General features: G+C 37.0%; 12 protein-coding genes across 15 annotated transcripts in view; 9 read left to right on the forward strand and 3 right to left on the reverse strand.

The window, feature by feature from the left end:
- The first annotated feature begins 2,908 nt into the window (after nt 1-2,908).
- MCA1 (PLAC8 family protein) lies at nt 2,909-7,675 on the forward strand. Its single transcript, XM_086657262.1, has 8 exons — nt 2,909-3,388; nt 3,984-4,521; nt 4,859-5,235; nt 5,462-5,571; nt 6,151-6,222; nt 6,518-6,624; nt 7,005-7,098; nt 7,402-7,675. The coding sequence occupies exons 2-8, from the start codon at nt 4,111-4,113 to the stop codon at nt 7,452-7,454; spliced, it is 1,224 nt and encodes a 407-aa protein (XP_086513388.1). The 5' UTR covers nt 2,909-3,388; nt 3,984-4,110; the 3' UTR covers nt 7,455-7,675.
- A 1,241-nt stretch (nt 7,676-8,916) lies between these two features.
- On the reverse strand, nt 8,917-10,494 carry LOC147570716 (protein FAR-RED IMPAIRED RESPONSE 1-like). The gene has a single exon (XM_086664675.1). The coding sequence runs from the start codon at nt 10,492-10,494 to the stop codon at nt 8,917-8,919; it is 1,578 nt and encodes a 525-aa protein (XP_086520801.1).
- Nucleotides 10,495-11,367: 873 nt separating this feature from the next.
- On the forward strand, nt 11,368-13,646 carry LOC147570717 (SKP1-like protein 1B). The gene is given in 3 exon segments (XM_086657263.1): nt 11,368-11,653; nt 13,200-13,316; nt 13,318-13,646. Coding segments are annotated over 3 exon segments (459 nt in total). The 5' UTR covers nt 11,368-11,371; the 3' UTR covers nt 13,378-13,646.
- Nucleotides 13,200-34,545, forward strand: LOC147570718 (SKP1-like protein 1B). 3 transcript variants are annotated; one of them, XM_086657264.1, is made up of 3 exons: nt 13,200-13,708; nt 13,884-14,342; nt 34,236-34,545. In XM_086657264.1, the coding sequence occupies exons 2-3, from the start codon at nt 14,067-14,069 to the stop codon at nt 34,407-34,409; spliced, it is 450 nt and encodes a 149-aa protein (XP_086513390.1). In that variant the 5' UTR covers nt 13,200-13,708; nt 13,884-14,066; the 3' UTR covers nt 34,410-34,545. The 3 variants fall into 3 exon arrangements, with proteins under 3 accessions (XP_086513390.1, XP_086513392.1, XP_086513391.1); XM_086657266.1 differs by lacking the exons at nt 13,200-13,708; nt 13,884-14,342 and adding exons at nt 32,929-33,014; nt 33,315-33,581 and having other exon boundaries at nt 34,236-34,409; XM_086657265.1 differs by lacking the exons at nt 13,200-13,708; nt 13,884-14,342 and adding an exon at nt 33,306-33,581 and having other exon boundaries at nt 34,236-34,409.
- Nucleotides 16,538-18,517, forward strand: LOC147570719 (uncharacterized). Its single transcript, XM_086653555.1, has one exon. The coding sequence runs from the start codon at nt 16,538-16,540 to the stop codon at nt 18,515-18,517; it is 1,980 nt and encodes a 659-aa protein (XP_086509681.1).
- A 2,809-nt stretch (nt 34,546-37,354) lies between the features above and the next one.
- Nucleotides 37,355-39,361, forward strand: LOC147570720 (SKP1-like protein 1A). The gene is made up of 2 exons (XM_086657255.1): nt 37,355-37,774; nt 39,004-39,361. The coding sequence occupies exons 1-2, from the start codon at nt 37,487-37,489 to the stop codon at nt 39,175-39,177; spliced, it is 462 nt and encodes a 153-aa protein (XP_086513381.1). The 5' UTR covers nt 37,355-37,486; the 3' UTR covers nt 39,178-39,361.
- A 1,686-nt stretch (nt 39,362-41,047) lies between these two features.
- Nucleotides 41,048-42,257, forward strand: LOC147570721 (SKP1-like protein 1A). Its single transcript, XM_086672747.1, has 2 exons — nt 41,048-41,593; nt 41,948-42,257. Exons 1-2 carry the CDS (start codon nt 41,291-41,293, stop codon nt 42,113-42,115), a joined length of 471 nt encoding a protein of 156 aa, XP_086528873.1. The 5' UTR covers nt 41,048-41,290; the 3' UTR covers nt 42,116-42,257.
- Nucleotides 42,258-49,334: 7,077 nt separating this feature from the next.
- LOC147570722 (la-related protein 1C-like) lies at nt 49,335-54,597 on the reverse strand. 2 transcript variants are annotated; one of them, XM_086657268.1, is made up of 7 exons: nt 54,224-54,597; nt 53,670-54,032; nt 53,120-53,567; nt 52,877-53,027; nt 52,688-52,778; nt 50,463-50,534; nt 49,335-49,985 (listed from the first exon to the last, which is right to left on the reverse strand). In XM_086657268.1, exons 2-7 carry the CDS (start codon nt 53,922-53,924, stop codon nt 49,773-49,775), a joined length of 1,230 nt encoding a protein of 409 aa, XP_086513394.1. In that variant the 5' UTR covers nt 53,925-54,032; nt 54,224-54,597; the 3' UTR covers nt 49,335-49,772. The 2 variants fall into 2 exon arrangements, with proteins under 2 accessions (XP_086513394.1, XP_086513393.1); XM_086657267.1 differs by having other exon boundaries at nt 53,108-53,567; nt 54,224-54,527.
- Nucleotides 54,598-58,757: 4,160 nt separating this feature from the next.
- Nucleotides 58,758-60,660, forward strand: LOC147570723 (aquaporin PIP2-7-like). The gene is made up of 4 exons (XM_086657269.1): nt 58,758-59,486; nt 59,689-59,984; nt 60,100-60,240; nt 60,395-60,660. Exons 1-4 carry the CDS (start codon nt 59,198-59,200, stop codon nt 60,512-60,514), a joined length of 846 nt encoding a protein of 281 aa, XP_086513395.1. The 5' UTR covers nt 58,758-59,197; the 3' UTR covers nt 60,515-60,660.
- A 1,523-nt stretch (nt 60,661-62,183) lies between these two features.
- On the forward strand, nt 62,184-64,598 carry LOC147570724 (putative cinnamyl alcohol dehydrogenase 6). Its single transcript, XM_086657256.1, has 6 exons — nt 62,184-62,325; nt 62,427-62,540; nt 62,871-63,098; nt 63,445-63,733; nt 64,023-64,176; nt 64,274-64,598. The coding sequence occupies exons 1-6, from the start codon at nt 62,231-62,233 to the stop codon at nt 64,477-64,479; spliced, it is 1,086 nt and encodes a 361-aa protein (XP_086513382.1). The 5' UTR covers nt 62,184-62,230; the 3' UTR covers nt 64,480-64,598.
- On the forward strand, nt 64,595-66,657 carry LOC147570725 (Putative methyltransferase family protein). Its single transcript, XM_086657257.1, has 6 exons — nt 64,595-65,155; nt 65,441-65,527; nt 65,781-65,831; nt 65,915-66,008; nt 66,123-66,207; nt 66,281-66,657. The coding sequence occupies exons 1-6, from the start codon at nt 64,922-64,924 to the stop codon at nt 66,426-66,428; spliced, it is 699 nt and encodes a 232-aa protein (XP_086513383.1). The 5' UTR covers nt 64,595-64,921; the 3' UTR covers nt 66,429-66,657.
- Nucleotides 66,658-66,974: 317 nt separating this feature from the next.
- Nucleotides 66,975-68,082, reverse strand: part of LOC147570726 (F-box/LRR-repeat protein 10-like) — a 3,177-nt gene continuing 2,069 nt past the window's right edge. Inside the window, exon 4 of the mRNA XM_086657259.1 lies at nt 66,975-68,082. This exon is cut by the window's right edge and continues 641 nt beyond it. Within this exon, the coding sequence (XP_086513385.1) occupies nt 67,239-68,082 (844 nt within the window). The 3' untranslated portion in view covers nt 66,975-67,238.

Genomic DNA, 68,082 nt, shown 5'->3' on the forward strand with positions numbered 1-68,082 from the left:
TGGTTTTCGATATTGAGAATATAAACAAGCATGAAAAGAAATTTAGGCATACGATTTTTATGTACGTACAATTTAAACAACCACCTAAAACAGATCCAATTGAAAACAAACAGGTAGAAATGAAACTCTAACTCGTGGAGAATGGTACATTAAGATAACGCCGGTGAGCTGATATTATTGAACTGGGATATTGTTTAGTTTGACTAAGGGCTAAAAGATTCGATATATCTGTACCAAAATAAGAAACAAATAAAGTATTGATTAAGGTTGTTGCAACAACAAAAAATGTTACAGGTTATTTAAAAAGTACATCTTTATAATATAGTTAAACTCATAGTATATTTCTGTTTACTCCGTAAACCATAGTAATAATTACTTTTATTTTGTTATCAATACATCAATGTTCCTTTTAATTATGACATAATTCATCGATATGCAAGCTGGGATTTTAATGTTATAGAAAATAGCAAAGATGGAACTTGTCCACAACTCGTAATGGGAGTGGTTAGCGGACTGTAATTGATTTCCATCAATTCAAGTTTCGAGTTCAAGACACAGATTTATATGATCGTAAAAAATTGGTGATTTCTCCAAAATTAAAGAAAAACAAGGATGTGATTAAATGGGAATCCAAAGCATAATGTTTTGTATGGATACATCACATATGCTATTATTGACTCATTCATTGTACAATTTCATCATATACGGCGTATATGTTGTGAAAATGAGATAAACACACAATTACCATCAACAACAAAAAAAATTATAGGTAATTTACAGATTTGACAAAAGAATACTTTTCTATAATCTCTGCACCTAAAATTATACAAACTTGAAAACCCAAAATATCTAATAAAAATATGGTCATTGATCACACAAGTGCTCATGTTCAACCGGTTAGATAAGAGAAAACCATTGTCTGTCTAGTAACTTATGGTTGTAAATAAAATGTCTGAATGAAATATTGTTTGAACACTATTTTCTGTCGAGACGACAATTAGTTAGTAGTGATATAACATTTTCTGAACAACAATATGCAACAATAATGACAACGACATGCTAATAGCGGGTGGAGGACGTCTTTTCTCATACAACAACATTCTGCTATAACAACGCTTTTATTTAAAGTTAAATAAGATAACGCCGTCAAAGAAGAGTAGTCCTTAATTTTAATTAACTTCCAAAGTGGGCAAACACGTAATATTAATATTTAAGCAATAGGACATTGTATACCTTCAAGCCAGCGAAAAAGGCATATTATCTTTATCTTTTTTTTTTTTGTTGAACTGCATATTATCTTTATCTGTGTTGTTGTCTTGGTGTTCACTTGGGGTCGTCTATAGTGGCAGTTGCTAAAGATGGTAGTTGAATTATGAATGTCCCTCTCGCCTCTCACAATTACCTATTTACCCATTAGTATGATCTAAAATTACATTACTCTTGGAAACATTTTATCCAAAAATCACGTACGGATTGTAATATGAATATACTAAGTGTCCACCGCGCCCTACGAGCTTGGTAGATCTTTTTTGACTAACGTCGTTGTAATAGATCACGTCTCATTCTTACACAAGTTACATGTCATCAATCTCTGTATGTGTGTGTAAAGTGATGTTTTACTCACGTCGTCTAACGTCACATTAGGTCGAGCTTACACACAAATTTCATGACAAAAGTGAGTCGCAAAACAATTATTTATCTTTAATAAAACAAACTCAATAAAAATGGATTCCATCTTGTTGAAAAGTCGAACTTGAGACCTCTAAAATTTTGAAAATTTATGTCAACACCAACAACCACTTAGACAAAAGTGTCGAAGCAAATGTGACACACTCCATGTCTCCATTAGCCGAAAAGCCAATGAAAATTTCGTCCAAACAAATTTACCAAAAAAAGTAAAAGAGGGAGCATTTTATCACAGGCATCGAGTAATAATTGTTTTGCCATAAAGAGCTAAAAGGTTACCTACCAACCACATGGTTTACCACCAACTTGGCTTTTAATCATAAATTACTTGTATGACATTATTACCCCTCTGGTGTTTATTCTTCTGGGTTTACCTCTTCAACACTAGTTAGTATTTGAGGTAACCTCCTGTAGTAATTGGTAATTAAATTTAGAATTTAAACTTTCTAAGGACATGTTCCGTATGTGGTAAGAGCAAGAGGGAGGGTGATGAGGCCTTTAATTCAAATTAGAGGTGGGCTGAACAAGGGTTGAACAACCCTAACGGTCATACGTTGGATCACATCCAACGGTGGATGTGATCCAACAATGATCTAACGACCAATTTAATTTTTTTTTAAAAAAATTAGTTAATTCAAGGGACCGGGTCCGGCTGTGGTTGGAGTTCAATTTTAGAGGCTGAACTGAGACTCTTAAATTTGAATGAAAAAATGAATTTAAGGGCCCAGGACCGACTAGCCTTGGACTTGCTCTAATAAATTTATAAAACAAATAATATACAAACAAAAATCAATCTTTACTAATCACATTTCTGACTAAATCACACAATAAAGTAAAGTTGAAGAACTACTAGAAATCGTATTGAAGAATAATTGCTCTTAGTAGTCACAATAAATTTTGTACTTTTGTCAAAAATGGTAAATCTAAGAAGATAAGCTCAATTATCCGTCATGACAACTTCAATTATCAATTAGTGTCGAAGAGATAAGTTTAAACAACTCTATTCTTTTTTTGCAAATCAACTAAATAGTAATTGCAATGACATTAGTACAATAAACCAGATATGTTAAATACAATAAATTTAAATCTTTACAATGTAGGCCTAAATCAAACTAAACTATTGACCTAAAGTCCAACTCACTTCAATAATCCACCTACATCATCCTTATCAGATAATAGAACGTAGAAATATCTAAGATTTTGAAGTAGATACACTATGAAGTATGAACTGAGCTAGTATAAGGTTTCGAATCGTAATTGGTGTATAAAACTGAGGGCATTTTATGAATGAGAAAAATAATTACAGTGTGTTCGGTTGCTTAAATAACAATGGATGGGGGGGTTGTCGTGTGGTGCTGGTGGGTGACTGTACTTGCAACCAAGCAAAGCCAGAGAGAGCTCTCTATCTGTCTCGCAGTGCTACAACTTCCTTCATCTTTTCTTTTCTTTTTCTAGAGAGAGAAAGAGAGAGAAAGTAAAAAAGAGAATTTAGAGAAAGTAAAGAGATTTCCCTTCCCTTACAAAATCTCCCTCTCTCTCTCTCTCTAACTCATTCCCCAAAGCAATGCCTGAATCTCACAGAAATCAAAGCTCTGAACCGACGTTTCGTTACTGAACAACAACAACAACAACAACAACAAAGAAGAAGAAGAAAATCTTCCTAAAACAAGAAGAAGAAGACGACGAATTGAAACCTAAAAAGGTTAACTCTAGCTTTCTCGCCTGAATCTCTCATTTCCGTTACTAGTTTCAAACGTTTTCCGTTACTAAAAGTCTAAAATCCGAAGAAAGAAATTTCTCTGGTAGTATTATTAAAAGTAGTAGTAAGTTCGATCTGAATCATAAGTCTTGAGTTTTGCCAGGAAATGATTTGATTTTTGAGTATAATAACTGACAGATTATGATTTTCTCAGGTAAAATTCGTTTCAAGTGTCGGTTAATCTTCTCTACAAAATCACCGTATTTTCTCTTTTATGTTTGTTCTTACGCCGACATATTTTCTACTACTTCTCATTTTTATGCACTTTTTCTTTTTCTATCTCAAACAGAGAGAGAGAGAGAGAGAGAGGAATTAGTTCCTTTATTTGATCTCCAGATTCAATGCTGGATGATTTCCTGTTTTTTAGAGGCAAAACGAGGCTGAAAATCGTTTTGCAGGAACAAAATCAGATGATTCAAATTATGATTTGAGATCTTTCAAGAAAAAATTTATTACTGAAATTTGCATTGTTAGTAGAAAGAAACCGATATGAAGTTCAATTTAATTTATAATTTGTTTCTTTTTTTTGTGTGTTCAGTTGGTTGAATTTCTCAGTCTTGTGGAAGTTTCTAAGGGTTCTGTTGAGAGACTTGATTTTGTAGTTATGGATAATTTGTGTTGCTAAGAAGAGTCTAGGTTTGAGGTTTGTTGGGTGGTGACTGAAGATGGCAAGTTCATGGGATCAATTGGGGGAGCTGGCAACTGTGGCACAGTTGACTGGTCTTGATGCAGTAAGACTAATAGCGATGATCGTGAAAGCGGCAAACACAGCTAGAATGCACAAGAAGAATTGCAGGCAGTTTGCTAACCATCTTAAACTGATTGGTAATTTGTTAGATCAACTAAAGATTTCCGAGTTAAAGAGGTACCCGGAAACTCGGGAACCATTGGAGCAGTTGGAGGATGCTTTGAGAAGGTCTTACATTCTTGTGAATAGTTGCCAGGATAAGAGCTATCTGTATCTGATGGCAATGGGATGGAACATTGTGTATCAATTCAGGAAGGCACAGGGAGAGATTGATCGTTATTTACGGCTGGTTCCTCTTATCACGCTTGTGGATAATGCCCGCTTCAAGGTATTCTTTCTATTATCTTTTGTTCTTTTATGTGTTCAAAATTATTGGTTTGCTTTTGGATGTCAATGCCATCTTTGTTGGGATTTGTCTATTGTTTCATTTGATTATTAAAATTGAAGAGTAATTTTACCCCTATTTGACTTTGTGAAGTAATGTAACTTGAGGAATTTGCAAATTCTGTTCCCACTTATGCTTTCATTTTCAATGGGTTTCCTTTATAACCCCTTTAATATAGGTCTGGGTATTAACTATCAAGGGCTTATATGATTGTTGATGTCAATCATTATATAGAGTATTATTTCTTTGTTGATCTTGTTTCTCGCGCCCAATTTTATAGGAGAGACTGGACTATATTGAAAAAGATCAGTGTGAGTACACCTTGGAGGAAGATGATAGAAAGGTGCATAAGGTGATTTTAGAGCCGGAACCATCGACAAATCACACAGTGGTCCTGAAGAAGACACTTTCTTGCTCTTATCCTAACATGCCTTTCCAAAAAGCACTCCAAAAAGAAAATGAGAAACTCCAACTGGAACTTCAACGATCACAAACTAATTTGGATGTAGGTCAATGTCAAGTAATCCAGCGTTTGCTCGAAGTCACGGAATCTGCGGCAAATTCTTTACCTGAGACACCTGTCAAAGGTTCAAGGAGAGCAGAACCTAATTACTCAGATGTAAATACTGACAAGGGATATCATAATCCACCATCAAGGTTGGTTTTCGTTCTTATAAATGTCATATCCCGAGAACCCTTAGTTAGAGGTGTCTAGCTACCATTTTGCAAACAAATCTGGAATTTATCTTTTAATACTTGGTGGAATCTTTTGTCTTGTTCTCTTTGGTCCCCCCTCAATCAGCTTCTCTAAATTATATCGAGATTGATTCTTATGTAGTAGTACTCTTACTAGTTTTTGTAATGTCTCTGTAATTTTGTGCAGGACTACTTCTTCAACTTCTTCAGGACACGAGTTACTATCAACAAGAGGATCACATCAGAATGAAGAATGGCATACAGATTTACTTGGCTGTTGTTCGGAGCCTTCTTTATGTATGTTACTCTACGAGGCCCACTATGGTTTCCACCTGGTGGAATTACATTATTGTTGTTCTATTGGTTTCTCGATTCCCAGATACCTCCCTGCCTTTACGGTTCTTTCTTTTTCCTTATATTTGCTTATGGGAAAGTTGTGCCTTAATTGGGAGCAAAAAATGTGTACTACAAAAATGTCATTCCTTGTGGTTCTCTCCTTTAACCCTTTTCCCCTTACTAGTTTTGTACTTCTTCCTGCTTCCTCTCCAATGTTTGCACCGTTGGGAGAGAAAAGAGAAAGGATGGAGTCATATGGTATCAGTGGTCTTGCTCCTTTGTAATCACGTTGAGATGTAGAGTTACATTTTACGAGTTTTAGTATAAGCTTCAAAAAAGAAGTACTGGGCTATAATTTCAAAATGATCGTATCAAGATGTTTCTGAATTATGAGCCTGATTCTATTATCCAAGAATGTCAGTGTTTTGATTTTGAACTTCATTTTCTGATCTTTGAGGGGCGTTGTTACCTATTTAGTTATGTGTACAAGAGTTCAATAGTAATTATATTTTGAAAACTATGTGTATTCAATATTTTCAGGTTTAAAGACCTTCTTCTATCCTTGTGGCACATTTTCAAGAATTTCGACTGCGGTCGCTAACAGGCACATTTGTAAGTAGCAGCATTTATCTTCATTTGTTTTTTGTTTTAATGGCCCTTAACCAAAAGGTCGAAATTAAAAATAATATATTTTTTTGAACGGAAGAAAGAACACCAAATGCTAAGGGTAAAGTTTATGATATAACACATACAATGGGTCCGGGAGTTGCCCTTTTTCCGCTTTTCTCTAGTCACGTCAGCAGTTCGGCACTAGGACCTACTAGTTTTCAAGAATCTTATTAGAAACAATACATATATTTCATTGAATTTTATGTGATTGAGATGTTTAATATAATTCATCTTCCAGCTTCAGGAGAAGCATGTAACGAGCTAATGGCATATTCATTGATTTTGGCTTGTTGTTGCTATACTTGCTGTGTAAGAAGAAAACTACGGAAAAAACTCAACATTGCGGTAACTTCTCTCTCCTATTTCTACTTCTCACGTAGGTAAAATTTTGTAGGTCTGGTTGAGGAGAGACCTCTTGTGTATTTTATAAGTAGATATTGAAAGGTTACTGGGACTTGATCCGTCGCCATTTCAGTGGCATCCCATCATGGCCACCAGAAAGGCGGAGGAGAGAGACTGGTTTGCAAATAGAAATAATATATGGTTACTCAGTTCCTACTACGTGCTTCAATATGTAGGCAAATATACTTCTCTAAATGTTTTTGTGGCCCTCAAAGTGTTATTTCTTGGAAAGGAATTGCCACTTAGTGGTACCTTGTAAAGTGCGATCTGGATATAACCATCTCTTGTTTCCCGTAAAATGAACACACAAATTTGTTCTGCAGGGAGGCTTCTGTGACGACTTCCTCTCCCATTTGATGTGTTGCTGCTGTGCTCTAGTTCAGGAATGGCGAGAAGTGGAGATCCGTGGTGCTCATGGTAATTTATTTTGACTCGAACAAATTATTATTTTTTTTAGCCCCGAACCTTGCATAATTATTGAAGTATCGAGGCGCTCCTAGGCGGCCAAAGGAGGATCAAGTATAATCGATCTACTATAAAATGAGCTCAAAGCAATCTTTACAATCTCATTATAAGGTCTCAACTTCACTAGAAGTTCCGTAGCTAGATTAGGCTTCCAATGGATATATCATATATCTAATGTGAAATATGTCTTAACTGATACTCAAGTATTTGGATCTGCTTCTATTGGTTTCATGACGAAAGCAAAATAATTTGCAGGTCCAGAGAAGACGAAAACAAGTCCACCATGTTCACAGTTCATGGAGTCATGAACATTCGGGCAAAGAGAACTGCATAGTTAAGTCCATGCTTATGGATGATTGATTTATGGGTAGTTCCTCAATTTAGCATTGTTGTTGAACTTTAGGTGCAGATATTATGTGCATTAAATTAGGTTTTGTGCTGGTTTTATTTAGACACTCAACATTTGTATCATCCATTACTTGTTCAATGCCTATAGTTTCAGTGAATTTATTTCATCTTTGAAGTTCAATTGCTCTGGGAAATTCTAATTTTACCGTCGCAGAACAAGGTCATGTGTGGTCAAGGCTTGTCCTTGATTAGGGGAAGGTGCAGGGGAGTAAATCCTTGCAGCAGGCACTCATCTGCAATAGATTATATTGTGCCTATGCTGCTCTGATTTGGGTCCTAGTACGGCGATCTGTGAAACTGTGTTTTAATCCATTTTTATCATCATAAGATCATAATTGTTGGTTTGTAACACATACAAGGCCATAATATCCGATTTGGTTCGTATTATCTCTAGACGGTATAGATAAATTCAAAGTTTCGGATGTTTTAAACGTTAACAAAAAATGTAAACCTTATTTACATATTTTCGAGTCCAAATTTACAGACATTCTATTTGAACTTCAGCATGAGGGAAAATGGAAGTCAATGCTGTTTGTTCCTGTCTATCATCGATTTAAATTGATTGTATTAGAGAAGATTTGACTCAACGTCTTCATATCTCTGACGATAGGAACTCATTCCAACTGTCCCTGAACTTAGATAGTGCGTGAGCTGACTCTTCTCAGTCAATCGAGATGTCAACTTGTGATAAAACCTAGGAAGTGAGGTACCAGAGTCGAAGAACGGCACAGGTCGGAACGGAGGGGCAAACCAGTGGGATAGGCTATTTTGGGTACAAAGGAAACCGTTGTGAAGGTGGACCACCTCTACTATCGATATTGATCACTGCCTTCGGTAGATGGCTCTTTGAAAAAACAATAATGATAGGGAGGTAGAAACGAGCGGCAGACCCTAGGCAGAATGCCGACGTGGCTTCGCCACGTCGGCATTCTGGCCCGCAAGGCGTCTGACCGCTCATATCTTCCTCTCCTATTGCAAAATAGCCCGCCATTTACGTTAGGTTTCAGTTAGGTCCCTCCATAGTTTTAATCTGGATCGTTGAATTTATCAACGGTCCAGATTAAATGAAGCAAAAACCCAAGTCTAATAGTCTAACCGAGAGAAGTAAAAACCCAAAACCCAAATCGATCTCCTCTCTCTATCTATTTCTTCTTCGTTCTTCATTCTAAGAAACCAACTGATACAACATTAAAACATGGAGATGAAGAAAGATAAAGAGAAACTCACACCTCCAACAGGTAGCTCAATCACTTATTGTTTATATCTAGGGTTTTCATACTGAAATTTAATATTGAAATTTGGGATTTTCATTTTTGTTAATAGATTGAGACTAAAATTTAGTTTTGAAATCTAGGGTTTTCATTAATAAAGTGAACTGTTATAATCATACACCAGACCATGTTCGACACAACTTACTGTTTCACATGCCATCTTTCCAGCCATTTCTTTCTGAAACTCCTGAAATTTTATAAGAGTATACTTATTTCTCATTTGTCTTTCTATCGGGAATGGACTCACACATTGGACTTGTAAGTTATATGATCTAAAATCTTCTCGTGTCTCTTTTTCCACCTTTTCTTTCAATGCAAAATTATATTGTTCCACAAAAAGTTTTAAACTTGTTTTGGCGCCAACAAAGCCATCAAAAAAAGCATTCATACTTTCGCTACGTTGCGTACTAGACATTCCCGCCCAAAACTTATCTTTCACATAAATCGGTGCCCACCGTTTTCTCTCTTGGAACAAGTACTCTAACCAATTATTTTCTTGTAAACCATACTTTTCTATCATTAAGTTCCACCTGTTGACAAATTCTTCCGGACAAAGAGTCTCGTAAACAATCTGACTAAGAGTAGAACTTATCTCTTCATAACTTTTGTAACTTCTGAGTTTTTCCGGTGCTTTCTTCATGACATGCCAAAGACACCATCGATGTCTTGTGTTGGGGAATACTTCTGCAATTGCGTTTTGCATAGCTCTATCTTGGTCCGTAATAATGTCATTCGGAGCGGTGCCTTCCATACAAGAAAGCCATGTTCTAAATAACCAAGCAAACGTATCTGTGTCTTCATTTGACAATAAGCCGCAACCCAAAAGAATAGACTGTCCATGATGGTTTACTCCAACAAACGGAGCAAAAGGCAAGCCATACTTGTTTGTTAGGTACGTTGTATCAAAAGTCACAACGTCTCCGAATTCTTTATAAGCCTCTCTACTCCTTCTGTCTGCCCAAAATACATTACGTAATTGACAATTTTCATCTAAATCCATACTAAAGACGAAACCATTATTTTTTCTTTGTTGGGCCAAGAAATACTCCTGAAGCGCCGCACTGTCTCCTTCTCCAAGACGTAACACTCTCGCATTTCTTATGTGGTTTCTAGCATCTCTTTCAGTAAATGGTACATGTTCATGTCCACCGGCTGCCACCACCTGTTGTCTATAACTTCGACTCGGTTTAATTCCTGCCATATCACAAACTTCAAGTTGTCGAGCCACATGTGGATCGATTTTCCTGTTACACCTGTAATGACGAACTTTCCCAGGACTAAGGAGATGGTTATGCTCTAACTTGACAATAGAAGTCTCCCATTTCCCGTTAGGTTGTAACTTAGCAGAAACTTTAGCTTTGCACCCCGTTATACCACTAGGTTTGGGACAAACCAAATTTTGTCCTTTCGGTTTATATTTTCCACTCTTACCACATGCTACAGTTACATAACGAAGAACATCATTAATATTTTTCCGACCTGTCTTCTTCACTGGATGCCCGACTTTTTTCGCATAACTAAGACAATAGTCGTATAAGTCATCAACAGTGTCAAATTCCATTCCTACTCTGGGTACTTCCACTTCTGATGATTCCGATTTTATATGTTTCTTTTCATCATTCTCAGATGTTATTTCATAAACATCGAAATCTTCATCTCCCGAGTTCATTTTTGTATCAACACGACTTCAACCTAAAAGAGAAAATAGAATAAGAGAGCAAATTATAATACTTCAAATAGACCAAAGTGCAACAAATTTCATAAACATAACACACCAAAATAAATTTAAGAAAACATTAAACCACATAAACACATAATAAAACTTGTTTGAACAAACCCTAAGAAGTTAACAGAAATTTCTATTGCTTCTTCGAAATTGTTGTGAAAAAATAGATAAAAAAGAAATCTAATGTTTTGGAATCGAACCTGAAATTAAGAGATAGCTTGTTCCTGGTGGTTTGGTAATTGAAATATAAGATATTTCAATAGGAGAGATTAAATTGAAATATAAGCTTGTTCCTGGTGGTTGGGAAAAAGATGAAGATCACGGCAGCTAGAGAGAGAATCGCCGGGAAAAAAAATTGGCCATAGGGTTTTTGCTTCATTTAATCTGGATCGTTGATAAATTCAACGATCTAGATTAAAACTATGGAGGGACCTAACTGAAACCTAACGTAAATGGCGGGCTATTTTGCAATAGGAGAGGAAGATATGAGCAGTCAGACGCCTTGCGGGCCAGAATGCCGACGTGGCTTCGCCACGTCGGCATTCTGCCTAGGGTCTGCCGCTCGTTTCTACCTCCCTATCATTATTGTTGAAAAAATCTCCTACTATCGATAGCGACATCCCTTTGATCGACTGAAGTTCTTCCCCGTCCGAGTGATGGTAGGTAGGTGGAGGGGTGGTTCATATATGTCAACCTATATTGACAGTAATCTAGGACATTGGTAGCGCCGTTATAGAAAACGGAGAGCGCCCTTAGAACCTTCTGTGTCCATTTGATGAAGTAAAGAAAGAAGTTTGATGAATCATTCAATCAATCAATCATGTCGAAGAAAATCACCTTGAGAAGTTCGGAAGGTGAAACCTTCGCCGTCGACGAGGTTGTCGCCGTTCAGTCTGAGTTGATAAAGAATATGATCGAAGACAATTGCGCCGACGACGTGATTCCTTTGTCGAAAGTGACAACTAAAATCTTAACTAAAGTTATTGACTACTGTAAGAAGCATTCCGGGAGTGAAGGTCCGATTTCTGAGGAAGAAGAACTCAGGACTTGGGATTTGGAATTCGTTCAAGTTGATCAGACTACCCTCTTCGATCTTATCATGGTAATTAGGGTTTCTTTCTTCTCTTTCCATTTGTTATTACTTTGATTGTTATAATTGAGTGCATGCGGGTTAGGTTTTGGATTATATTTTATTCTTCCTTGTGATATCAAGTCAGACTTGATGTCTGAATTGATTTGAGTAGAAGAGAGAGGAGAGAGAAAAGATAAGTGGTGGTGAGACTTGAGAGTTGAGAGAAGATGAAGAAGAAAGGGAGAGAGAGAGAGAGATAGAGGAGAGAAATGATAGTGGTGGTGGTCGAAGGTGGTGGCCCGAAACGGGTAGCGGTAGCTACTAGCGAGAGATGAGGAAGAAGAAGAAGTTTTGTTGTCCCAGAGAATTTGACAAAACCAAAAAAAAACCCTCTTCCCCATCAATCTGTTACATTTGTGGGAAGAACAGTAACACCATTTGAAAAGGTCTAAATGGGTTCAGATTGAAAACAAAAATGATGGAATGCCCGGCCTCTAGACCGGCCAAGTTCCCTGGCGCACTTGTATGCACCCGTAAGAACTTACTTCCCAGATGAAGTTGTCCTTTTCGCTATGGAAGATGAGCATGAGGAATGGAGCGTGTACTTTGATGGTGCTTTTAACGATCAAGGGAGTGGGGATGGTATTGTTCTTGTATGGCCAGGCCAGAAAGGGTCCTAGTTCTCCGTGCGTATTAGATCCATTTTCAGTGCACAAACAATATAATATGGCTGAACAGAAAAAAGAGAAGAAGATCCTGACAGACTCTATAGGGGCGCTAGTGTTTTTTAGCAGGCGAAAAGCAGCGAGCTCCTCTTGAAAAACGAAGCGAGCCTATCAGGGCATACTATCACGGCTCCATTGAGAATTGTAGTTCTGAACGTCCTAAAAGACTATTGTTTCTTCCTTTCAAAAGAGTTGAGCTGATAGCATCTGGCAGAGTCTGTGAGAGGAATCATTTTTTTGTTAGAGACTTATCCACTGTGCAACCTCTAACAAATCTCTCTATCTGGTATAGGATGAAAGGTCTTCCTCCTCCGAAGCTCTTTTATCTTTTGTCATATTCATTTTTATATCGTATGGCGCTTTATAATGGTAGTAAAAGAAAGAAGTCTGATATAAGAAATATTATATCCGTGTGAGTACTTCAAAAAGATATTGAACCCAGTTTCTGGCCAAGTTATTCCTGTCATCCGAGTCATTCTGCCTAACTAATTAGATGCTGAGCTTCTCCGGTCTCAGCCAGCTTGTTCTAGCCAGGTAAGATATGTCACCGTTTTTAGTTAGCTGTGAGTTGTGATAATGTGGAAATGAAGAGGATGTTGGTTATCGGTTCGTGTATGAATGGCCTCTTGTCGTCGGATGGATGTTCAATTTCTAAATGAGTTTTGTACATTATCGAAGTAGTACTATCTTCTACCTTATCTGTTCTTGATATATGTTGTTCTTGACAAACTGTATGCAGACAGAAGTCAACGGGAAATGAAGGAGTCTATCTTGATTTGTTTTACTTTATATTACTGTTGCCAAGTTTAGTGTTTTGTAATTTCGTTCGCTGATGCAAACTTGTGTTTCAGGCAGCGAACTTCTTGAATATTCAGAGCTTGCTGGACTTGACATGCGACGCTGTTGCAGAGTTGATAAAGGGAAAGACACCACAGGAGATTTGCAGAACTTTCAACATCAATGATGAATCTGAGTCCAGATGAAGAATAAGATGTCTGGAGGGAGAATAGTTCTGCTTTTGGTGAGTGATCAAAAGAGATGAAAGAAGAAGTTGACTCCCTTACTTGTGAGAGCTAAATCATGATACTCGTGGACTATCATTAGGTTAAAATAGTTCCCTTTCATCTCAAAAAGGAAAAATGACATAGTATTGATATTGAACTTAGTCTCCTAGTCGATTCAAGAACTAGTTTAAAACCACCATATACCTAAAACCATCTTACTATATATTTCACCACCTTAAAAGCTATTATGGTCCTGATAAAAACATTGATAAACATGGTATTCTTTGGATGTTAGTTTCAGAGTACATCAAAAAAAAAAAAACCTAAAGACAATTTCAATTTTTAAAGGTAGAGCCGTGCTTATCCGGCCCGATCAATCTGAAATGGACCTTGACCCATCGGTAGATGGGCCAAGCCAACTGGGTCATACCCCGGTCCTGGGCTGGTTTTGATTTTGAGCCTGCTAGGCCAGTCTGGTCCGACCCAATCTGTTTGCTAATCATCTTAAACTGATTGGTATTCATAACCGAGTCAATGGATAAAAAATAACAAAGTCAATTTATATGTATCCAAAATGAAGATGTGCTGTAAGTCAAATCTTGTTGGGAAGACTTTTTTTATTTCGAAAAAGACGTGGTCTTATTCCCAAAAGATGGTGGTGGCCTTATAAAAGAAGTGTTTGTCATTTGTTGTCTGGTCTTTGATCAATCAATCATGTCGAAGAAAATCACATTGAGAAGTTCAGAAGGTCAAACTTTCGATGTCGATGAGGTTGTCGCCGTTCAATCTGAGTTGATAAAGGATATGATCGACGACAATTGCGACGATGATGTGATGATACCTTTCTCGAAAGTGACTACCAAAATCTTAACCAAAGTTATTGACTACTGTAAGAAGCACTCTGTAAATGGAATTTCTGATGAAGAACTCAACACTTGGGATTTGGAATTCGTTCAACTTGATAAAGACACCCTCTTCGATCTTGTCAAGGTTGGATTTCTTCTCTTTCCGTTTGTTACTTTAGTTTTGTTATTTCATTTTTCTTTGTGATGATCATGATCTCGTTATATAAATTGGGGCTTTTTGTTACGAGTTTTCGTATGCTTTGGATAAACTGGAACTTTGCACATCAATAGTTAGGTATCGTTTGTTATTCTTTAAGTCAGACTTGATATTAGATGTCCAAATTGACTTGAGTCACATTTTAGAATAATTGTTTTTGGCAGAATGAGCCATTTGGGCTGATTTTGATTCATTTGAGTTGGCACATTGTGACACCATCTCATACCTCAATTCAATCAAAAGAAAGAACTAACACCTAAAATTCTAACGTTACCCAAAATTTTAAAGTATTTTTTTTTTTGCCTTTTTTTTTGGGAGGATAATTATAAAACTCAAAATTTGAGGGATAATAAGAAATTAGGCCAAAGCTAAATAATATTGTAAAAAAATCTATTTTGTAAAATACCATTTTACCCCCAAAATGAAATTTTCGGCCAAATCAACGTCAAAAAACATTTTTGGAAATTTCTGAACAAATCTTAGTTTGCTCTCAACAATTTTGTAAGTTTGTGAACAATTCGTTTTTGCTTAAAATTATTTTGTAAAAATGTGTCGCATTTTATCTTTTGCATTTGACATACACAAACTGAAACTAACATTTTGGCTAAAACATTTTTCGACTTGTCTTGTGAAGAAAGAAACGGTCTCCTTATTTTTTGTTTTGTTTTCGACAGAAACATTTAGACTAAAGCATTTTTTGATTTGTCTTTTCCAAAAATTAAAATGTTATGCATATTATCTTTTGTATTTGACACACCCATTAACGGACAAATAATATTTTGGCTAATGCATTATATATGTTGTCAACAATTTATAACAACATATTTATATATGTTGTCAACATATGAGGGTAAAAATGGAATTATGGTTTTCTTATTAACAACATAAATATATATGTCGTAGACATTTTGAAAAGTGTTTAAAAAATGGGTGTTTTTTGCATTATTATTTTTGAGTGGGTTCTTTTCCTATTAGGACCAAGATTTTGGGTTTTCATGCATTTTTGCTTTTTTGTTTTTTTTTTTTTCTTGTTTCCCAACCCCAGCACCATTCCTTGATTCCTTCTCCACTCACGTAATGTTGCTAGTAGACGACTGTTGCCGACAATATCTTTTTTCCTGAATCTTTCTGTCTTCTCCTTTGACCCCCACCACCTCCCATTGCCATCATTTTTCTCTCTTCCCCCTTTCTATATTTCGGTGAATGTTGTTGGAATTAGAGCCAATTTTGGCTTGAACCAATTCGTCAAACTCATCAGCGGAGTACACATTGCGTTCAACCCACGAGATCCACTGCGATTTGACAGTCGCTCGTCAGATCCTTCGGGATCTTGGTGGTACGCCTCAAGAAGCGTTGAATATGCGACGACCCAACGGCTGGCGTCCCACCTGTGTCAGGCAGGAGGTGGGATAGCCAAGATCTTCATGATGCAGGGGCACCCGGCGTGGAGACTATTTCCATGACCGGACCCGGTCATGGACCAACCGGCCAGAGATAGTTGATTTAGAAAGTCCTTATTTTAGTATGAGTATTAATTAATTTAGGTTTAGGAATTATGCTATTTTAATATTTCCAATAATTGGAAAGGTCCAGATTTGAGTCCAGTTATTTAGGCAGTTGCAGTATTTAATTATTTAAGAAGTCTAATTCAAGTCTATCTAGGAAAGTCCAGAATCCTATAAAAGGATATCTAGTTTGTCTATTATTCATACATTGAAGAGAAAAAACCCCCCATTGAAGTTAATCAAAGTTTACAGTTTATTCAGTTATTTACAGTTGTTTACAGTTATTTTGATCGTTCTTCGTATTAGTTTAGTTTATTCTTAAATTCCGCTGCGTTCTACATCATGTGGTATTCAGAGCCACCAAAGTTTTTGGCTAATGATTCTAGAAATTTTTTTCCAGACCAGTTACATCAGTATCAATCGTATTATATTCGTCAAGATGATTATATTCAATCAAATTATACTCATCAAGAGATAACGAATCAATGCTCATGTTCATCATGTTGATATGCGAATAATGACTCGTACAATTATCATTGGAATCCGGGAGAAATCGAACGAGAAACCCCTCCACAACCTTCTCCTTGTCAGTACCAACCGTCACCACCGCCACCAGCAATGTGTTATACACCATCACCTTCATCTTATTATTACCCGACACCATCCTCAGAAATACAACCACCACCACCACCACCACCATACTATTATTATACACCACTTCCTTGTTCATCACCGTATTCACCACCGTCTTCAACACCACCTCCGTACTCTTATTATTCACCATCACCTCAATCATCATATTATTCTACACCTACAACAGTTACTACAACTTTTGAAGTCGAAAGAGGGAACAGTGAAAGAGAACATGTAAGAGAAATTTTACCACCACAACCATCTTCTCTTTTTGGAACACTTCAATCACTTAAGTGCGAAACCGATAGGATGAAAAATAATTGTGACAAGTTTGAGGCCGTATTACTTCGAACATCTTCCCCGCCTATTATGTCCCCAAACCATGAAGAAGTAACATATACTCAAGAAGGACAAGTAAAAGAATCGAATGGTAATCGTGGTGGTGACGAAGAAGAAGAAATTGACCCTCTTGATGCGTTTATGGAAGGTATTCATGAAGAGATGAAAGCTCCCGTTGTTTCTAAACCTAAAGAAAAAGTTGATAAGTATAAAGATGTTGATGAAGAAGATGATCATATTGAGAGTTTTTTAAGGGCAAAGAAAGATATTGGATTGACTTTAGCTTCTGATGTTCTTCAAGCTGGTTATGACTCTGATGAAGAAGTTTATGCTGCTGCTAAAGCTGTTGATGCTGGATTGATTAATTACGATTCAGATGATAATCCTATTGTTATTACTGATAGAAAGAAAATCGAACCCATTCCACCTCTAGATCATACTTGTATTGATTATGAACCTTTTAACAAGGATTTCTATGAAGAAAAAGATTCAATTTCAGGAATGAGTGAGCAGGAAGTTGCAGATTACAGGAAAACTGTAGCAATACGTGTTTCCGGATTTGATGTAAGCAGGCCGGTGAAGACTTTTGAGGATTGTGGATTTTCTCCTCAACTGATGAGTGCTATAGCTAAACAAGGGTATGAAAAGCCGACACCGATACAATGCCAGGCTTTACCGATTGTGCTTTCCGGGAGAGATATTATTGGTATTGCAAAGACGGGTTCTGGAAAAACTGCTGCTTTTGTTCTTCCCAAGATTGTTCATATTATGGATCAGCCTGAACTTGCTAAAGAAGAGGGTCCTATTGGAGTAATTTGCGCACCCACAAGAGAGTTAGCACATCAAATTTATTTAGAGTCGAAGAAATTCTCCAAGTCCCATGGGATACGTGTCTCTGCGGTTTATGGTGGAATGTCTAAGCTTGAACAGTTTAAAGAACTGAAAGCGGGTTGTGAAATCGTTGTTGCTACTCCTGGGAGATTGATTGATATGCTGAAGATGAAGGCATTGACAATGTCTAGAGCAACATATCTTGTTCTTGATGAAGCTGATCGAATGTCCGATTTAGGTTTAAAGATTGAAGGGATAAAACAGATAAAGGAGCTTAAAGATGGACACTTAACTGAGAAAGGAGAAGAGATTCTGAAGAAGATGATGAAGAAGAAGGGATCAAAAAAGGGTAGAATTCATGATGTTAGATACATGGATAATCAACTTGATGAGGAATTAGACGATATATCTGGTGAGGGTACTGAGAAGGTTCATGACTTATCATTACTGGTAGTCACTCCTCTTTCTCTAAGGTTGGAAATGGCTGAAGAAGTTATGCTTTCTTTAATTCCTAGGAACACCACTACTCCTGCCAAGAAGGCACAGATCCTCGCTAATTACTCGAGCAATCAACCTATTGTGTTGATTACGTTACATGTCGGCAAGATAACTGTAACAAGAGACCGCAACTTGTTGGTTATGGTTTCTAGACTTAATGAAGTTGAACGTGGAATGTTAGTCCAAGTTAATAAAAAGGAAGAGGCAAACAAGGTCATGCATCAGAAGAAATTTAAGTTTCTTTTTAAAAAAGAACAATTTGGTATTTGCAATCTTCCTCGTCAAACTACATCATAAGTTTCCGTTTGTCGTTGGTGACTTGATCCCTTTCTCTATACATCGGATTTCATACACTGTTCGTGCAAAGTGGGAGTTACGAATCGCCTTGGTGATATTCATCGTATGCGGGTCCATCAAATTAATTTCTTCGTCGAAACGGTTCGGGACGAACCTCGTGGGAGAAGGGGAAGCTGATGCAGGGGCACCCAACGTGGAGACTATTTCCATGACCGGACCCGGTCATGGACCAACCGGCCAGAGATAGTTGATTTAGAAAGTCCTTATTTTAGTATGAGTATTAATTAATTTAGGTTTAGGAATTATGCTATTTTAATATTTCCAATAATTGGAAAGGTCCAGATTTGAGTCCAGTTATTTAGGCAGTTGCAGTATTTAATTATTTAAGAAGTCTAATTCAAGTCTATCTAGGAAAGTCCAGAATCCTATAAAAGGATATCTAGTTTGTATATTATTCATACATTGAAGAGAAAAAACCCCCATTGAAGTTAATCAAAGTTTACAGTTTATTCAGTTATTTACAGTTATTTTGATCGTTCTTCGTATTAGTTTAGTTTATTCTTAAATTCCGCTGCGTTCTACATCACTTCATCTAAGGACTCCTTTCCTAATCTGTTGGGCGCCATTTCATGTTCATCTAATGGCCAACATTCTCTCCACGAGATTGAGTCAGATCCGACGATCTAGAAGGCAACCGACAAGATCTGCTTATAACTAACTCTTTTTCAAGAGTTGTGTCCCTTAAAACCAAGGAATATGTCTCCAAAAATAAAAGTTGTGTCCCAAATGAATGTGCATACAAACAACCCAAACCCACTTCATTTTCTATTCAATTCATTCTTTTCTTCCATTTTCTTCTGTACTCAGTATTCCATGTGTGTCTATTATTTAACTCTGATAGTCTGATAATATAGTTTATTGCTGCTAGTATTGAAGGCTTCTTGTCTTTCAATGGACTTTCAAGTTCCAAATGAGTTTTGTACATTATCTAAGAAGTACTATCTTGTACCGAATACGTTCTAGATATGTTGTTCTTGAAAAATTTATAGACATACTTTCAACGAGAAATGCAAGGCGTCAATCTTGATTTGTTTTTACTTTCGATTAATGTTGCTAAGTGTAGGTTTTTCTTATTTTGTTTAGTGATGCAATCTTGTGTTTCAGGCAGCAAACTTGTTCAATATTAAGAGCTTGCTGGACTTGACATGCCAAACTGTTGCGGACTTGATAAAGGGAAAAACACCAGAGGAGACTCGCGAATTTTTTAAATCCAATGATTAAACGAGGCCACAAGAGGATATCAGGATTCAGGAGAGAGAGCAGTTCTGCTCCATAATGATAAAAAGAGATGGAAGATGAAGTTGACTCTCTTTCCTGTGGGAGACGAATCATGATATAGAGATCGGTAGACGATCATTCGGTTAAAATGGTCCCCTTAATCTCGAAAGGCAAAATGACACAGTATTGATACTAAACTTAGGTTGTGTTTGTTTTTTTAAGTGTGTCTGAATACAATCCCTCTTTACGTACGTGTAAGTATGACACCCCATTTTTATTCGGAGTTTCATAAAGATCACATCCTGGTATAATCCCTCTTAAACTCAAAAGGGAAGGTTAATAGTATCATAAATTAATGAGTTAATTTGACATTGACTCCCAATTATTTGGTGACATTAAGACTTCACCCCCAAAATGAAAAGTTGTTCTGGCATTAACCCCTAATTGACTATTTTCCGTCATTTTCTCGTTAAATGGTTGTCGTGTGTAACACATGCGTGGTTCGTGACAAAACTACCCTTCATCTAATCCCACGGTGAACAATCTTTCTTGTGATCAACGGTTGTGAAATAACCCCTAGCTACCCACCATTGTGACCATCCCATCTTCATAAACCACCATCACTTTAATATTCATCTTCAACTGCCACCATTACCATAATCACCATCTTCATCTTCACTGACTACCACTACCATCATTATCACTACCATTAACATAATTCCTTTCAAAATTGGATACCCAATCAAAGCTAAGAAGCAGCAAGAGAGAGAATCACCATTCTTATTATTAAGAGATGAACCAAATACAAGTAATTAGTTTTATAGAGGGAGAAAGTACACCACCAAAAATCCACTCATCAATTTCAATCACACAAGAAAATAACACACTCTTCTTCTTTATATTCTATAACTTTCCAATCCCATGAATCAACTGTAACTTCTAAACAGTAAACTCTAAATAAAAGTTAGATATTGAAGTATAACAAATCAAATTAAGCGAAGACTGAGATTCAGAGAAATGAGCCCTTACCCTTTAGAATAGGCATACTTCCCATCAACTTGCAACAAGAAGAACACATCATTTCCATCATTTAAAGACCAAAACGGTACGAACCTATTACTAGTTTCAAACAAATGGTAAACCGCAATATCAATAATTTAGAGATCGGTAGAGGATCATTAGGTTAAAATGGTTCCGTTTCATTTCAAAAGAGAAAATGACATAGTATTGATATTGAACTTAGTCTCCTTGATTCAAGAATTAATTTAAAAACCATATAGCTAAAATTTCTAAAGACAGTTTTAATAGAGCTTATCTAGCTGGCGAAGCACTGAATCATGAAGAGGAGCACAATATCATAATATTAGTTTGTTATTTTCTGTTATAACAAACTTGTAACTATTTTCTAACCCATTCTTCCTTTCTTCTTGAGTTCGTTTTTCTCTTTCTAATACTATAAAATGAGTTGTAATAGTTGGTTAAAATTTTAATGAGAACGAAAATCAATCAAGTTTTAATTTTTAAATATCTCACTATAGGTCCTGATAAAAGCATGGTGGCCAATATGTGGACAACTGTTTTTCTTATATGGACAACTATCTTATGTGGACAACTAAAATAACTAAATTTTTTATATGGACACCAGTTTTTAATGGGACAACTCTCTATTATTTTCACTCAAGTCCTCTTAGAATTAAATGTATTATTTTAACACCTCTCTCTGTACTCCGTAAATCCTAAGTAAGTTTGGTCTTCTTCTACTACTTCATCTTCATCATCAACCCAAAATTCTAGAGAGAGAATATTTTTGGAGAAGATTATGACATCAAACAAAGGGAAAGGAATTGTTGAAGGATATTCCTAACCAGAAAGATCAGATCTAAAAACCCTAAAATTCGTTAAACTTTTAAAACTTAGAAATCAAAATTTTCAAAACCCTAAATTTTTTTACAAACAAGTAGAGTTGCTCCTGCTTCATGGAAAATCGACAAAACACGAGAGATCTTAACTTCTGACTTTTTGTAAAAAAAAAAAATTCTGACGTAGCCAATTTCGTAGATTTCCTACGAAAATTTGGCAAGACAGAAGGAGACTTGCCACGAAAATCTAGCATATTTTCGTGGATTTCCCACGAAATTCTACGAATTTCTTCTTCACTTCGAATTTTCGCCTTGAAACCTCTTTCAAACTACACAAACGAAAATACAAAATAAACTTAAAAAAGTTAGAGGTTTACCTCATCAATGTAGGGTTTGATTGGAACCCATCTAAGGTTTGATAGAAAACAAAGGGAAGTAGTGAAAACTGTAGTTCACTAAAAAATAAAGAGAAGTGGTAGAAACTTTAGTTTACTAAAAAACAAGGGAAGTGGAAATTGATGAGTTTTATCTTCTTCATTCATTTAGAGTTTGATAAAAAACAAAAGGAAGTGGTAAAAACTATAGTTTACTTTTAGTAGCAGTAAAATAATAAGAAGAAGACTAAGAAGAAGGAAGAAGAAGATGATGATGAAGAAGAAGACAACTTAGGTTTTCAATTTTGAACTATTATTTTGTTAATGGTCTAGAAGTTAGTAATTGTTAGTATTTAAGACTTTATGTGTCCCCTTATTAAATGAAAGTCAACTAAGTCAAGCATAATTGACTCACACGGACCCGAAAATTGTTGTTCATATAAAAAAACAGTTGTCCACGGATTGGCTATCAAAAGCATGGGTTACCTAGTGGCAAACGAGAAAAAAAGCCGAGCTTCACGACTTTCATGCTATATGGGATCCTGTATTCAATTTAAAAATTGCAAGCCTGGATCTTGCTCAAGAGCTTGAATGATCCCCACAAAAATGCAAGCCTGGATAATGATCGCCAAAAAATTGTTCTAATCGCTATCAAGGAGAAAAAGCTAGGGTTTCAGTTGATCTCCATTTCCAATCAATCAATCATGGCGAAGAAAGTCAGTTTGGATGGGTGAAACATTTGATGTCCAGGAGGTCGTGGGTGTTGAATCTCAGAGCATATGGTCGAAGAAGACGATTGTGCTGAGATAATGTTATTCCTTTGCCTAACAACGTTACGAGTAAGATTTTAGGCAAGGTAATTGAGTACTGTGTTGAAAACCCTAAATCTGATGACGGTGCAGTTGATGAAGTCAATATTTGGATCTAAAATGAATATGCTATCTAACTAAATTTTATTTTGGGTTAATTCCGTTTTGGCCCCCGATTTGTGACCAACTGGCCATTTTGGCCCCCAATTGTGTCCGGCAGTTCGTTTTGGCCCCAAGGGCTAAATTTTTTACTAAATTATCCTCGGAAGCCAAAATGAAAATATTTCTGAAAAAAATAATAAACATACAAAAGCCACATCACCTATCTCTTTCTGCTCCACTTTACCTTATCTCTCCTCCATCACACCACCTCCTCTCCACCTCACCTTTCTTCTCCGGCGGATGGTGACCGGCCGGAATAAAATTCCGGCCGGTCACCTTTAACATAAAAAAAAAAAAATTTGTATCTCCTTCTTCTTTCTCTCTCTTCTTCTTCTTCTTCTTTCTCTCTCTTCTTCTTTCTCTTTCTTCTCTTCTTCTTCTTCTTTCTCTCTCTTCCTCTTCTTCTCTCTCTTTCCTTTCTCATTTATCTCTCTTAAAACCTCCGGCGAAGGGGTTTCCTTCGTCGGAGGCCTGCTTCAACAGACCCTCGAGGGTCTGTTGCAGATCTCCTCCGGCGAAGGAATCCCCTTCGCCGGAGGTTTTAGAGAGAGAAATGAGAGGTAGGAGAGAGAGAGAAAGGGGAGAGAGATTGAGGGAAAAGAAGAGAGAGAGAAAGGAAGAAGAAGAGAGAGAATGGAAGAAGAAGAGAGAGAAAGGAAGAAATTTTATTTTTTTTTTGTTAGTAAAGGTGGCCGGCCGGAATTTTTTATTCCGGCCGGCAACCTTTTCGCCGGAGAAGAAGGGTGAGGTGGACAGAGTGATGTGGTAATTGTTAGATGAGTTGGACAAATAAAAAGAAAAAAACAATTACAGAAATGCCATAGGGGTAGAATTGGGAGGTTTAAAAAAAGTTGGGGCCATCTAGGAATTTTTTGGGGCCAAAACGAACTGCCGGACACAATTGGAGGCTAAAATGGCCAGTTAGTCACAAATCGGGGGCCAAAACGGAATTAACCCTTTTATTTTTGCTGTTGAAAGCTCCAAGTCAAATCTTGTCTGGGAGACATTATTTTTTTATTCCGAAAAGGCGTGGCCTTATAAAATAAGTGTTAGGGGGGGTAGTGGAGCGGGACTTTCACAGACTTTCATAGACAAAATGTCCCGTAGACATTTCAAGACATTTCAGATGACTTATTATAGACAACATGTGTTCATAGACATTTTCAAGACATTGAGAGTTTGTATACAAAATGTCTTTATAGACATTTCAAGACATTTGATCCATAGACAAAATGTCCTGGGGACGTTATAAGATCTTGAGTCCATTGACAAAATGTGTAATGCATATTATATTTGTGCTAATCAAAAATATATTTTTCGACTTTTGTAGACATCTGATGTGGCGTGAAAATGCCACATTTAGGTCACTTAACTTTGATTAGTTAGTTCCTTTCGGGTTCTATTTCTAATTATTTATGTGTTTTTATTGCTAGGTAGTTTATTTGTGGTTTGGCGTGTAATTCGGAATAAAGAGAGCGAATTATCACATTTTCATCTTATGCGGCAAAATGGAAGAAAAGAGCACCAGGGGTATTTTGGTCATTTTGGTCAAAGTCAGAAGTCAAACAACAAGTGAAGTCAATGACGAGTTCGACGGTGAAAACGGAATTCAATTCGGAGTTCGGACGGGGAAGTTACAAAAGAAAGAAGCCAAAGTCTTTCCTTGAAGGCACTCCCCTTGATTTCTAGATGAGAGCCAAAGCCCAACCCATAACCAAGAGCCCAAAGAAGAGAAAGCAAGGAAGATTTCTATGAGCACCTCTTAAAGAAGTCTAAGTCAAAATAGCCCAAGACTTAGTCAAACTTGACTAAGTCTAGGGTTTGGGTATACACAAGTTAGAGAAAGGGAGAGGACTATTCATCTTCTTCCCCAAGCAAGAGAGAGAAGGAGGCTAAAACTTTTAGGGTTTTTGGTGTTCTTGAGTTAGGGTTTTGAAGGCTAGAGAGAGCAAGAGAGAAGGAGGGTGCCGGCCAAGTTGGCCGGCACCACAAGAGCACGGGCTGGACAGCAAGGGGAGCTCGGACATGGCTAACACGAGCAGCTCGGGTGTAGCTCCGACAGCAGCAGCTAGCACGGCACACCAGAGCACTTCCCAGGAGCTACCGGCAGCAGACGCGACAGGCAGCTGCTCCAGGACGCAGCTGCAGCTCGGAGTAGCCCGGCAGGAAGCTTCCACAGCAGCAGCAACGGGACAGCAACTTGGACGCTGCTGTGCTTGCTCGGACGCGGCTATTCATGGCTCGGAACGGTCGGGACGGGCTCGGACTAGCATGGGAATAGCTCGGATTGCTCGGATGGCATGGTTGCACATGGCCGGATCTAGGGTTGGCCGGAACTAGGGTCTCTTTGACCGGATTTTTCGAGGGTTTCCGGCAACATTTTTGATTCGAAACCATAGGGCTTTTACTCCCCATCATCTTGGCTAGCTTCCCATATAGTTTGATTTGATTTTCGACAAGAAATGTCTAGAGAGAGAAAGCTTGGTGAAGCTTTGATGGAGTTTGTGTTCTAAATGGAGAAGATGATGGTGGTCGCTATGGGGAACCCAGAATTTTGCTAAGGGGAGATCGGCTGCACCTTAACTACTCAAATTTTCCGACGAACCTAGCCTTGAACCACATCGAAAAAGGGGGATTTCTCATCATCTTCCTTTCATTTATTACTTATCACCATGTTAGCTAAATCAAGTGTGTCGATTATGGGATGAAATGTGATGAATTTTATGACTATGTTTGAGATGATTTAATGAGTTTGATAATAAATTGATGTTCTCTTATTTTGATTACTTGTTGCAATCGTTTTTCATGTGTCTTATCAAGTATTTCGCATAGTTAATCAATTAGGCAATGTGATCGATGATTCGGTTTTGTTCGTTTAGGAAGTTTATTTGACTAAGTATTATCTCCGGACATACGTAGTGCTTATGAACATCCACTTTAGGAATCGAGACTAGGTTTTTATCAATCCATTCGATTAGACCGTACATAGTTGTAGGTTCACCACATCGGATTCCCGGACCTCGACACTTCTCTTACTTGTTGTTCCCGACTCTTGTTCCTCCAAACTCTTCTCTCAAATCTCTCTCGCCCTCTTACATTGATAATTTAGTTTGTTTTACTTACTTTATTTCCTTATTGCTTATTCGATTATAAACCTCACATTACTTCCTTTTACTTGCGCTTTTGTTTAAGTAAGCCTTTAATATCTAGACCGACGAATAAGACCCTTCGATATCCAAACTACCTTCCTATCCTTGGATCGATTCCGGTCTTGCCGGATTACTACTTGATACCTCCGCTTGGGTGTGCAACCTTTTCGGGTGCATCAAGTTTTTGGCGCCGCTGCCGGGGATAGGTTTAGTAGTTAGGATAGGTTGTTTGTTTTGTTCATTAGTTTAGGGTTATTTGCTTACTTAGGCGTTTTTGTTTTCTTTTATTTTCCTAGTTTCTTACTTTTTCTTGTTTTTTTTTAGGTACCTGTTCTTCGAAAAGAGCTAAAAACAGACATTGGAGTGGAAGAAAAGAAAGGAATCAAGAAGGGTAGGAAAGAGAGAAGCGGAACAAAGCAAGAGGCTTTCGCTAGTATCGTATTATATTCTCTCTTCCTTAGTTGTGTGTGATTAGTTGGAAAAGTGTTAGTTTTCATTCATAGCTTGTGTGTTATCATCATTGAACATAGTTGCATAGTATCGTCTCATTGGTACAAATGGCACATTATTTTAATGATTGGCCTTACGATGAGGCTGGTGACTACATCGGTGATCCACATGCCATTAATACTGGTCGACCACCTAGAAGTCTCCAAGATAATAGACATGCATATAGGCATGGTCCGACTAGTAATAGGAATAGGCGAGTTGAGTCTGACCGACCTAGGATGACCATGGGCGAATATCGACAAATGTATGGAGTCGGTCAGACTAGTAATGAATATGGTCTTAGGGATTATGAGCATGAGGGTAACCAACCCCGTAGGAGTCTTCGAGACTATCAACAAGCATTTGGGATGACCACACCTTCATGTATGAATTTGTCATTTGATGATGCCCGTAGTTGTATTACCTGTGATCGACCATGTCGAAGTCTTCGTGACTATCGACAAGCATATATGAATGGCTCATTTAGTGATGAAAATAGCCGACTTGATGATTCCACTCAAAGAGTCGAGCCTATGTATCTACATGAGGGTAGTGAAGAAAGGACCATGGAGACCATTAACCCGGTTTGTGCTATTTGTGCGAGCTTAAGCCATTTGACCGAGTATTGTCCCATGCCCCGTGTTCCGCGAGAGTCTTCATCTAGTTATACTCATATGTCTTATTACGAGGAGACTTCTCAAGATAGTCTCCAAGCATTTTTAGAGTACCAGACTAGATTTAATCGAGATGTAACTGAGATCACGGAATGGATGCTCAAAATTGTTGATAGAATTGAGTCGGAGCTTATCGTCGACGAGGAAGGGGTTTTCCCACCCCAAACTCAAGAAGAGACTAGGAATGATGGTGAGGGTAATACACCTAAACCTAGTCTTAATTTAAATGTCGAAGATGCTCCTGGTAGACCCTTTGAGCATGAATTGATCGATGACCCTTATTGCTCGTTACCTGGACCATTATCGTCTCACCATGATAGGATTACACTAGACTTCGATGTTCAAAATGATGGCTATATGAGCAAGTTTGGGAATGACACTATTCTGAACTTTCCGAGTTTTGACACTTGTAAGGAGTCAGTCTTAGATGCCATGTTAGGAAGGCCTGATATTATAACTGACTGCGAGGCTCTAGATGCCTTTGAGGATATTGATGACGTAGTAGTTAGAGACATGTTGGATAGATTTTCAGACCATTTACCTAAGGAAATCATGGACCTTAACTTGGTCCCCGAGCCTACTGCATTATCCTTAGAGCCTCGTCTGACCTTCCATACAATCTCAGACTCGATTGTTGATCCCTTTTGGGACATTTCAGACGTCTTCCCGAAGACATCTATAGACATAGTGGATGTTTTATCCACTAAGCTTGCAGATGATTTTATGCCTTCGACTGACCTCTTGACCCTACACTTGTATGTTGATCCTTTCGATGACTTCTTAGTCTTCACTCCTTGTATTTATGCCTACTTAGTGGATTGTGCACCCACTAAGTTTGGGGATGGCTTCTTTTCTTTTGTCGTCTCACGTGCACTTCTTTACGTTGATATTATTGTGAGACGATTAGCACCTGTATATATTTTTATTTGGGTTGATCCCCAAATCTTTCGTCTTTTGCTTTATGATCGTTGAACCGATTAAGATAGGTTTTGATGTTTGTGGGTATCATCTCTGGAAACCCTCCACGAGACAAAACTCGTGCTCTCGTGCATATGAGAGACTCAAAGGCTAGTTGCATAGCTTGATGCAATCGAGTGATCCCGCGTGAGTGGTCATTTTTATATGGTCATGCTTATGTTTCATTCTTATTCTATTTATTGATGTGTTAGGAGCGTTTCTCAATTTGTATACTTTTGGGACGTGGTTCGTTCCAAGTTTGGGGATGGCGATGGACTTATCATCAACTTGGAACTCGAATACTTAAGTCTTGGTAGTATCACTTTTTATCTCCTTCGGCTATGGTAATATCCTTTCACTCTTTTCTTTAACTTATTGTACCTCTTATCTTTTGGTGAGTATATGCTTAGAACATTGAGGACAATGTTAGTTTTAAGTTTGGGGATGGGGATACGACCATTTAGTCGCATGACATCATGACCTTAGATTTCAAAAGACAAGAGGGTTCAACAAATTGACCAAATTTGAAAAATTTTGGGTTGATTTGGTATGACTCTAGTGGTATTTTTAAGTATGTTGATACATGTGGCTCTTTCTTGATAAATCTTATGCATGCTCTTAGTCTTTTCATGAATGTTGAGTCCTTTGGTGTTGGTGTTTTATCATGTGAGTATCATCTTAAGGAAGAAGGAACACTTCTAAGTGACCTAAAATAGTCATTAGTGGAGACTTAAACCCATGTGAGATATCTGAGCCTTTTTATTGCCTTTGAGTGTACTCTTCTGCGCTAACTCCGAGTAGAATGAAGAGCTACTCAACTTCGCAACTTTCAAAAGAGCTTAGACGATCTCATGAGCTCAACTTCCTTAGCCACTAGGAGTGACATCAGGATAGCGAATAAACCTTACTCTTGTAGTCCATGAAACCCGATAATAGTGTCAACTTTAGGGAAACGGATACTCCACCATCCATTCATCATACTACTCCCGAGAATGAAGGCATGAAAAGTAAAGAAGAAAGAATGTGAAAGCAAAGTGTGAAAGTAAAGGTGATTTGTTGAGAATACTAGTTTGTACTTTTGTGTTTGGTGTTTGGGTATGTGTGTAAAAAAAGAAAAGAAAGGGAAAGAAAATGAAAAAGTGAAAAAAAGGAAAAAACGAAAAAAGGAAAAAGAGAAAAGTGAAAAGAAGAGAAAAGAAAGAAAAAAAAAAAGTTTGGTTATATGTGTTATTTTGTGTTTGTGTAAGTGTTATGAAAATAAAGTATTCAATGCAAGAAGTTAAGTTTAAAGGTTGTTTGAGTGTTCTTTTATCGTTGAAGGCGTCGACATTCTCGGGATTTCATCATCTTCCATTTCATCACTTGTATCCGTTACCTTTAGGAGACATTATTAGAGAGTAGAGTGGGTGAGAAGGGTGAGTGAGCTTCCCCATTCCGTTAGTGGTTATTTCCATTCCTAAGAGATCATTTCGTTTTAGAACTTGATATCCTCATTTAATTTTTGTATGTGTTGAGTTTACTTTATTCCATGCTCACACATGAGAGTGAACCATTAGATTCCATTTTGAGTGATTTCATGTTTAAGAGCGTATGACCGTGAGGCCAAAGTCGAGGCGAAATGTGCTATGATAGGAAACAAAGTTTTGTTACTTTAGACTTGGATGATGCTCATGATGATGGGACACTTGCACTTAAGTATGAAACTATTAGTGAGGAGACTCTTAGCATGCTTTTGTGTTTATTGGTTTGATTCATGTGTTTGACACACTTAAGTCTCTCACTTGTTGATCGTTACCTTATTTGCATCGATAGTTCGACTCTTATGTCTTTTGAAAATCTAGAACTTTGTGGGTGTATTCACTGGAAACCCTCACGAGACGAGACTCGTCCACTAGGGGTAACCTAGGGGTTTAACGGCTTGTTGCATACGCTAAATGCAACCGGGATGCCTCCGAAAGTGAGTTAGGTTTACTTTATTGTCTTGTTTTGTTTGTTGCTCGAGGACTAGCAAATTCTAAGTTTGGGGATGTTGATGTGGCGTGAAAATGCCACATTTAGGTCACTTAACTTTGATTAGTTAGTTCCTTTCGGGTTCTATTTCTAATTATTTATGTGTTTTTATTGCTAGGTAGTTTATTTGTGGTTTGGCGTGTAATTCGGAATAAAGAGAGCGAATTATCACATTTTCATCTTATGCGGCAAAATGGAAGAAAAGAGCACCAGGGGTATTTTGGTCATTTTGGTCAAAGTCAGAAGTCAAACAACAAGTGAAGTCAATGACGAGTTCGACGGTGAAAACGGAATTCAATTCGGAGTTCGGACGGGGAAGTTACAAAAGAAAGAAGCCAAAGTCTTTCCTTGAAGGCACTCCCCTTGATTTCTAGATGAGAGCCAAAGCCCAACCCATAACCAAGAGCCCAAAGAAGAGAAAGCAAGGAAGATTTCTATGAGCACCTCTTAAAGAAGTCTAAGTCAAAATAGCCCAAGACTTAGTCAAACTTGACTAAGTCTAGGGTTTGGGTATACACAAGTTAGAGAAAGGGAGAGGACTATTCATCTTCTTCCCCAAGCAAGAGAGAGAAGGAGGCTAAAACTTTTAGGGTTTTTGGTGTTCTTGAGTTAGGGTTTTGAAGGCTAGAGAGAGCAAGAGAGAAGGAGGGTGCCGGCCAAGTTGGCCGGCACCACAAGAGCACGGGCTGGACAGCAAGGGGAGCTCGGACATGGCTAACACGAGCAGCTCGGGTGTAGCTCCGACAGCAGCAGCTAGCACGGCACACCAGAGCACTTCCCAGGAGCTACCGGCAGCAGACGCGACAGGCAGCTGCTCCAGGACGCAGCTGCAGCTCGGAGTAGCCCGGCAGGAAGCTTCCACAGCAGCAGCAACGGGACAGCAACTTGGACGCTGCTGTGCTTGCTCGGACGCGGCTATTCATGGCTCGGAACGGTCGGGACGGGCTCGGACTAGCATGGGAATAGCTCGGATTGCTCGGATGGCATGGTTGCACATGGCCGGATCTAGGGTTGGCCGGAACTAGGGTCTCTTTGACCGGATTTTTCGAGGGTTTCCGGCAACATTTTTGATTCGAAACCATAGGGCTTTTACTCCCCATCATCTTGGCTAGCTTCCCATATAGTTTGATTTGATTTTCGACAAGAAATGTCTAGAGAGAGAAAGCTTGGTGAAGCTTTGATGGAGTTTGTGTTCTAAATGGAGAAGATGATGGTGGTCGCTATGGGGAACCCAGAATTTTGCTAAGGGGAGATCGGCTGCACCTTAACTACTCAAATTTTCCGACGAACCTAGCCTTGAACCACATCGAAAAAGGGGGATTTCTCATCATCTTCCTTTCATTTATTACTTATCACCATATTAGCTAAATCAAGTGTGTCGATTATGGGATGAAATGTGATGAATTTTATGACTATGTTTGAGATGATTTAATGAGTTTGATAATAAATTGATGTTCTCTTATTTTGATTACTTGTTGCAATCGTTTTTCATGTGTCTTATCAAGTATTTCGCATAGTTAATCAATTAGGCAATGTGATCGATGATTCGGTTTTGTTCGTTTAGGAAGTTTATTTGACTAAGTATTATCTCCGGACATACGTAGTGCTTATGAACATCCACTTTAGGAATCGAGACTAGGTTTTTATCAATCCATTCGATTAGACCGTACATAGTTGTAGGTTCACCACATCGGATTCCCGGACCTCGACACTTCTCTTACTTGTTGTTCCCGACTCTTGTTCCTCCAAACTCTTCTCTCAAATCTCTCTCGCCCTCTTACATTGATAATTTAGTTTGTTTTACTTACTTTATTTCCTTATTGCTTATTCGATTATAAACCTCACATTACTTCCTTTTACTTGCGCTTTTGTTTAAGTAAGCCTTTAATATCTAGACCGACGAATAAGACCCTTCGATATCCAAACTACCTTCCTATCCTTGGATCGATTCCGGTCTTGCCGGATTACTACTTGATACCTCCGCTTGGGTGTGCAACCTTTTCGGGTGCATCAACATCTGTGAATATTTGTGGACATTGATGGACATTTGGTAGACATTTATTATTTTAATATTATTATTATTGTTTAATCACATGAAATAATATATTTATACTAACATTTCAAAAATATATTTTTCGACTTTCGTAGACATCTGTGAATATTTGTGGACATTGATGGACATTTGGTAGATATTTATTATTTTGATATTATTATTATTATTTTTTAATTACATGAAATAATATATTTATACTAACATTTCAAAAATATATTTTTCGACTTTCGTAGACATCTGTGAATATTTGTGGACATTGATGGACATTTGGTAGACATTTATTATTTTAATATTATTATTATTGTTTAATCACATGAAATAATATATTTATACTAACATTTCAGAAATATATTTTTCGACTTTCGTAGACATCTGTGAATATTTGTGGACATTGATGGACATTTGGTAGATATTTATTATTTTAATATTATTATTATTTTTTAATTACATGAAATAATATATTTATACTAACATTTCAAAAATATATTTTTCGACTTTCGTAGACATCTGTGAATATTTGTGGACATTGATGGATATTTGGTAGACATTTATTATTTTAATATTATTATTGTTGTTTGATCACATGATGGACTTCAAATGTCTCTTGTTTTTTGAAAGACATTTTGGCTTCCAAATTTGTCCCAAATCCTTCACAAATCCATCAAACTATGAAATCCACCAAAGTCTGGGACATATTTTGTCTACAATCGAATGCCTCAGACTTTCGTGGACTCTCAAATGTCTGGATTTGAATGCCTCAGACTTTCGTGGACTCTCAAATGTCTGGATTTGAATGCCTCAGACTTTCGTAGACTCTCAAATGTCTGGATTTGAATGCCTCAGACTTTCGCGGACTCTCAAATGTCCACGAAAGTCTTGCTCCAATACCCCCCCCCCCTTAGTCATTTGTTTTTTTTTTTTTGTTGAATTAGTGTTAGTCATTTGTTGTCTCGTCTTTGTTGAATCAATCAATCATGTCGAAGAAAATTACCTTGATAAGTTCTGAAGGTCAAACTTTTGATGTCGAGGAGGTTGTCGCCGTTCAATCTGAATTGATAAAGGATATGATCGACGACGATTGCATCGGTGATGTGATAATACCTTTCTCGAAAGTGACGACCAAAATCTTAACCATAGTTATAGACTACTGTAAGAAGCACTCTGAGATTGGAATTTCTGATGAAGAACTCAACACTTGTGATTTGGAATTCCTTCAAGTTGATATAGCCACCCTCATGGATCTTGTTCTGGTGAGAAGTTCTTATTAAATGTTTATTGTGGTTTTATTTGACCTGATGATTTGGGTATCTTTAGTTTGTGATGAGAAATTCCGGGTATTAGAAATTTAGGGTTTTTTATTAGCTATTTTAGTTGATTTTTGGTTGTGATTATAAGGAGTATTTATGGTTTGGATTATTTTTTTGTTTTTTATCTCCCTGTTTGGGAAAATTCTCTTTATAAACTCTTTTAACCAATAACGAACCATGAAAAGGGATTTTCAGTGGTTCATTTTTAGAAAAATTGTTAATTGTGGGGACTAAGTTCTAGGGTTTAGTCAATTTAATGATCTTGATTTTGAGTGTTGACATGTAAACCTGTCAGCAGTTGGGTTTGGCCGAGTTACTCGTGTGACTCCTCAAACCTTGGCAGTTATTGATATTGTTTCCTCTTTAGACATTTTATGATCTAAGGGTAGAGCAGGAGCGACAGTCCTGGGCCGAATCTCCGAGTCAAGGGTTCAGCTAGTAAACTTAGGTTGACTAACATAGATCAGAAGTTTGAATTCACATATGTCAAACGATAAGTTGCTCTTGCCACTGGCCTGAAATCCAATTTTTGATTTGTTTGCACTTTCTAGTCCTTTGCCAACTTTAGTTTTCTAATACTTGGATAGTCTTTTTCAGGCAGCAAATTACTTGAACATTAAGAGCTTGTTGGACTTGACATGCCAAACTTTAGCGGACATGATAAAGGGGAAAACACCTCAAGAGATTCGAAGAACATTCAATATCAAAGACAATTTCACTCCAGAGGAAGAAGAAGAGGTCAGGAGGGAGAATCAATGGGCTTTTGAATGATCTTTATAAAAACAACTCCAATCGGTAATATATTGATCGATAATTATCATAGTGGTTTCTGGTAGTTTGTGTTTTGAACTTGTAAAAATGGTTTGTTTTGTGTCGTGGAAACTTGAAAAAGATTTGATAAATTGTTGGGCGGGGAAGATGGATAAGCTCTATTTACTTGTACAATTTGAGTAATTGTATGTATTTTTTTTCTCCAATTGATTTTGACTTCAAAACAATTTTTTTTCTTTTGCAATAGTTTTCTTCTTAATTTGTATTTGTTTTAAAGCTAAAAATACGTGCATAAGAGATGAAAAACTTGTTTCAATATATAAAGATAAATATATAAAACAACTAAAATACATATCTCAAATTTGGGATTCAAATATTCAACAAAAAAATAATAATTTGGGATTCAAATGTACAAGAAAACATGGCAGACATTATGCCAACCATCATAAATTGAATGCAAAATCTAAAGTTTCTCCTATCTTATAATTTTTATGAATAAAGTAAAATAAAGGGTTAATTCTATTTGCACTATTGTACTTATTTCCTTCGTGTTGTCTTTATATACTTACGTAAGTTTCATGTTTATAATATTTACTTAAGTAAATCCATATTGTATTCAAAAGAGTCAAAACAATCAAAACAATGTAATACGTGTGTTGGATTGTATTCCTTCTTATGAATGAACTTTTGGTTTAACTCAAAGAAAAAAAAACAATCAACATAACTTCTTTTTGCCCCTCATTCGAAAAAATATTTCTTCACGTCCTTTATATCTCCATCGGAAATGAATACGCTCTCTAACTAAAATCTTTTTTTTTTGTTGAAGCTCGAAATCAAATCTTGTCGGAAGACATTTTTTTATTTCGAAAAGACGACGTGGTCTTATTCCCAAAAGATGGTGGTGTTATAAAACAAAGTGTTTGTCATTTGTTGTCTCGTCTTTGATCAATCAATCATGTCGAAGAAAACCACATTGAGAAGTTCAAAAGGTGAAACTTTCGATGTCGACGAGGTTGTTGTCAGGGAAGGATCGATGATTTTCACTTAGGGGATGCGAGTACTAAAATAATTCTTTTTTTTTTTTTGCAAACACAATAATTAACAAAATATTTATATTCATTAATTAGATTAATACATCAACGATTACAAACGCAATTGACCTCTATGAGAGTTCATATTTTGAAATGTTCGCATAATCGACTCATTGTCAATTTCACTAAAAACTTCTTTTTCAATAAAGACTACTAAACTATCATTCAGTCATGGATCACTCATCTTGTTTCTTAAGCGTGTTTTAACTAGCTTCATAGCTGAAAAAACTCTTTCAACGGAAGCAGATGCAAGTTGCAACCGACAAAGTTAGTGCTAAATTCACTCCACTTCTCCATTCAATTATGTATGAACCATTAAGATCAACAACGTCAATATTATGTTTTTCACAAAAAGTAGAAACATTCCAAACCAACGATGACCACTCATGGTCTCGTACATCTTGGATTCTAGCTTTTGATGATTCAACAAAAGGCAATCACAATATCTTGATCTTTTCTTTGTAGTAATTGTGAGAATTCATTTGTTATTCCCAACAAAAGTTTCATCAAATGTAAACAAAACTCAAAATTTTGCATCTTGGATAACAAATCTATTGCTTCCTTCTTTTGATATGCTTTAACAAAATATGTAGCAATAACTTCAAGGATATCTATCACAAAACTGAACATGAAAGGTTCTATCAAAGATGCCTTCTTTTGATATGCTTTAACAAAATATATAGCAGAGTTGATAAAGGGAAAGACACCAGAGGAGATTCGCAGAACTTTCAACATCAATGATGAATCAAGTCCTGATGAAGAATAAGATGTCTGGAGGGAGAATAGTTCTCCTTTTGATGAGTGACCAAAAGAGATGGAAGAAGAAGTTGCCTCCCTTTCTTGTGAGAGATAAATCATGATATTGAGATCGGTAGACAATCATTAGGTTAAAATGGTTCTCTTTCATCTCAAAAGGGAAAATGACATAGTATTGATATTCAACTTAGTCTCCTAGTTGATTCAAGAATTAGTTTGAAACCATATACCTAAAATTTCTGAAGACATTTTTAATTTTTAAATATTTCATTATAGGTCCTTATAAAAGCATGGGTTACCTAGTGGAAAACGAGAAAAAAGTCGAGCTTCTGAACTTCCATGCTATATTTCAATTTAAAAAGAAATATTTAGTTGTTTTATAGTCTTGCTCAAGAGTTTGAATCGGGGATTGACTTAGGCTTGTACAATAGATGGGCCAAGCTAGCTTGGATTGTATCCCAGTCTTGGGTTGGGTTTGATTTTGAGCTCGGTAGGCCTGTCTAGTCGGACGAAACCCGTTTCAATTTCTTTTTCACCCTTATAAGTATTTATAACGAGTGTGTTGAATTATGCACTTACAAGTATTTTTATGACTCTATTTTTTCTCAATGATGATGATTTGTGCACTTAAAAGTATTTATGTCTTAGTTTTTCTCGACCAGATAAGCACCACTCTATAGGTATTTATTTCTCTCCATTTTCCCCTCAATTTAGATTAGATGTTTATAGACAAACTTCTCGTGTGAGTAATTGTCTTCTTTGCCCTGATCATTTCTCTTCCTATAACTGTAAGAAATTGAAAGTTTATAAAAAAATTTTAAATCTAATGATAGACATCCCAGTGCCTCGCCAACCCAATGCCTCGACATGCAGGCTGACCTTGCCTGCTTCGAGGCTATCGGCTCCGTCGTGGATCAGGATTGGGATCTAAGGTTCAACGACCCTGCCCGACACTATTTCAACCTGGTGGTAGGCCCGGGTTGAAGCCCGTCCCCGGGCCAATAAGAACCACTACCTTAGAGGGATCAAGATCTGGTTATTAAACTAAAATGGACTTAATCATAAATAAAATAGATTTATGGACTCAAAATTTATGACGACGTCAGCGGAAAGAAAACCCACAAAAATACAAGCCTGGGGTAATAATCCCCAAATTTGTTCTTATCGCTTTCAAGGAAAAAAAGGAAAACAAAAGCTAGGGTTTCAGTTCTTCTCCATTGTCAATCAATCATGTCGAAGAAAATCACTTTGAAATCTTCCGATGGAGAAACATTTGAAGTCGAGGAAATCGTGGCTGTTGAATCTCAGACGATCAAGCATATGATCGAAGACGATTGTGCTGATAATGTGATTCCTTTACCTAATGTTACGAGTAAGATTTTAGCCAAGGTAATTGAGTACTGTAAGAAGCATGTTGAAAACCCTAAATCTGATGATCGTGCCGTTGAGGAAGAACTTAAGAATTGGGATTCAGAGTTCGTTAAGGTCGATCAGGCTACCCTATTCGATCTTATACTGGTGAGAAATTCTCTTTAGATCTTGTCATGATTTCTTAATTTTCTTGCCTAATTTTATTGTTTTTCATGTGATTATACTATAATTAAATGTTTATTGTGGTTTGATTTGACATGATTTGGGTATCTTTAGTTTGTGATTAGAAATTCCGGTTATTAGGAATTTAGGGTTTTGATTAGGTGTTTAGTTGATTTTCGGTTGTGATTATAAGGAGTATTTAGGGTTTGGATTGTTTTTTTCATTTTTTTATCTCCATGTTTGGGAAATTTCTCTTTATAAACTCTTTTAATCAGTAACTAATCATGCAGGGGGATTTTGAGTGGTTAATTTGTAGAAAAATTCTTTATCGTGTGGGACTAAGTTCTAGGGTTTAGTCATCTAAGGATCTTGAATTGTCTACCAATGGCTAATCCTCTCCCTGTTTAGGATAGGGAAGTTTTTCTTCTTCTGGATAAGTAAGTAATTTTCGGCTTTTGAGTGCTCGACTCCCAACACCTTATGAAGTATTAACATTTACTATCGGACTTCGGAAATGGAAGGGTTACTTCCAAATCTTGGTTACTGTAATCTGAACTATGTAATAAGTAAGATGCATTGTTTTAATGTCCGTAGAGGCGAGATTTGATCTGTTTCTGCCTGGAGGCATACACGTCTATTACCAAGAAAAGAACGTACGGACATTTATTAAGTTTATGCAACTTTAATTATGGTATCTTCCTTTTCTTTTCAAAACTTTAATGTACGCCTTTTTCTCATCGAGATACACTTCACAGTCAAGTAACGTCTTGCTTTTTCGGAGCAACTTGCCTTATAGCGAAAAACGTTTTTAGAACATTGTAAATGGTTGATCTCTAACAAGGTAATCAATCTCTGAGCAATTGCTTTGTATATTTCCATTTAATGTTTACTGGATTACTGGACACATCTATTTGATCTTGATTTCGAGTATTGACATGTAAACCTGTAAGCAGTTGGGTTTGGCCGAGTTACTCCATGTGATGGCCAAAGCCTTAGAAGTTTGCGATATGATCTACCCCGTGAGAGCCCGAGCGTCAGTCCTCGACCAAACCTCTTAGTCAAGGGTATACTATCATAGATCAAAAGTTTGAATTTCAGATCGTATAAAGACGTTAGATTGGCCTTTCCACTGGCTTGAGTTCCATCATTGATTTGTTTCCACTTTCTTATCCGTCGCTAAGTTCAGTTTTCTAATACTTTGATTGTGTTTTCAGGCAGCAAATTACTTGAATATTAAGAGCTTGTTGGACTTGACATGCCAAACTGTAGCGGACATGATAAAGGGGAAAACACCTGAAGAGATTCGAAGAACATTCAACATAAAAAATGATTTCACTCCAGAGGAGGAAGAAGAGGTCAGGAGGGAGAATCAATGGGCTTTCGAATGATCTCTATCAAAAACAACTCCAGTCGGTAGGTAATATATTGGTCTATAGTTACGTAGTTTCTGCTAGTTTGTGTTTTGAACTTGCGTGTAAAAATGGTTTGGTTTGTGTTGTGGGAACTTGAAAAAGATTTGTTAAACTGTTGAGTGGGGAAGAATCGAAGATGGGTAAGCTCTGTTGTTTGTCATACTTTTCACCCCAAGTTGTTGCAGAATCTCTCTCTCTCTCTCTCTCTCTCTCTCTCTCTCTCTCTCTCTCTATATATATATATATATATATATATATATATATATACATACACTGCTTTGGGCATGGTAATGAAATCTCCGTCCCTGACCTTCATCACCACCACCACTACTACCACCACCTTTCCTTAGCCATTAAAGACATCTTAGATCCGTTCCTTAGCCCTGTGTGTTAAGTTTTAGTTGCGGATCTTTTATTGTTTGCGTCTTACCTACAGAGTTCTTCTAATTAGTTTAAGTATTTTAAGCAAATTGATGTTCACAGTTCCTACTTGCTATTTCTATAATAGTTGTCTTTTTAAGACTATTTTATTGAACTACCACTCATTTAAAGGACGTCTTGCGCGACATACTAAGAAGACTTGCTTTAAAGATGAAAATATATGAAAGACTTAATTTTAACATCGAAAGATAAAAACATATAAAGCAGCTAAATGCATATACAACCATTACAAAGTTGAGATTCAAATCTACAAAACAAAAAAAATAACGACAACACAACCATTACAAAGTTCAGATTTAAATCTACAAAACGAAAAAATAACGATAACATGCACGTTCTCAACAACAAAAAAAAAGCAAACGATAACATGCACGAATATTTTGTCCGACCATCATAAACTGAAAGCAAAATCTAGCCTTTCTCACATCCTACAATTTTTATGAACATAGGGTTAATTTCATTTAGGCTTCTAACGATGACCGATTCACCAAAATGGTCTCCTAATGATGACCAATTTATATGGTGGGCACGAATATTTTGTCCGACCATCATAAACTGAAAGCAAAATCTAGCCTTTCTCACATCCTACAATTTTTATGAACAAAGGGTTAATTTCATTTAGGCTTCTAACGATGACCGATTCACCAAAATGGTCTCCTAATGATGACCAATTTATATGGTGGCCTCCTTCTCTAGTTTTCTATTAGTCAATATTACCAATCAACATATCATCGATCTAGAGAGAAATTGTTAAATCTAGAAAAAGTGAAAGTGGATACTAACTTAGTATGTCATCGATCTTTATAATTGTTGGGTACTGGATCTTCATCTACTTCTACAGATCTACTCTTAGATTTCAAATTGACATTATCCGGCTCATCATCGTCATCGAAGATTAATTCAGCGATGACAATTTCTGGTTGTCTGACAAGGTAATCGCGGAGTCCTTCACCAACTTTCTCCCAAGATCACAAATCAGAGGTGAAACTTTAGCGAAGAATAAGACGATAACGACCAGGAGAGTCGTAGAAAGGAAAAGAAGGTCAGAAGTAAGAGATGACTGTGGAACGATTAAAGAGAGAAAGAGAACTTATAGAAAGATAAAGAAAGTGAAAAATGACTAACAGAAAATTTATGTTGATGGGTCATAAGTGAGGTGCCTTCCGGCAACCCTTCTCAGACAACGGTAAGAGAAGAACATTTGAAAATAGAGGTAAATAGAGAAAAAGTTAGTCAAAGGTTAAAGTTGTTTGAAATTGATATAAAAAAAAACTCGAAAGAGGACTATATTGAAAGCTAGTCATCTTTAAGGGTCCATTTTAATGAGTTAGGGGGGCAAAATGTAATTATGTGGACCAACTCCGTCTTCACTAGTATGTATAGACTATAGTTGATGGAAGAATATGATTCTTCGTGAAATAGGAAAACCATCAACATTGAATGATTTTCCTCTTTTGCAAAACCCTAATGATTGAATCCTTGGTCGTTTCTTCGCCATATGGAGTTCCCGTTTTTGCCCACTGACTCCCGTAGAAACCCTAATCCTTATCTTCACCACCTACCAAGAGTGACCAAACTCACTATAAAACCAGGGTTATAGTCTTCCATTTCTCCACCCCACAATTCTTCTTTCTTTCTTGTTTCAATCATGTCAAAGAAAATCACTTTGAAGAGCTCCGATGGCCAAACCTTCGAGGTTGAAGAGATGGTGGCTTCTGAATCACAGATGCTTAAGCGCATGATCGACGATGGTGTTGCCGGCGATGTGATTCCTCTGGGCAATGTTACCGGTAACATTTTGGCCAAGGTTATCCAGTACTGCGACAAGCATGCCAAGGCTCGTTCTACCAATGGAGATGCCCCTGCCGTTGTTGTGGACGAAGAAGATCTGAACAGATGGGATAAGAATTTCCTTGATGTTGATAAAGCTACTTTGTTCGCACTTATGATGGTAATTGAATTTCTCTTTCTTTTAATTTTTTTTTTTTTTTTTTTTTGTAGTGATTCGTGTTTTCGATGATTTTGATTTCGAAGTCATATAAGAGTTCTGTCCAGAATGTGTTTTATTTTTTTTGTTCTCTACTCGTATTGATTAATATTTTTAATTATGATTTGATTTGGTTTAATTGGATTGATTTTGGCTTAGGGTATGTTTAGATTTGTGATTTAAAATTGTGAGTTCTATTTAAAATTTTCTAAATTATTATGGACGATGCTACTGAGACTCACAAAGTACAGAAGAAGTCAAGAAAGTAGACACTAGGTTTTCTCATTTCTGATTTATTTTATAATGTTTGTATTTTAGGCGGCCAATTATCTGGATATTGCTAGCTTGTTGAGTTTGACCTGTCAAACCGTAGCTGATATGATGAGGGGAAGATCGGTACCGGAGATTCGAAGAATGTTCAATATACAAAACGATTTCACACCTGAGGAAGAAGCACAGATGAGGGAGGCCTTCCCCTTCTTTTAGATGATTTCCGGATAGATAGGTGGTAATATGATGAAGTGTTGTTAAGTTTCTTAAGTGTTTTTTATTTAAAGAAGAAGTTTGTTAGTTTTTTTTGTTTGTGTTTGCTAAATGTGCCGTGTATTTTCTGATATTTCTTCTTTTCGGAAGCACTTTTTCCCCCAAAAGAAACTAAAACTTAAGTCGAACAATTATAATGAACGGTTTAGATCCAGTACCCCATAACGTTGATCTCGATGTGATTGTTGTTCTTCATCACTTCGATCGATTTGAAATAATTACTAATTACAAAGTGGTTGTCAAAGTTGCAAGATCTTGTGGAGAATTAGTATCTCTCTTTTAAAATCATTTCTCTACAATAATTTTCTTCGTTTATGAGATCTGTTTCTTCCCAAACCATTATCAGTGAAAAAAAATTCACTGTATACAGTTACAGTGTGAGTTCTATTTAATATAGAAAAAATTTATACTACATATTTGTAGAAAATTCTCACTTCCAACATATGAGATTAAGCTTTACCGCTATTACGTGGTGATACGAGCTAGAGTTCATTGAATAGTTTCTTTCTTTTTATCTTTTTCGGTATATTTAAGGATTCGTTCGCAAACAATGACTTCAGAATCTTTGTCATTGTCGTTAAATCACGTGAGTAGCGTTCGCCTTTTCATTTTCTTCTTACCCAGACGGCTTCACTTTCTCTCTCCTCCATTATCTTTCTCTTTCCTCCAGATCGATAAGGTTCTGGGTTCGTTAATAATTTGGCGTGTTTATAACCTCTTTCATCAACAAATCCACGAACTCAATTCGTTGGTAGTGGGATGAGTTTTTTGTTAATGCATGGAGCAGTTTTCAGACTTTATGTACGTCTCCTTTAATTTTGATTTCTAAGTTTGCTTAGATCCAAGAGGTTTAACGAATCGATGAGTTTTGGACTAAAATAATTTCACCAAATGACAATTATGTGCAAAATATAAGTATAGTGAGTAACGTTCACCTTTTCATTTTATTCGTACCTAGGCGGCATCATTTTCTTTCTTCTCCCTCCTCTTTCTCATTCTTTCAGATAGATAAGGTTTTGAGTTGACTAATAGATCGGCGAGCTTATTTAGAGTCAGTAGTTTATTTAGAGTGTAGTTAATTGATGTAGGTAGTTAATTAGTGAAGTAGTGGGTTAGTTCTCTTTTTATTTGTGGAGTTAGTCTGCCTGGGATGTGGCCTAAGAATTAGGAAGTAGTTGTTTTCTCTTTCTTCTTTCTATTTAAATTCTCTGTAATCAGCAATGGAAAGGGAGTTGAATTTAATCAAAAGAGTTGTGGTTAATTGTAGCCCTAAGTAGAATTTTATTTCCAACTTATTTCATTGCTTTGATTGAGACCTATCAGGAGTTTTCAAATTTTATGTATATCTATTTGATTTTGATTAATGAGTTTTCTTGGATATGAGTGATTTGATGAGTGGATGAGTTTGATTTCTATGTTTATGTATGATTTATACGACTTTGATATATGGGTTTGTTAGATTCAGGTCGTCTAATGGAACAAACAAAGATTTTAATTAATGCATTTGTTTTGATTTAAACAGATCTAAATAAAGTTATGATATTAAGTTTAACCGATAGTCCTGGACTCCACGGGGAACAAGTAAATTGGCTCATTCTCTTTGGAATGGTAGAGTTCTTATTTTTGAAGTTTTCTCATATCCTCAAAGCATCTCCAATGCAAGACTCAATAAATAGATTGTCATTTTGAGATATTTCTAATTATCTTTCTCATCATTTTTAATCAAGTCGTCCTATTATAAACGAAACTAAACATTGCTTTACAAAAAATTGCCCCTAAACCATATCTTCCTTGTCAACCATTTTGCCCTTCTAAAGATGACCAACACACCAAGATACCCTAAAGATGACCAACTTCTAATTTTGTCTTTTTTTTTCATTTTTCCACCTTTTGTTCTGTTAGATGTTAGTGAATTGTCAGATAAATGTTACGTAGAATAAATTTATACTAGATATTGTAGAATATTTTCACGTCCGACAAATTATTAGGTAAATATTTACTGCTATTACTCAGACATATAAGCTAAAGTTCGTTCAATCGTTTATCTTTTTTGTATATTTAGAGATTCGTTCTTAAACGATCACTTCAGAAAATCTTTGTCATTGTCGTCAACCATGGATGGAACCTAATTATCTTCTCTGACATTACCCAATGGACGACAATCAGAGCTCATTTGAATGAATTGAAACACAACTTCATTGATAAGGAAACTAAAATTGGTTCATTTAGGGAATCTTATGATTAACCTAATTTAGAGTCTAATCTGTGTTTACCTTTGTTATCGACAAGTGAACGGTTCAATAAAGGGGAATTTGGCCAAAACTCCAAATTATGATTTTGGTTAAAAAAGATTCATCAAAGTTTTTTAGGCTTCACCTCCCTGGTGGCAATTATGTAATTTTCTATTTCAGTGAAAAGACCAACCTAACCGTAGTCTAAGAAAATACATTGCAAACACCTTGCACTGCCTTGCAAAGCCTTGCAAACACCTTGCAGAGCCTTGCAAACACCTTGGATAACCTTGCACTGCATTGCAGAGCCTTGCAAATACTTTGCAGACTTGCGAACACCTAGCATGACTTTTGCAAACACCTTGCATAATCTTGCAGAGCCTTGTAAAGCTTGCAAACACCTTGCAGAGCCTTGCAAACACCTTGCATGGGTTTTACAAACACCTTGGATAGTCTTCCAAACACCTTGCACTGCCTTGCAAATACCTTGCAGAGCCTTGCGAACACCTTGCATGACTTTTGCAAACACCTTGCATAACCTTGCAAACACCTTGCAGAGCCTTGCAATGCGCTTGCAGAGCCTTGCAAGTAACTTGTTGAACCTTGCAAATGGTTTGCAAATTAGTTTTTGAATTGATTTAACATGAAATTTGTTACAAATTGTTATATTAATATAATGTTTTACCAAAAAACTAGCTAAATATTCTAAAAATTCATAGTTGTCATTTTATCAACTCTAGCACCATCCTTTTACATTTCTTCTAAAAACTTCCATGAAATTCTTAATTTGAACATATGTACCTATCATGATTGTTCAAGAGGAAGCATTTCTTAAAGGAATTTCATCAAACAACTTTATAGCTGTTTCAACAAGATGTTTTGTCCGGACCGTCCGAACCCGGAGCAAGTTTGTCCGCGGACTGCCCGTCCGGACCGATTCCCAACCCTACTCAAACCCTCCAAATCATCTTCTAACAACAAGTAAGAGATTCAATCACAAAAACCTAAAATAGATTGATGATCAAAACATAAGAAGATCGACCCTCTAGAATCAGCTCGGAGAAATCCACCAGTTTCCCACATTCGTTTTTTTCATGAGTAGAAAAAAAAAACTTCGTAATTTATGAAAAAATTGATTTTTTTTGGGTTATTTCCCTAATGGCCCCCTACTTTGTGACCAGCTTCCCGCCTGGCCCCCTACTTTACGAGAAATACCCATATGGCCCCCTATTTCCGTTAACTTTAACTTTCCGTCACTCTCTCTCCTCCATCTCTTTTTCTCTCTCTGCCATGTCACGCCACATCATCTGTTACGCCACTTCATCACCTACTCCGGCAAGGTCGCCGACCGGCTAAATTTCGGCCGGCGACCTTCAAACTAAAATTTTTTTTTTTTTTTCCTTTCTCTCCTCTCTCTCTCTAAGAACTCCGCCGAAGGAACCCTTCGCCGGAGTTCTTAGAGAGAGAGAGAGGAGAGAAAGAAAAAAATTTTTAGTTTGAAGGTCGCCGGCCGGAAATTTTGCCGGCCGGCGACCTTGCCGGAGAAGGTGATGAAGTGGCGTAACAGATGATGTGGCGTGACATGGCAGAGAGAGAAAAAGAGATGGAGGAGAGAGAGTGACGGAAAGTTAAAGTTAACGGAAATAGGGGGCCATATGAGTATTTTTCGTAAAGTAGGGGGCCAGGCGGGAAGCTGGTCACAAAGTAGGGGGCCATTAGGGAAATAACCCTTTTTTTTTGTATTTTTCATCACACAAAGGGTATTTTTGACCCTGAAAATGAGAGTGCCTTCAAAAACATTTTGAAATGTTATATGGGCCTAACTCTTTAAAAAGATGAGATGTCTTTTTAACAAAAAGAAAAACAAAAAATTGGGCCTTTTGGCCCTATTTCCTCATCAAATAAAAGTCATGTCATAGAGTAAAATCAATGTTACTTGCATGTTCAAAACATCCTACCTACCGACGCCATTGTTCCATCTTTATTGGTTTAGGGTAAAACGGATGTGTTAGTTTTCTTTTCTTTGGGTAACACTTTTTGCAAAAAAAAAGTCAAGTAAACTGAAAATTTGAGTTGTAAATAACTTTTTCTTTTTATGGTGTGTTTGGTTGTAGGATTCCTAAATAGGATTCCTATCAAACGTGGAATTTGGTAGGAATCATGAATCCTTGGTCTGTTTGGCTACCAAGAATTCTAGGACTCTTGAATCCTAAGAATTCCTAATTCCAAAATTTGTATTGGACCAAAATCCCACCCTACCCCCTAGGATTTGTTAGGATTTTGGAGTAACGAACCTCAATTTCAAACTTAAAATCAACAAAAAAGTATTTCCTTCTACAAAATCATTATTTTTTTTCAAAATCATTATTTTTTTTCAAAAATCATATTTTTTCTAGAGACGTTTAAAAATGCTCAAATAATAATAAATCATAGAATTCTTAGTTGCCAAACAAGCCAAAAAATATTGCTAGGATTCATGAATCCGTGGAATCATGAATCCCAAGGACTCATGAATCCGCAGATTCATGATTCCGCCATCCAAACACACCATTAATGTTTCGGGGTTTAGGACATAGTTAGGTTCCACGACTAACTTCTACCCTAGACACATAGGTAGAATTTTAGGTTTAAATTTACGAATCTCGTGACTAGACTATTAGACTCATTATAAGATTTTTCAACACAAAAAAGGGATTTGTTACGAAAACCAATTAAAACCCTAAAAATTGAAATCAACAGACGTATACGAATGTGAAAAGCATGAAAAGTATTTATGTATAAAAGATAGCCGCAAAGCTATTATAGTAGTTGTTTGATGAAAAGAAAATCCTTGACAGAAGTAGTCTATTGGATTGTAATCCCAACTCCTTGGTTTCATGGTAAACTCATTACTTACTCTCAATACATTATGAAGCGGCAGTGCTTATTCAATTCCTGAATCTTGATGTACCATATTTTTTGAAAAAAACGGAATGCATAGGCCGTGGTGGTATCAGCTGGCCTATCGAGGGTACCCGACCCGATCGTCCCGACATGTCTTTAGACAGTCAAAATCTTATAAAGTGTTATTGACCTATGCAAGTAAAATGTCAATGCAGGCAGAGAGAGAGAGAGAGAGAGAGAGAGAGAGAGAGAGAGAGAGAGAGAGAGAGAGAGAGAGAGAGAGAGAGAGAGAGAGAGAGAGAGAGAGAGAGAGAGAGAGAGAGAGAGAGAGAGAGAGAGAGAGAGAGAGAGAGAGAGAGAGAGAGAGAGAGAGAGAGAGAGAGAGAGAGAGAGAGAGAGAGAGAGAGAGAGGAGCAGTTTGAAGGTAGTTGAAACTGAAATAGGTGAACACTCAAATTCTTCTCTTCAATACCAACAACCACCCATCCCTTCTAAACCAAGCAAAATTTTAATAATCTTCTTCTATTAATAAACACTAATAACTCCATTATTATTAGTTCACAAACTAAATCAAAAACCATAATGATGATGAACAATTTTATGAACATAATCTTTCATTTGTTCAATCTAAGGTGGAAGAAAGGTCTCAACCGCGTATCGGTTCGATAGGACGGAGGTCCGCAGAAGATCTCGGCCGACGAAGGATCATCAGCATCGTCGTCGTCAGAAGAAGAATATTGTTGTGTTTGTCTATTGAGATTGACAGAAGGAGATGATGAGAGAAGAAAGCTTCCATGTTTTCATGAATTTCATAAAATGTGTGTTGGAAAGTGGTTGAGTCTGTGTCAGAAAACTTGCCCTCTTTGTAGATATTCAGTTGAAGAATCTGAATCAACTCAGAGAAAGGAAGATCTGACTGAAGAAATGGTTATATGGTTTTCTTCATTCCATGCTTCTGGTTTCTAGCCATTTTCAACTTTAGTCCACTCTTTATTCAATGTGTTTTTGCATTTGAATTTTTTTTTGGTAAATCCTAAGTTGTTTTCACCCTCTGTTCGAGTTGCAGACCGAAAATCTTGAGCTCAATTCTTCGGGAAAAAAATTTACAAGACGAAAATGAGTTTCAACTCTTAGAGGGAAATTTCGAACAACTTAATTGGTGAATATATTTGATCAATTAACACACAATCACAACTCCACTAAAAAGACTTGAAAAGAATCGCCAACAAACTGGTAGACCAGTTTCTAGCTCATCAAATTCAAGATAATTGAACTTTGGTATAACTGAAGTAGTTAGATGGACCTTAGGTCGTTGTTGTTGCTTTTAAGCCAGTAATTATGTAAAGTTTAAATTAGGATTCGTGCTTTTAAGCCAGTAATTATGTAAAGTTTAAATTAGGATTCGGCGGTTATCCTGTTTATAACATCATATAGATGTGTCAATGTCTTTGTAATAACTATCGTTTTTTTTTTCCAAAAAAAAAAAATCAACAGCCATCTATACCAGGTTCTAGTCTACCAGGCCATAACTTTTGCCCTAATTGTTTCATTTATATAATAAGGGGAAGATGGATTGTATCAACGGTGTTGATTCAACACTAAGCTAAGTTCACCTACTTAGCGGTAACGTAAATGCGTACCGCTATCAAAGGGTGGCTACAAAAGTGGATAGGTAACCCTGTGCAGAGAAGTCACATAGGCTATCGATCGGGCATGACAGGCACAAAGTTAAATAGCAAAAGAGACATGGCAATCATGGAAAAATGGTTTGCTCGTCGTGGATAAAACAACGACGATCTTGACGTGTGATGAAATATATACAACAGTTACTTGGCAGTACACAAGAAGTTAACAGTATAAGCTTGGAATTGGTGGGAAACTGAATGAAAAAAAGTCGGGCAAGCTTCCCTCTCAGGCAGAGTTCATTGGACTAGTTTTTCTTTTTGAGGAAAACCCTCCAAGCACATATACTAGTGTAAGCATGTTACGACGAGTTCACATAGGCAGAAAACAGAAGGCAGTGAATACTCAATCAGATACATAAATAATGAGCAGAACACTTATGTAATAACAACTAAAATTCGAGTAGCCAAAAGTGTATGACCTACAAATACCAAAAAGATATTGTTCCACAAGTAAATAAATTCGTCTCAAATTTGTTCCCACCTCCAAAACCAAAGCAGTTCCATAAAGATAAATAACGGTTCAGAGCCAAAACCACATGATATATATCCCATGTATGATATAACCAAAACGAAAAGAAGAATTTTTCTTTAACCGGTCTCTATAAATCTATTCCTTTTTTTTGTTAATATATTGAAGAAAACTCCTGGCCTTGACATAGTAAAAGATTATGTGAAGATGCAGACAACAACAAGCTATCTCCTTTCCAAATTGATCCCCAGCCACTCCTTTGAAAACCCTAACCACTTTCGCCAAAATAGATTGAACAGATCCCCTCAGTCAAAACATAAGCCGGCTGCCGGCTACTTTTTTGTTTGTGACTCGTTACTCGAGATCAAGGTTGATGAACTATTAGTTGCGGTCCCTTGCTCTAATCCAAGATTCTCTATCCGACTTTCAAGTGTATCAGTATTAAGTATACCTTGAGATTGTGCTCCGGATACAGAACCAAGTTGGCTGTTAGATGGGTGAAACAACCATTTCATCCAGTCAGTCTTCCTCCTAACTTTATCGCCCTGAAGAAACAGAGGAAATCATATATGTGAGAATAGTCCCACATGGGAGAAACGCGATTTAGCAACAAAAAATATAATGTCCAAGTCCTCTCCACTCATTGCCAATTGGTTTGGGGTTAGATGATCACAAATTTAACATGGTATCGGAGTTACACCCACAAGTGATAGGCTTAAAAGTCACACGTGCTCCACGTCACCCGAAAAGAAAAAACACGTGTTAGGCTCAAAAGAACGCCACACGTGAGGGGGCGTGTGAGAATAGTCCCACATGGGAGAAGGGCAGTCTAGCAACCAAGAATATCAGAGCTACGCCAATTGGTTTTGAGTTGGACGATCACAAATTCAACAATACATGATTGAAGAAGTAAAGGCATGAGATAGTTATTGAGCTCCAAATACTAGAAAGATCGATCAACCGTTACGGTTATAGTTATGATCGTACACCAAGACTATGTAAAGACAGAAATCGATACATACCAAGACTTCGACGACATTTGAGAACCTCAGTGCATTTATTATGTAATTGATGTTGTTTGTCAACTGCTTAACCTGTCAAACATGTAAAACAGAACGTTATGGCAGAAACAGAGAACTGTCATGGCCCATACTTCATCTCTACAACTGCATGGGTTTGCAAGAGGACAATATATCCAAATACAGGATCGTCAACAGAGAAGTTTCAAGACATTGATAGTTGGTACTAATATCATTCGGAACCATACAAAAGCACTGAAGTTTTTCAGTTGCCTCAAAAATGAATAGTAACTTGACAGAGGAGACTAGACACAGAGAGTCGGGTTTAAATAATAGTGAACTCCTTGAAATGTGAATGCAAACTAAATGCGAATCAAACTAAATTTTAAGGCTATACTAGCCTAATGACCTCCTAGAAAACAAGCTAGGCGATGTATTCGATGTCACTTTTCATATTCATCGCATAATCAGCTGTTTGTAGGTATCCTTCATGGAGTCAAGGTCTGACCTTTTCAACTGTTAACTTAATCAAGACCTATTCCTCTGTCGGCAAGATGTGCTTGTGACAAATCATTGTTAAGCAACATAGTCAAACATTTTTAGAAACCCGTTATTTTGCCACATTAACTCAAATCAAAATACTACCATTATTTCCGAACCAATGAAAAACCTTCAACCTCTCCATAAGTGTGCATCATCATCCAAAGGTTCTTCATATTGGTCCATATGACACCCTTATTGTAATTTTAATATTCTTGCAACACGATCAGTACCTTCATGTTTCTGAAGCAACTTAAGACATAGATGCTAGATGCAAGCTGACAAGCTTCACCTTTACCAAAATATACCTAAAAGAGCTAGCTGCCCGACATCAAGAGTAAATGACATCGGTAAAGCATTTTTGTCGCAAATTGTAGCAGTTAGAGGGAATAAATGCCTCACGTGAGTCTAGAATGTAATGTAATGGCCCGATGTGGCTCGCTCGTATAGTAATGTGAACAGAGGGACTAGGTTTTCAGTAAAACGTATCTTAGTACGGTCAGGATCCCAGGATCCCAGCTTGACGCATAACTAAGGTGTAAGCACACTCTGTGTCTCTGAAAGTTTTGCTACCAACAGGGAAGTGATATGGCACAGTAATTCCAAGAACCCGATTTCATGTTTTTCAGGGTCTTCTTCATGAACCTAGAGGTCTCACATTAGACCTTGTGAGTCATGATGGCGAAAGTCACCTTAAAAATGGAGGAACAAGATAATCAATAACGAGTAAGATTTTTTCAGGGCCTTCGCCATGCGGTACTGCTTCAAGCTAATTCAAGTCGAGGTTTGATCAAATACAAGGATGAGATTACAACAATAGGAGCTAGGAAGAAGCAAAAGAACAAGCCTATGAAAGTTTGTTGGAGAAGTTTAATCCAAAAGTAAGAACAGAGTCCCAAACTTACGACCAAACTGTGACAGGAGACTCGTAACTAACACTCCTTCAAGGTCACAAACACAAGCAATCTGACAAGGCAGCAATCATCCAAGGGCTCTAATATATTATTAAGTTAGAGTGGTGCACTATTTTAATAGGAAAGTTCACATTATTATGATATATTATCAGTATAATGTCCAGTCAGTGTGCATGTCAGAAATGTGAATCATTTTGAGGTAAAAACAGGTGAGCCTATACCCTCACCTACGCAAAGAGATGTATTTTGCCTTTCATATCCCAACATTTATTTTCTATTTTTTTTTTGTACATTGATTTACTTCAGTGCCTCTATTTGTGTAGATTCTAATCATAAATTCATAATCAACAAAACATTCCAAGTACTAAACAAAATTTTCGATAAAAGAAACTTAAACAAGGTACGTTAGGCTACACCAGAGAGCCTAGCTAGCTAGGCTGACAACCAAGGTTTTTTACCTAGCACCTTGAGCGCTTAAGCAATGCCTTTGCCAACATATGCTAGAATAAACAAACGGATATATTACTTGTGTTGAGTCATAAGCGAATCCAAATAATATAATACTATCTAAGTCATAAGCAAGCACACCATTTTTTCCTTTTCCCCTAACTCGTTTATTATTATAATTAACTATGTAGTGAAAAATAAAAATTTCTCTTGCACAAAAAAATATTTATGTTATCATCTCATATTCTCGCATGCTCATGTGAACTCAGTCACGTATAAGGAAAAATAAATCATAACAACTTATAATTAAATCAATAGCTAGCTCACTTTGTTAAAGTTTGAAATCATAATAATTGGAACGAAGCCTTCTTCATCCATGTTTCGACGCAAGTAAGCATCCTTACATAAGTTTTCGTCACTGCAAGAAATACGTTTAGGTGATCAAAAAACTCATGACCATCAAAAGAGAACATTATTACAACAAATAGACTAAAAGAGTGTGATCAGTTAAAATACCTGAAGTAATACTCTATCTGTTTCACTACGTCATCACGCAACTGGATATCGGCAGCATAAGTAACAAATGGGTAATATCCAAACTGTTGAGGAGGCATCCCATATGACACAAAACCTCCCATGGGCGGTGGAAAAGGTGTCGGAAATGGCACTGGATGAAGAAAGTTCATAAGATCAATGGCAAACCCAGGTATAATCGTAAAAAACATAAACATATAGGAGATGTCAGACATTTAGGAAAACCTGGAGCATTCACAATCGATCCAACTGGCACGGGACCAGGAAAGGGCTGCGGACTAAATACTGGAGGTGGAGTATAGTTCCTCGTAACAACTTTCGACTGAGGTTGATGCTGCTGCATTTCAAAATTTCTACTCTTAAAACCTCGATTATGTGAATTCAAATCAGAATTCGGGCGTTCCTGGTCACGTCTTCCCCCGTAATTATTCTTCCTCGATGTATTAGGCGGATGAGGATGATTATTGACATGGCCACGGGGTTGCGTCATAGATCTTCCCCTCGGTCCCTCTTCCCAATTATTCCTCTTCTGTGAATGTTCATTAGGAGAAGAAACATGAACCACAGCATTTCCAGATTTCTGGCGTGGGGTCGGGACAGCATTGTTCTGATTGGAATTAGGGTTCGCACTAATTGGCAATTGCTCCTTTGGGGGAGATCCCATTACAGAACCCTAAAATAATCAAATTAAACAAGAACAGTTCGTAGTAAAGATTAAAACATAATAACCTAAAAATGGCAATAGAAGTACAAAATAAAATCTTAAAATATCAACCTGAGGGATTGAAACTGATCCATTAGACAGAGTTTTCACAGATTCCGGAGCTAATTTGGGCAAAACCCTAGCATTAGCAGAATCAGATAGAGCAGGCCAAGACACAGCCCCCATTACAGGAACAACATCATTATTGGAGGGTTTGTTCCAAGCGGCCGGAACCGAAGATTTCATCTGAGCTAAACTATTTTTAGCATTATCAGAACAATCACACTGATCATCAATAGCGTTTTCCCCAACACAAGATGACATCATTCAAACCCTACCAAAATCAAAATCTGAAAAAACAAAAATTTCTAAAACTAGAGAATAATCACACAGGGGGGAAGACGAACAAACAAACAAACAAGCTCTCAGATTTCACTGCAAACAAGATAAATCCCCAATCAGTAAAAAGATCCAAAACCATTAAAACTATCATTAGATAACAAGAGCATTAATGGGTTTCAGTACGAACTAGAGGGTTTCTTTTAGAAACAAAATCTAAATCAGAATTGAAACTTTTTTAATTGATGAATGAAATGAAATGAAATTAGGGTTTTGAATGATCTTACAACCGAGTGAGGAGGAGAAGATGAAGAAGAAGACCAGGTAAGCTCGACGACGACCAGGCGCCGAACAATTTCTTCTCCATTCACTATTTCTTCTTCTCTCTCTCTCTCTCTTTATTTTATTTTTTTCTGGGTAATTTAATTTAAGAAAAGGGTTTTACTTTTCTTTGTTTATATCAAAAAAAATGTAATAAATACAAAAGAAAGGGGTATTAAATGCCAAGTTATTTGGTTCTTCTCGAACATTTTCAACTTTCATTGGACTGTTCACGACTTCAACTTAGGTTAAAAATTGGCCGCCACTACCGGAAAAAAATGAGAGTATGTAGGAGTATTTCTTTGTCGACCTGATTCCAAGGGTTATTACAAAGTATCACGTGACATTTTTGGATTGTAGAGTGAATTTTCAACCACTATACCAAAAGTTATTACAAGGTTGTAGTCGATTTCTCAAAAAAAAAAAATTAAATTATAACAAGGTGTCACATGACCTTAACTTTCCCCGTTTCTCGCTCACTTTAAATTTTGTGAAAGAGAGGGTTTTTTTGCGGAAATCTTTCGTTTGGACTTACATGTCGAAGCATCGCCCGAAAAACCATAGAGGATTCCAGCGAAAGAATCTAAAAAATAGATGAGAGAAGAAAGAGAAGAAAAAAAGAAAGAGGGCAGAAGAAAGATGAAAGAACGATGGGAGAGGATGGAGAACAGTGATTTGACCCGAGTTATTGGACAAAGTTGTTATTGTTGGTGGCAGAGGTATCGTTTGAGTTGATAGTGGTGGCGAGAGGGAAAAATGAAGGAAGAAGAAACTAAAAAAAAATATTGAGGGTAGGTGGGTGTTTGAACGAAACAAAACAAATTTTTCTTTTTTGTTTCCACTTAAAAATATGTATCTTGCAAAATATCTTTGTTTCTTTGAAGCGACGATCTTACAAAAACAATTAATACAAAATTGTATAAAAATAAGTCATGATTTATCAAAATTTTCGAACAAAAAGCGCGACACAACTTTTTATTTCTCCTCTTCTAGTCTTCTCTCACCTCCGACCAGCATATCCAACTACCACCACCACAATTTCTCCCTTATCTCTCTCTCTCCATATTTTCGAAGAAAATTTTGAGTGGAACCAAATGAAAACCGAAGCACCTTGGGAGAAACAAAAAAAATAGTACCACTCATAATTTTTTTTTCATTCCCATTTTGTTGTTGGGAGATAAAATTATAGTCTGCCAGCAACCTAAGTGGGATTGACGACCAGATTGGTTTATACTTTATACCCTAGCTCTGGGGTTTTGAGACGTGACACTTTTTATACTCACTTAAAAAGAGAAATTGTAGGCCCAATTTCTATTTTGGCGGTTGACCCACTAATTTTGTTACTCCTAGATTCCTGTTAAACTTTACATTTCCTTAAAAATATAATTAAGATTACTTTTCAAATTAGCCCCTATTAGTAAGTTTTGTACTAGTTGAGAATGATTCTCAATCATATTTACTGGAGGCTTACTATCTTCTTAGTTGAAACACCTATAATAAGAAGATTTTAACCCATAAAATTAGGAGTTAGCCAAAATCCTAATACTTATTTACAACTCAAAAAACATCTATTGTTTTTTTTTTAGAACCGATTACATTGTCGTTACAATTGACATTGAATACATCAAAGTATAAATTTCAAAAGAAAATGTAATCTTAAAATCATGACAAAGATGTCATACTGCTCTATGCATATGCCTCGTAATTTCATTTTTGAGCTCCCAGACAAACTGATCCCTGCATCCAAATATAATGCGATCACACTTCTGCTGAGAAATGAATTTGGGACCTTCATAATTTTGGAGTACATTCACTACAGTTGTTGGCAGGCAACGGAAAACCATATTGAAACTCCAAATTAACACCCAAACTGTCAGAAAAAAAGAAAGTTTTATTTGGGCGTACATGAACATCATAGATCTCTGAGAAATGTGTAACCCTTGAAGTACAATTATAGATCAATGATCGCTAGAGTGGCATGTGGACATTTATCTATTTTCAGGTGTCTAAATTAGTCAAAAAAGAAAACATGTTGAATTTGAGCTTCTTACTTACTAGGTAGAGTAGAAGAAGATTTCCTTTCAACGCGACCCGAACACACAATCTCTTGATATGAAAAACACATCACTGGCTTGCTTACTGATCTTCTACTAGATCCTTCCATTGGAAAGAGTTGTGGAATCTAAGACTGAAACCTGAGACATCAACCAAAATGAACTCATGAAGTTTAGCTCTATGAAATAAAGTACAAGAGGAAACTGAAAGAAACAATACAAGTGCCAAGAAAGAGTAGTGATACAAGAATTCACAACAAGAAGAACTCATATCTTAAGAAATACTAACATACTAGTTTTCAACAAGTTGAGCGAGTTACTGAGTTCCATCAATTATGAACAAGATGAGTCTTGCCACTTTTGTGAAAGAAAAACGACGGCTTAGATATACAATTAGGGTCGTCCTCTTGCTAGGTGTAGCAAAAATCTCTTAACTTTGTAACTGATCAAGGTATATGCATACACATGACTAATGTTAGGAGGTATGATGGGAATTCGTATAAACAAGGCTAAGTAGAAAAAAAATATACTGTATCTTAAATGGTGAAGAAGGACCATATGCTGACTTGAAAAGAAAACTTTGGAGGTCAGGAAGAAATACAAAAAGGTAGAACATTATAGCTTAGATAAGAATTCCTGAAACACCATATATTTTGTGCAAACGATAATCAAATAAGGTATGTCTCTTCTGAATCCAAATTGTCTTAACTAAAATGGAGCCAAAATCAACCCAAAAAATCAGTCATTTAACCAAGGAGTCAAATTTCAACAAATTTGATTAGAAATGTTGAAAATTTAGATTAAGTGCACGAAAATTACACTTACAACTATTTCTTGCATAGTTTCCACCTACATGAAATGAAGTTTCCATCGAAATTGTTGGAAATTTCAATATTTTCACCGACATGGTGGAAACTTCGTTCTACATGATGGAAATCTAGAAAAAAAGGTCTGACCTAACATATGTCCATTCGAACCTCGAGTCAGGCCTTACTGAGAAAATAGAAGAAACACTGGTGGACTCATCATCTTAGGAAGCAAGTAGAAGTACTATAATTCAATTTCAGTCAGATCAAACAAACATCAACGAAATAGTTTTAGGGTAATTCAAGATTTGTGATCCTAAAGATTATCTGAACCCTAGACTAGATGATATCCACCACCTTCTCTTACTAGCTTCTTGGACCAACCACTTCAAGATCCAGTGGAAGATCCGCCCCCAAAAACAACACTCGGATTAAATTTAAATCCCGCCAAATGTGAGCTTCACCCAACTTTGATCCTTCAAGCCTTTACCCATTTCATGTGCCCATGGGCCCAATCTTATTACTTCATCGTGAAGTCCATAGGAACCCCGCACTATTCATATAAGCGCTCCTTGAAAGCGATTTTTTGGGGAGTCCAATTTCTAAAGGCATTCCAGAATTACCGAGTCATGTTGTAAAAATAATCCCGCATTGGTGGTTAGACGGAATGTGGTGCTCCTCTTAAGAGGTAAGCACTCTTCCCTAGTCAAACCTTTTAAAACCGTGAAGCTTTTTAAAACCGTGAGACGCGGGTGTGCCAACGCGGACAATATCACTAGCTTCTCCACCATTCTATAAAAGGTCACCCATATTTTTTGTTTCAGGCTAATTTTTTGGATGAAAAGTATAAAGGTACTTCAACATTGGCTAGCAAAGCTTTGTCAAAGGCTGTATGACCTAAATAAGAGGTTTTGAATGACAACTATCTTATGTCGTCTGCCACTTTGTCGGGCTGATGAAAAGTATGCCCTTATCTAACCGCTTTCGTTTTAGCAGATATGAATATAACAGGGGCTTTGAGGAAGGGGCCTATGAGTGTTATACACGCCCCTTTCCTTCGCAATCTCCCTATGAAATTTGCCTTGAGGGAGTCAGTCGCCTATAACACTAATCAAAAATTCTATTTCTCCCTCCCCCAGCCCTCCGCCGATGTGGCGACATATCACTGGAGTATGTTTTCTCACAATTCTCTCTCTAATTGATCCACACTCAAGTGATATGTTGCTACATCAGCGGAGGGCTGGGGGAGGGACCAAAATGGAGGGATGAATAGAACTTCCCAACACCAATAGGGTGGGCTTTTAAAACTTTCCATAGAAGATTAGACCAAATATTGGTAAACCACAGAATACTAAATAAGGAAGATTAGGAAACAGTGAATAATGGAATGAATTGGAATAGTCTGGGCTGTCATCAATATGAATAGGGAAATGATTGAGTTGAGAGGAAGCAAATCACTAACTCCCAAAAGATGCATGTGATTGATCACCGTGACCTTATCCTTGGCTATGTTCCATTCTAGATTCTATTTGATACGATGACCCCACCTTACAGATAAGCTTTTCATTTCAACCTTATATTTATACCCATCCCTATTCCACCTCCTCCTAATATATACTATCAAACTTGCTTGCCGAAAAGCCGATAAATTTTCCAAATATATTCTAGTTGTGCTATGAAAAGTGTTATGGGACAAGAAAAACTAGACAAATTCTAGACTGGAATTCTATATAAATTGTCGCGATTCATGATTTGTATGATTTTCATCCACTAAACAGCGACATATAGCAAAGTCACAAGAAGTGCGTGCTGACGATGTTCTTCCTTGAAAATTAACAAACGTTGAGCTCAAGAAGTGGTGGGTCTGGTAGGATGGTTAGTTTGTCCATGCCAGGCTGATGTCAAAATCATGGACCCTATGGTCACATGGTCCAGCTGTATTTGGACTCACACTCACCACTTCCTCTCTAAACCTTTCCCTCTTATACTCATCCATAAATTCCCTTTCCTTCCCACACATTCATCAGAACTCAGTACCAGAGATTGGGATTTTCAGAGAGATAGAGAGAGATAGAAAGAGATGTCGAAAGAAGAGGGAGAACATCATGAAGTTCATCACAGTGGAAAAGACTATAAAGACCCACCACCAGCTCCATTCATTGGCATGGGTGAGCTTAAGCTCTGGTCATTTTACAGAGCTTTGATAGCTGAGTTCATTGCTACTCTTCTATTCCTTTACATTACCGTCGCTACGGTTATTGGTCACAAGAAACAAACAGGACCTTGTGACGGTGTTGGTCTTCTTGGTATTGCTTGGGCTTTTGGTGGCATGATCTTTGTTCTTGTTTACTGCACTGCTGGTATTTCTGGTAAATTCTCCCTCTCTCCTCCTTATAGGCCAATGTTACGTTGTTATTCATTACATCTAGGCCTAGCTCTGGTACTATGTTTTTTTCTTCGCTTCTAGATCGATCACCTTTGTTCCATGTGGGACTATTCTCACATGAATCTTTGTATGTCTAGATTAGTCCTTTGTTTCTTTCTCTAACATGATGGGGTTACTTAAAATAGGTGGACATATTAACCCAGCCGTGACATTCGGATTGTTCTTGGCTCGAAAGGTATCACTATTACGGGCGGTGGCGTATATGGTGGCACAGTGTTTGGGTGCAATATGTGGAGTGGGGTTAGTAAAGGCTTTCATGAAGCATGACTATAATGCGCTTGGAGGTGGAGCTAACTCAGTGGCGGATGGTTACTCAAAGGGAACTGCTTTCGGAGCCGAACTTATTGGTACTTTTGTTCTTGTTTACACCGTTTTCTCCGCTACTGACCCCAAGAGGAGTGCACGTGACTCTCACGTGCCTGTAAGTATCCCACTCTTCAAACCTTAATTTTCTTCTACTATTTTACAATGTCACTCGAAAAGAAAAAAAAAAATAGAGCTAGAATGACTTAGATTTTGACCGTACGGTTTCACAGGTGTTGGCTCCTTTGCCTATCGGGTTCGCCGTGTTCATGGTTCACTTGGCAACCATCCCTATCACCGGAACAGGTATTAACCCAGCCAGAAGCTTCGGAGCTGCTGTCATCTACAACGACAAAAAAATCTGGAACGAACACGTAAGAAGACTTCTTTTTCTTGTTTTACTTTTCTTTGTTTTGGGTTGAATTAATCACACGCAAAATTAGAATTTGAACCGAAAATTATGAATATTTCATGACTTGTGAAAAACGATCTATGGCGAGAATTCTAATATTTGGTTATGGTGAATAGTGGATATTCTGGGTAGGACCATTTGTGGGTGCACTAGTAGCAGCAGCATATCATCAGTACATATTGAGAGCATCTGCAATCAAGGGATTGAGTTCATTCAGGAGCAACCCATCCAACTAAGCATGAAAACAACTTCTTTTTTTTTCTTTCTCATTTGTTGTTGTGAAACAAGTGGAGTATTTAAGTTATTCCAACTTCTTCTTTTCATTTTTTGTATGTTATTATTGAATTTGATCAATGGTATAAGTATTGTTTTTCTGATGAAAGTACTTTCGATTAAATTAGTTGCTAATGACATGGGGACAAGGGTGATTTCTTATAAGACTTGTGATGGGTATCTGTTGAGTACAATCACTCATTGAGCCAACAACTGGTAGTCCTGTTGGTAGTGCTTCTACTCCGCAATTTGAAAGTCTCAAATTTAATCTATGGAAGTGTAAATTCATAATTTATTGAATTTTGGTGTAAATAAAGTTGTTAGATGAACTTTAGGGCAGTAGTTTAATTGGATTATTTTTGGACCGCTTCTGTAAGGATTTAATTTCGACAGTTATCGATCTTATCACATTGTATTTTTTTTTTTTTTTGAAATTTAGATACTATATATCATAAGCCCGCAGGCACTAAGCACCATACATTATTCTCATCCGAAACTTAATCCTCGTCAAGCTGAGGGGTTTGAGATATTGGGCGCAAGAGTTCTGAGATATTGGGCAGTAACTACACGTTGCATTACTCATGGACGCCAGTGCATCCCTAATCTCCAGAATTTGCGGCCTGACTATTCATTGATACTAAACTAAATTAAAAAAGCTTTATCATGTGAGGAAAAACATGCAACTTTATTCACTTAAACTTGCGTTTACGACGATATTACTACATAGATAATACGATATCAGATATGCCTCTTGAGATGGCCTTGACAGGTAGATATAAGATATGTATATAAATTTTTTTTTTGAGCTAAGATACGTATATAACTTGTTCAACAAAAAAAAAAAAAAAAGATACGTATATAACTTATGGGATTCAAATATTGCCACATGGATGATATTCAGGACAAATACATCAGAGTAGTTCCACTATAATCACGATAAAAACTTGATATAGACAAATAGTTGTTGAAATATATAATTTACTTAATTAATTTTTAATTAGTTTTTCTTGTCTTTCTTTCTGGAAAATAAAGAAATTCAGTACTAAATAACATATTCAATTAAAAAGAAAATATTCTCTATTTCTTAATACAAGTCTTGCTAGTCTTTTTTGTTAAACAAATTATAGAAACTGTAATGAATGTTACTTGCATGTTCTTTCAAGTTTCTTTATTGTCTTCTGGTCAATGAACCCCAGTCAGGTCAAAGTCCCTAGTCAAGACAATTGTTGTTTCTGAAAGTTGTTGCAATCAGAGATGCCCTGAAGTGTAGGGCATTGTTTGTATTTATAGAACGTCGTCTTAGTACAATTTACAATTATATTCTCAGTAAATAACAAAATTACAATGAGACATATTTATATACATTTACATTAATAGTTTTGACTAAAAGTGAAGGTTGATCTCAGTCCGAAAGCTGATGTAATCTGTTCCTCTTGGTTCAACTGTTTTTTCTCTTTACACGTCTAAACCAATGAGCGCCGGCCACACCAGTTTTTTATCCGAGGTCCGATCCCATTTTCGGGTCAAACAATATTTTTGCCAAGTAATGGTTAGAGAGTTGACCTGTTGACCCATGAGGTTCTCAAATTCCTCTAAATACCTCCTATAAATACTTTGAGAAGGAAAAGGAAACATCACACAAACAAGAGAGAGAGAGAGAGAGAGAGAGAGAGAGGAAAATGTCTCAGACAACACCGAACCACACTCAAACAGTCACAGGTTGGGCAGCCCATGACAAGTCTGGAAAGTTAACTCCCTTCACCTTTAAACGGAGGTAATTAACTAAATGGTTTATAAATCCTTCTTCATCAATTCCATTACTAGTATTATTTTCTAGTTAATAAGAACTAATATATTTTTCTTAATTATCAACAGAGAAAACGGGATCGACGATATAACAATCAAGATTTTGTATTGTGGAATGTGTCATACTGATCTTCACTATCTAAAGAATGATTGGGGAATCACTATGTACCCTATTGTCCCTGGGTAAGTACGTATATTCATATCATTCATAATTGAACTCCCAAAACTATAGTGTTCTTCAAACTATATATAAATCTTACCTAGCTTGATAAGATTTGTTTTCTGGATGATTCTGGTGCACATAACCACGAATCAAGACAAGCCTTATAAGATATTTATCCAGAATATGTCTAGTTTTTCTTGTGCTCTAGCATTACTCATACAACACTGATACTATGTCCTACGAGTACTCGGGTCGGGATTCAACCGTAATACTGGTCTGACATAACATCATTTTTGTTACTCATACATATAGATCTTCATACAAAAACTGTTGATTTGGGTGAATTGCAGGCATGAAATAGTGGGGGTGATAACAAGAGTAGGAAAGAATGTTTTAGGGTTCAAGATTGGAGATAAAGTGGGAGTTGGATGTTTAGCAGCATCATGTTTAGAGTGTGAACACTGCAATGATTCTCAAGAAAATTACTGTGAGAAGCTTCAATTCACTTACAATGGCATATTTTGGGATGGTAGTATAACTTATGGTGGTTACTCCAATATGATAGTTGCTGACAAAAGGTACATCTTTTATAATTGTGAAGTAACTCAATGATTGCACTATAAAAATCTTTTTGTCGTCTCTCAATTTAGCTCTCATGAGTAAAAAAATTTGAACTGTTTCCAGAAGTACTCTTTGGGGCCAAAATGCTATTAGGTTTCAATAACTTTAAAAACATGAAATCCACCTCATCTATCCCTCTCTCTCCTCTATTTCATCATCTCTCTCGTCACCTCATCATCTTCTCAGATGAAAGTTGCCTGCCAACCAAATTTTTCAGTAACCTTCAAACTTATAATAAAAAATATTTCTTCTTTCTTCTTACTCTCTCTTACTCTTAAGTTGTAAATGTTTGATTATATGAAGGTTTGTGGTGCAAGTGCCAGAAAGCTTGCGGTTGGATGCGGCAGCACCACTATTATGCGCTGGAATAACAGTGTTTAGCCCATTCAAAGACAATAACCTAATCGACTGTCCACGTAAGAAAATCGGTGTTGTCGGCTTAGGTGGACTTGGACACGTAGCAGTTAAATTCGGGAAAGCATTCGGGCACCATGTCACTGTTATCAGCACTTCTCCTTCCAAAGAGAATGAAGCTAAATTGCACCTTGGTGCCGACAGTTTTATCGTCAGCACCAATTCTAAACAAATGCAGGTAAGCTTTCTATACAACCCTGATATGGAGACTGACGTTTTGGGTGTGAAGTTGGCGTGAATCTCCATCCAACAGTTGGGATTCACTCCAATTTCATCAAGAGAGATAAATTGGAGTGAATCCAACAGTTGGATGTGGATTAATGCCCAGAACGTCCGTCTCTCTGTCTTTTTCCCTTTCTGTTCGGATGTAGTACTAAGGGCACCGCACGGTTTAGCGATCTAATACCACTTCGATGCAATTCAAAATTAATATTTACAGTTTGATTTTACATTTTGGATGGTATTAGGCAGGGTCAAGGACATTGGATTTCATAATAGACACAGTTTCGGCGGAGCATTCTCTTGGGCCAATATTAGAACTGCTTAAAGTCAACGGGACATTGTCGATAGTTGGTGCACCAGATAAACCCATTGGATTACCTGCATTTCCTTTAATTTTCGGTGAGATTTTTAACTGCGCTCTAACAATATAAGATAGTTCCGATATCGTTGACGAAAAGAGACACAATAATAGAAGTAATGGTTGAATTTGGTGTAGGGAAGAGGACTGTGAAAGGGAGCATAATAGGAGGAATCAAAGAGACGCAGGAGATGCTTAATGTATGTGCCAAGTACAATATCACATGTGACGTGGAGTTGGTGAAGCCACATCAGATCAATGAAGCGTTGGACCGACTCGCTCGGAATGACGTCCGTTACCGATTCGTCATTGACATGGCTACTACCACTAGATCATCACTCTAAAGTCTGAACTGTTCGAAATTGTTGTTTCTCATTTCTTTCACTTTGTTGCGGATTATATATTTCTTCGTAGTGCGAATATCAGTTTTTCAATAAGAATAAAACTTTAATGGACACCAAAAGCACATCTATTTATTTGACATATTATCGTTATCGGCAAGCTATAAGACTAGATTATCGTGTAATTATAACGTTATTACAAAAACATTGATACATCATAAAGATATGATAAATACGATAACCTACCAGGCCTAAAGCCCATCAAATTACTTTATTTATATCTTAAATAACCCAAGACCATGGGTTCCACCTACGCTAGGAATTGAACCTGAGCCCTCTAGGATTTCGGAGTTTATTGAAACAAGAAAAGGCAAACGGATTCGGGACTTTCTACGAACACCTTTGCTGCTTGTTTACCTCATCAGTCTGTGAACGTTTGTCACTAATGGAAGAACATGAGTCTCCTTCATCAAGAACTACTGACCAAATACAACAAATGACAACAATTTCAAGCCATGGGTTTGAAGATGAAACCTTGGATGAAGGTGAGTTCTCCATTAAAATCATTGAGAATATGGAGGAAGAGTATGGAATGTTTGTATGGCCATGTAGTGTTGTTTTAGCAGAGTATGTTTGGCAACAAAGATCACGCTTTTCTGGTGGCATCTCTGTTCTTGAGGTATATATATGCCTTTCTCACTCTTCCTCCTCCTATCCCTTTAGTTTATATTGTCAAATGATTGTGAAAATAGTCCCACGTGGGAGAAGGACGATATAGCAACCAAGAATGTTATGTTTAAGTCGTCCCCCACTCATTACCAATTGTTTTTTAGTTTGATGACCACAAATTTAACATATCAACACACATTGCTTAGAGTATTGTCCGGAGCCTGAGCTACAGGTGGGGTGGCCAGGACCTTAGGATGTTATTTGATAGCATCCTATTTGTTTGTTCATGAAACAGCTTGGAGCTGGAACTTCATTGCCTGGACTAGTTGCTGCTAAAGTTGGGTCCCACGTTACCCTCACAGATGATTCCACCAGAGTAGAGGTAATTCTCATACAGAACATAAGAAATGGAACTTGATACTTCTTAATCTAACATGTTTTCAGAAGCGAGGTGGGAATGAAAGCAGAGTTCGCACAAACAAAAACCACTTTGTCTAAATTTTGGACATGTCAAGTCAAATTTTAAAGATTAACAACTTGTTTAATTTGTGATCCAAAATTGTATCTTCGAATGCTAATAACATCTAAATTTGTTGGTAGTATCTGTGTGAGATGTGATTTTTTTTAAACTTCAGGTACTTCAAAACATGAGAAGAGTTTGTGACCTCAACGAAGTCAACTGTAAAGTAAACCATCTTACCCGTTCTTTTTCACGATTTGATATGCACCAATCCAATGTTTATATCTTGATCCGAACTCCATTTGGTAGATATTAGGACTCAGTTGGGGAGAATGGGATGCACCTATATTCGATCTTAAACCAAAAATTATTCTTGGTGCTGATGTATTATATGATGCAAAAGGTATACCCTACATGGCTCATTGCTTGTTTCGATCGAAAAATTTCTAGTTCCTTTCCTCATTTACACAATATTCGTGCTTTTGATATAGTAGCACTGACTACTTTTATTGCTTAGACTTCGATAATCTTTTCACAACGGTCACATTTCTACTTGAGAATTCTCCTGGATCAGTCTTCATAACATCTTATCATAATCGAAGGTATTTATTTCTTCCGTTGCTTTTGGATCCATTTCATTTGTGATATTTATGATATTGTATTTGTGATTTGCAGTGGTCATCACTTGATAGAGTATTTAATGGTGAAATGGAATTTGAAATGCACGAAACTTCTCGACCCATTTTCATTCATGCCATCTAGCAAGTCATCTAGCCTAACAGGGAATATTCAACTGGTTGAAATACAACTTAATGTTGAATGATCAGCAACAGTGAAGTCAATATCTTCTTCTTGAGTTTTTCAGACTCACACACGAGCCTACGAAGGGTTTTTAGGTCTAGCCATGCGGGTTGCGACTATGCTAGTTGTTTTGATACTGCTAAGACCGAAGGATACACTTAATTGAAATGTTTTAGTGGGAAAACTACTGCTATATCAGTTTTATTTATTTCCATTTCTCCTTTGAATAAAAGAAGCTAGTATTTTTGCAATTTTGTTCCCACTTGAAGTTTCATTTTCGTTAATTTTTTCACAACACATTAACACGACTACTCTTTTGCATCATGATAGTCAGACCTCGGACTTCGACTTCAATAAGGTTATGTTTGGGGCGAAGGATGCGACTTTCAGGAATTGCATTCCAAAATGATGTCTTGTACACAAGAATGAGTTAGGAATCACATTTCGAAGAAGCCTGCGACTCCTCATGAGAACGAATTCTAAACCCACAGTGGAAGAGGGTACCCGATGTAGGTGAATCCACGATTTAGTCAAAATAGCTTACAAACAAATGTGGTTAGGGTCTCAGTTTTACAGTGGAAAACTATGAAATAGTATAACTTCTGTTCTTCTTTACAACATCATTAAAGGATTAGATTTGACCAAAATCATCACATAGCAAACAAAATCAAAGTGATTATGAAATCACTACAATAAACCAAACAAGTATTGTCAAACCCACATAAAGACATAATTAGCAAAATCCGGCTCCAAAAGCCATGCTCTTAACTCACGAAATAAATTCTTCAGTCTCTTAGTTTACTAAGTACTGCGACAAAAAGTCAACGATTCTTCAATCTTCATCACTCTCACCCATTTCTTCATTACTATCACTCTCACCCACCACCACTTGATTATCTTCATAAAGATCTTCATCGTCGATGCCAACTTCAACATCACCCTTCGGAAGCCATTTTCCGAGTTCATCAACTTCTTCTTCCCCATCATGCAAACCATCTGAGCTACTACACCAATGGCCTCTCCCCAACTCTTCACCGCGGCAAGCGATTTCCAAGGCCGGCCGACTTCTTTCTAGAACAAGTATCAGTTCTTTGTTGAAACTTTCTGGAATTCCAAACCATCTTAACCGCGGGAAATTAGGTTTCTTAAACCATGGAAACACGAGTGGTGTTATCCCGGAACAACGGTAAAGATCCAATACTTGCAAGCCACTCCCACTCCACCCACCTTCCTTAACTTGCATTGAAGCCAAAGCCATTATTGATGTGTCACTTATGTGTGGACATTTACGCATACGTAGTTCAATGATCGGAAACTTTGCTTTAGCAAGAAAGAGAATTCCATTGTCAGTGAGTTTTGGAAGATAAGAGAGGTCTAAGTTCTGAAGTGCACGGTCTGAACCGTTGAATATAGAAGCAATGCACTTGTCTGTAAGTCCTCTGCAACCTCTAATGGATAATGAAGTTAACGACTGTAAAACTTTGTCTCCCACGTATGTAAATCCTGTATCACTGATAAATGTACCATCCAGGAGTAAAGTCTTCAACTTGTGCAAAACGCTGATTGCTTTCAGGGCTTCATCGTCACAATTTCGGCAACCTCTTAAGTCTAGAACTTTGAGGTCCATCTTGAGTGCTAAATTTACCACGGACTGACTAGTTATCCAATTACACCAT

This window comes from Eschscholzia californica, unplaced genomic scaffold (genome assembly GCF_041429995.1).
Source record: "Eschscholzia californica isolate CP2 unplaced genomic scaffold, dmEscCali1.0.p SCAF_1, whole genome shotgun sequence".
Taxonomy (NCBI): domain Eukaryota; kingdom Viridiplantae; phylum Streptophyta; class Magnoliopsida; order Ranunculales; family Papaveraceae; genus Eschscholzia; species Eschscholzia californica.

What these genes read in the sequence shown, in the direction of transcription:
- MCA1 (XM_086657262.1), top strand. Translation starts at nt 4,111, where the DNA reads ATGGCAAGTTCATGGGATCAATTGGGGGAGCTGGCAACTGTGGCACAG. An exon ending in TTGTTCGGAGCCTTCTTTAT is followed by an intron (nt 5,572 to 6,150) that starts GTATGTTACTCT and finishes CAATATTTTCAG; the next exon opens with GTTTAAAGACCTTCTTCTAT. An exon ending in GGTCGCTAACAGGCACATTT is followed by an intron (nt 6,223 to 6,517) that starts GTAAGTAGCAGC and finishes TTCATCTTCCAG; the next exon opens with CTTCAGGAGAAGCATGTAAC.
- LOC147570716 (XM_086664675.1), bottom strand. Translation starts at nt 10,494, where the DNA reads ATGAACTCGGGAGATGAAGATTTCGATGTTTATGAAATAACATCTGAG.
- LOC147570719 (XM_086653555.1), top strand. Translation starts at nt 16,538, where the DNA reads ATGTGTTATACACCATCACCTTCATCTTATTATTACCCGACACCATCC.
- LOC147570718 (XM_086657266.1), top strand. An exon ending in CCCTCATGGATCTTGTTCTG is followed by an intron (nt 33,582 to 34,235) that starts GTGAGAAGTTCT and finishes AGTCTTTTTCAG; the next exon opens with GCAGCAAATTACTTGAACAT.
- LOC147570720 (XM_086657255.1), top strand. Translation starts at nt 37,487, where the DNA reads ATGTCGAAGAAAATCACTTTGAAATCTTCCGATGGAGAAACATTTGAA. An exon ending in CCCTATTCGATCTTATACTG is followed by an intron (nt 37,775 to 39,003) that starts GTGAGAAATTCT and finishes TTGTGTTTTCAG; the next exon opens with GCAGCAAATTACTTGAATAT.
- LOC147570721 (XM_086672747.1), top strand. Translation starts at nt 41,291, where the DNA reads ATGTCAAAGAAAATCACTTTGAAGAGCTCCGATGGCCAAACCTTCGAG. An exon ending in CTTTGTTCGCACTTATGATG is followed by an intron (nt 41,594 to 41,947) that starts GTAATTGAATTT and finishes TTTGTATTTTAG; the next exon opens with GCGGCCAATTATCTGGATAT.
- LOC147570722 (XM_086657267.1), bottom strand. Translation starts at nt 53,924, where the DNA reads ATGATGTCATCTTGTGTTGGGGAAAACGCTATTGATGATCAGTGTGAT. An exon ending in GATCAGTTTCAATCCCTCAG is followed by an intron (nt 53,568 to 53,669) that starts GTTGATATTTTA and finishes TGATTATTTTAG; the next exon opens with GGTTCTGTAATGGGATCTCC. An exon ending in TGCTCCAGGTTTTCCTAAAT is followed by an intron (nt 53,028 to 53,107) that starts GTCTGACATCTC and finishes TTCTTCATCCAG; the next exon opens with TGCCATTTCCGACACCTTTT.
- LOC147570723 (XM_086657269.1), top strand. Translation starts at nt 59,198, where the DNA reads ATGTCGAAAGAAGAGGGAGAACATCATGAAGTTCATCACAGTGGAAAA. An exon ending in CTGCACTGCTGGTATTTCTG is followed by an intron (nt 59,487 to 59,688) that starts GTAAATTCTCCC and finishes TACTTAAAATAG; the next exon opens with GTGGACATATTAACCCAGCC. An exon ending in CACGTGACTCTCACGTGCCT is followed by an intron (nt 59,985 to 60,099) that starts GTAAGTATCCCA and finishes ACGGTTTCACAG; the next exon opens with GTGTTGGCTCCTTTGCCTAT.
- LOC147570724 (XM_086657256.1), top strand. Translation starts at nt 62,231, where the DNA reads ATGTCTCAGACAACACCGAACCACACTCAAACAGTCACAGGTTGGGCA. An exon ending in ATGTACCCTATTGTCCCTGG is followed by an intron (nt 62,541 to 62,870) that starts GTAAGTACGTAT and finishes GGTGAATTGCAG; the next exon opens with GCATGAAATAGTGGGGGTGA. An exon ending in TGCATTTCCTTTAATTTTCG is followed by an intron (nt 64,177 to 64,273) that starts GTGAGATTTTTA and finishes AATTTGGTGTAG; the next exon opens with GGAAGAGGACTGTGAAAGGG.
- LOC147570725 (XM_086657257.1), top strand. Translation starts at nt 64,922, where the DNA reads ATGGAAGAACATGAGTCTCCTTCATCAAGAACTACTGACCAAATACAA. An exon ending in TCAACGAAGTCAACTGTAAA is followed by an intron (nt 65,832 to 65,914) that starts GTAAACCATCTT and finishes TCCATTTGGTAG; the next exon opens with ATATTAGGACTCAGTTGGGG. An exon ending in TGTATTATATGATGCAAAAG is followed by an intron (nt 66,009 to 66,122) that starts GTATACCCTACA and finishes TTTATTGCTTAG; the next exon opens with ACTTCGATAATCTTTTCACA.